This window comes from Simochromis diagramma, unplaced genomic scaffold, assembly GCF_900408965.1.
Source record: "Simochromis diagramma unplaced genomic scaffold, fSimDia1.1 OVJJ01000656.1, whole genome shotgun sequence".
In the NCBI taxonomy this organism is placed as follows: domain Eukaryota; kingdom Metazoa; phylum Chordata; class Actinopteri; order Cichliformes; family Cichlidae; genus Simochromis; species Simochromis diagramma.
Genome location: NW_024387038.1, coordinates 2,551,172 through 2,611,002, shown reverse-complemented (window position 1 = coordinate 2,611,002; position 59,831 = coordinate 2,551,172). Strand labels below are relative to the sequence as shown.

General features: G+C 42.8%; 6 protein-coding genes across 8 annotated transcripts; 3 read left to right on the top strand and 3 right to left on the bottom strand.

Moving 5' to 3' along the window:
• The first annotated feature begins 4,565 nt into the window (after positions 1-4,565).
• oxa1l (OXA1L mitochondrial inner membrane protein) lies at positions 4,566-10,870 on the top strand. Of its 2 annotated transcripts, none has more exons than XM_040043511.1 (11): positions 4,566-4,692; positions 6,021-6,124; positions 6,633-6,728; positions 6,820-7,096; positions 7,256-7,399; positions 7,499-7,584; positions 8,142-8,306; positions 8,409-8,513; positions 8,609-8,771; positions 8,901-8,981; positions 10,623-10,870. In XM_040043511.1, exons 1-11 carry the CDS (start codon positions 4,626-4,628, stop codon positions 10,742-10,744), a joined length of 1,410 nt encoding a protein of 469 aa, XP_039899445.1. In that variant the 5' UTR covers positions 4,566-4,625; the 3' UTR covers positions 10,745-10,870. The 2 variants fall into 2 exon arrangements, with proteins under 2 accessions (XP_039899445.1, XP_039899444.1); XM_040043510.1 differs by having other exon boundaries at positions 5,990-6,124.
• Positions 10,871-10,917: 47 nt separating this feature from the next.
• slc7a7 (solute carrier family 7 member 7) lies at positions 10,918-20,696 on the bottom strand. 2 transcript variants are annotated; one of them, XM_040043508.1, is made up of 11 exons: positions 19,501-20,696; positions 19,030-19,083; positions 17,532-18,156; positions 14,792-14,917; positions 14,381-14,525; positions 13,125-13,248; positions 12,938-13,041; positions 12,749-12,845; positions 12,500-12,649; positions 11,667-11,850; positions 10,918-11,561 (listed from the first exon to the last, which is right to left on the bottom strand). In XM_040043508.1, exons 3-11 carry the CDS (start codon positions 18,022-18,024, stop codon positions 11,488-11,490), a joined length of 1,497 nt encoding a protein of 498 aa, XP_039899442.1. In that variant the 5' UTR covers positions 18,025-18,156; positions 19,030-19,083; positions 19,501-20,696; the 3' UTR covers positions 10,918-11,487. The 2 variants fall into 2 exon arrangements, with proteins under 2 accessions (XP_039899442.1, XP_039899443.1); XM_040043509.1 differs by lacking the exon at positions 19,030-19,083.
• A 2,448-nt stretch (positions 20,697-23,144) lies between these two features.
• On the bottom strand, positions 23,145-29,198 carry si:ch211-212k18.5 (sal-like protein 4). The gene is made up of 3 exons (XM_040043499.1): positions 28,751-29,198; positions 23,793-27,094; positions 23,145-23,701 (listed from the first exon to the last, which is right to left on the bottom strand). Exons 1-3 carry the CDS (start codon positions 28,824-28,826, stop codon positions 23,489-23,491), a joined length of 3,591 nt encoding a protein of 1,196 aa, XP_039899433.1. The 5' UTR covers positions 28,827-29,198; the 3' UTR covers positions 23,145-23,488.
• Positions 29,199-31,490: 2,292 nt separating this feature from the next.
• LOC120740946 (E3 ubiquitin-protein ligase CCNB1IP1) lies at positions 31,491-35,801 on the top strand. Its single transcript, XM_040043502.1, has 5 exons — positions 31,491-31,581; positions 32,414-32,712; positions 33,136-33,282; positions 33,460-33,646; positions 35,418-35,801. The coding sequence occupies exons 2-5, from the start codon at positions 32,416-32,418 to the stop codon at positions 35,582-35,584; spliced, it is 798 nt and encodes a 265-aa protein (XP_039899436.1). The 5' UTR covers positions 31,491-31,581; positions 32,414-32,415; the 3' UTR covers positions 35,585-35,801.
• A 1,087-nt stretch (positions 35,802-36,888) lies between these two features.
• ttc5 (tetratricopeptide repeat domain 5) lies at positions 36,889-42,666 on the bottom strand. The gene is made up of 9 exons (XM_040043501.1): positions 42,469-42,666; positions 40,486-40,618; positions 40,182-40,393; positions 38,940-39,090; positions 38,756-38,847; positions 38,432-38,635; positions 37,581-37,795; positions 37,322-37,466; positions 36,889-37,235 (listed from the first exon to the last, which is right to left on the bottom strand). The coding sequence occupies exons 1-9, from the start codon at positions 42,529-42,531 to the stop codon at positions 37,116-37,118; spliced, it is 1,335 nt and encodes a 444-aa protein (XP_039899435.1). The 5' UTR covers positions 42,532-42,666; the 3' UTR covers positions 36,889-37,115.
• Positions 42,667-42,795: 129 nt separating this feature from the next.
• mettl3 (methyltransferase like 3) lies at positions 42,796-49,705 on the top strand. Its single transcript, XM_040043500.1, has 11 exons — positions 42,796-43,177; positions 44,352-44,542; positions 44,635-45,099; positions 45,212-45,387; positions 46,000-46,213; positions 46,328-46,515; positions 47,289-47,327; positions 47,410-47,518; positions 47,684-47,749; positions 47,832-47,944; positions 48,026-49,705. The coding sequence occupies exons 1-11, from the start codon at positions 43,075-43,077 to the stop codon at positions 48,144-48,146; spliced, it is 1,785 nt and encodes a 594-aa protein (XP_039899434.1). The 5' UTR covers positions 42,796-43,074; the 3' UTR covers positions 48,147-49,705.
• Positions 49,706-59,831: the final 10,126 nt, after the last annotated feature.

Genomic DNA, 59,831 nt, shown 5'->3' with positions numbered 1-59,831 from the left:
AAGACAACATAAATAGACACTGCACTTGCACTGCATTTAAATAGAGAGTTCTGTAAACAGAATCTGCTGTTCAATAAAAGTATGACATTTGCATTTCTATAAAAATGTAAAAGCAGACGATAAGAAAAGTCATGCTTACTTATCACCAGCGCTTTGGCGATTTTGCTTTTCAGCTCCATCACAGTGAGGGCCTTCATCTGGTCCATATTGTCACAAATATCGACTATCTTCTCCTCTCCCCTCGGTCCGTTTACTTTCAGCTGGACGGACATTTTAGCACTAAGAGCTGGATCTGTTTCCACTTCAATAAGACTTTTATCAAGGCTTTTCAACTATCTTGTCCGAGAGACAAAATCCCAGCAGTCGCCGCCCATTTGGGTATTCAGGTAAACAACTTCCTCCTGTGGAGTGCTTCGGCACACTGTAAGTGACGAGTCAGTTCTAACTATGGGCAAGATGTGGGTCAGCAAGCAAGGTGTTCCCAACTCCCAAATAAATGTGAAAAAATATTTTATGTTTTTCTTCAGCCAGTAGAAAAAGCAACACAAGCACAGTTTCTAATGTGTGATTAGGATATGGATGCTGTATACTTCAATGGTTTATTGGTTTTATAATGAAGCCAGGTCATCAGCAGATTTCTGAGTCATTATCTCTGGCATCAAGTCTGTTTTGGACCTGGTCATGCGCCAGTTTTTGGTTGAGATAAGTTTTGGGAATTATAAGTAAACATTAACTTTTTTTTTTTTTACTTGCTGTTGCTTTCCACCAGTTGCAGTAATGGAAGGCTGAATTGTTTTATTTAGGTTATCAGTGCTGCTCACAGATTTATTGCTTTATTTTGAAAATATGTGTTTTTATTGCACTACCTTTGGAACTTATGTTATGAGGTGTTTGTGCTGAGATGCTGTGTTACACTTTCTTGAAACATGGAGCTGTATGTTACAGTCAAACATCTGCACTTTCGTCTCACCTGTTCAAAGGTTGTTGTTCCAGAAGACTTGTTCAGATACAACTTTACAAACATATGCCGTGCTGCCAGGTTCTTCTTAAAGAGACACGAGTTTCCCCTGAAAGCCCCTCTAAACATGAGGCCAGATTAGGCTCTCAGCCCTTATCTTCCCTGCTTAGCTTCTTATGGCCTTGTCTTGTCTTGTGTTTTTACTTACTTTTCCCTGGAACACTCTCTCACAGTCTGTTCTCTAAAACCTAAAAGAGGAATTATGGATTTGATCAACTGGTCTCTGAATGCAATTGACACCCCTTCTCAACGAGAAGTTTGGGCTCGGGTGAGCCTGACTGCTGAAAATATCTACCTATTCAGAACCATGGTAACAGGGTTCTTGCTGATCGGAGCTGGCTTGGCCCTGGCTTATCGAAGAATTAAGGAAGTGGAACCGGCTGTTCAAACCCCCACAAGGCTGCCCGCTGGGATTGAAATGATGGGACGAGGCGTGAGTTTCTCAAAATGGGCTCATTGAGTGCAGCACGGATAAGATCTTGGAGAACGCACGGCTGCCGTGAATACTCAGAACAAGACCTCTGAGTGAAAAACTGGATTACATCTGGAGGGGCTAGCTCGAATAACACCTTTGAGCGCAAATTCGATCACATCTTGGGGACGTGCACTGCGGTCGTGAGTTCTCAGAACCTGCTCTTTGAGCAAAAAGAACGACAACATCACGGAACGTAAGTTTGGATAACATCATAGAAAGCTCGCGGCTCTCCAACGGGAGATTGAGAGACCAGTGTTGGACTGTTAGAACAGCTTTGAAATTCATATGAGTTGTTCGCACTAAAGTAAAAACCACCATCACTTCATGCGGAGACCCCTCCAGCGCCAGCTGCGGCCTCAAGGCTGGAGCTGAACAAAACACCCTGATAACGACTGTGTTTAGACTGTTCCCCCCATTCCATGCAAGGCCACCTGGGTTGGCTGGAAGACTGTTTACTTAGCCTGGCGGGGCGAAGGACACTGTCTCAGCTGAACTCTGGACACACACACACACACACATACACTGATATGCACACACTGATCCCCCCTCCCTTTCCAAACACCTTCGATGCTTGTGCCCTACCTGGGAAGATGGCAGTCGACTGGACCAGCGCAGACATGCTGCAGAACCGGATGCGCTGTCTACACCGGCTCTCTCTTACCCTTTACCCGCCCCTGTTGCTTGTCTTGTGTTTCTATGGTGTATTGATAGTCATGTGCTTTTTGTGCTGAGGTGTTTTTTCTGTTATCAAACTGTTCTCCCACTAGGAGCTCAGTCTGAGTGGAGTTTTTTTTTTCTCCTCCTCTTACCTCATGTTATGTATTTTCGTTGTTTTTTTCCTATCAGCCTACCTTTCTGACATGTCTCCCCAATGTGATGTTTGTGTAAAGTTGGTCAGAAGGTTCCTTTGTAAGTGCGCATGCGCCATTAGCGTGCTGCCTGCTGTAACCCTAATTTCCTTCAGGATTGATAAAGTATTCTGATTCTGATTCTGATAAACAAGCCAAACTTCTTCATTCATTTTCTAATTTTACTGTCATCAAATTAACATTTTACATGCTAACTGAGGCCTTTAGAGACGTAGCTCTTGGAAGTTTATATGGACCTCAAATTTTTGGATATGCCGTTCCCAGACCGATGGGCAGAAACAATTGCTTTTTTAAGATCACAGCTCATGTCTTTCCTCCTACACCGTAAAAAAGAAAATCCTAAAAAAACAGTAATATTCTGGCAGCTGGGGCGCCAAAATAATACCAGAAAATAACTTTCTCATGAAAATACGGTTATTTTCAGTAATGACAATACAGTTTGTTGCCATAATTTTACATGGGATTCTGCCTTTTTCAAGTGCTTTTAAACATTAAATTAGGAACAATTTAACGTGATTAAACAATGAAATTACCTATAAACAAGGTCAATGAATGCGGCAATATGAATAATAATATTTAAATGTACAGAAATATACAGTTAACAGTTGGTTTAAATAATAATGGATTGCATTCATATAGCACTTTTTGAGACCCTCAAAGTGCTTTACAATTCCACTTTATAATTCCCCTCTGGCCATCACTAGTAGGTTGTGGGTGAAGTGTCTTGCCCAAGGACACAACGACCGAGAGTGTCCGAGCCGGGGCTCGAACCGGCAACCTTTAAGGCGAACTGCCAACGCTTTAGCCACGATCACCCTAAATAACAATAATTATTATTATTATTTGATGTAAAAAAAGGTTATAAGAATCATTTTATATATTTTTCCATAGCATTACATTTGAATTTAACAGTTCAATCTTTCAAATAACGGACAAATATTTGTGAAATTATGATGCATTTGTGAATGTATTTTAACAATCTAAATATGCATATGTACAGACAGACACATTTAAAAAACAAGAAAATGATGTTTTATTACATTTACAGTGATTTTACGTTAATTTACATTTGAAATGTAAAATCACAGTCTATTTATGTGAATTTAATGATATTCTAGAAGAACAGTACAAGACTGTAAAATAAACTGTAAAATACTTTTATAATACATTTTTTTTACAGTGTAGGCATTGCGTTAACACATGCCTGAAAACTCCAGACCAGCAAACTGACAGAGCGTTTGCTTTTATAGAAGTGTTCACACTTACTGACATTAACATTAACATTAAATATCATTTTCAGAGACACAGAGACACAGTTTTCCAAGGAATATTTTGTGGGATGTTTATTTTGTTTTGTTTTGGTTTTATTTAAAGTGTTTAAAGTGTTGATGATTAACTGTACATTAAAACGGAGTCACTGTGCCACCTGGTATCAACTTAAAAATGAAAGTTATTTACATATAAAGTTTGAGGATTTTAATTGTTTGTTTTGGTTTTTGGTTATTGTCACTTGTTTCATTTGTTCATCATTGTTTCATTATATTTATTACCTTACGTTTTATGTCATGCGTTTTTTTACGATGAAAGAGCAACTTTCTGCTTTATGGGAATAACACTAAGTGATTTTCATTCGTGTTTCAGTTTCCTTGATATGAAAATCCTTCATCTTCACGTTTCTTCATCTAGATTGTTCAGTATGGTTTAAACAAGAAATAGAGGTGTAAAAGACGAGACAGACAATTTCTTGCATGAAAGTCTCCATTACATTTTTAATGTAATATTTAAACTGGGTAAAGGAACCACAGAAAGCACACAGACCATTTCAAATGTTAAACAACCTTTAGTAATAACGTGACCATCAGTAACACAAAGTGAAAACATGTCTCACCCATTGCTGTAACACTCCAGACTGTGATTATATGTGACTTAGGCTTGTTTATTGATTGTTTTTTGTATCTTTGAGTCTCAGTTTTTAAAAGGTTAAAAGGTCATCTTTCCAAATAATCCTGGATCCTGGACTCCAAAGTGGACCAAACCAAAACCACTTGGTAAATTTGCTATGATTTTCAGGCAGTGAATTTTTTTAAAATGTAATTATGCAAATAAACAAACTTCCTTGGTAGAAATAACCAACCTCGTGTTTTTATATATGTGCGCAACTTGTTGAAATTGAAATTGACTATTTGCGCTTTCCGTAGCAGGTTGTTTGTCATGTCAACATGGCTGCCGTCAGGAGCGGTTTGACTCCGGTCTGCTTAACAAGATGTTTCCTAAGACAGACAGGCAAACCAAGCCGAGGCGGCCATCCTCTCTCAGACATCTGGAGCCACGTAGGTCTTCTTCACAGTTTCATGTTCGGTACTTTGTCTGTGCTTCCGAAGCAAAGATACAAATAGCTTTTTCTCCACGGCTAACTAGCTCGCCGGCTAGCATCATGCCTCCTGTGTGACTTTGACAGTAACAGGCTCTCCAGCAAAGACAAGAAAGACAGGACTCTCTGCTGTTCAGGGTAACTGTAAAACCAGCAGGATTTAAACCAGAAAGCGCGGACAGGTCAGCTAAAAACACTGAAATACGGAATTAGTAGGAGTTTGTTTGATGTTATTGAAAATCCGTAATGCTACATCAGTGTGACTGCACAGTCTGCCAGTTTGTAAAGAACCATTACAGCTTTTCTCTCCGATGTATAATAATGAGAGGTTTTATGAAAATAGATTAACCTCATTTAAACTATGCCAAAGTTTAATAACCCATGTCCTGCAGGAATCACCTGCAAACCTCTAGAGGTCAGTATAGGTTTAACTTGAACTACATGTTCTGTTTTCCCAAACGTCAATGTATCTATTAAGGATGTATTATAGTAATTGTTAAACAAATGCAAAGATTGACGATCATATTTAAAAAGGATCACATTGCATTAGTTTATGTGGCCAAAGAGTTATATAAGTCACATTGTTTAATTCAAGCAGCACTTTACTGCAGTAAAGTCTTGATGCATGCCCAATCATACAGGTAAGTAAATCCCAAAAGGTTGATTCTGTTCATCTGTACGCAGCGTTTTCAATGCAAGTCACCCTCACAGCTTATTGTTCATTCAGTGCGCTGGTTTTAGTTATTGCACAATGTAGAAAAGATGCAGCTGTAAAACATTAACATCTTATATTGTTTTCTGTTACTGAACTGGTTCAGAAGCAGGAGACTAAACTGAAAATATCTTTTTTAAAAATTCTGTAATTACTGTTCACCAAGTAAAAACAAACGTACAACGTTATGGTGTAGCACCTCTGTGACTTAGGCTAACTTGTCCGACATCCAGAAACTGCAGAAAGGGTTTCATGATCAAATTACACAATTAGTGAGGGAAATCAGTCACTATTAAAGAATTACATTTTGATTGCTGCAACACAAGGAATGCTATCCTATGATCCTATGGTGAAAAGGTTGTAGCTTAGTAAATTATTCTAAGGATTCAATTTGAAATATAATCATTAATTATACAAGCTTTATTTTTTACTTTCCTGTTGCTTCTTGTCTTTATTTAAAAAAAAAAAAAAAAAAAAAAAAAAAGGTTATTCTGCAGTTAGTGTATCAGACCGACAGGTCTTTGTCCTCCTTCTGTCCACACAGCGGTTAATCCAGAGGTCACATCTCCACACAGTGTTTGAGTGCCGCAGCCCTGCCACCAGGGCTCTGCTGGGCCGCAGACACCATGACAAGTTCCTCTGGGTGAACGCCGTGGCCGTCAGACACAACAGCTCACAGGTGGGTCGCCACACAGGTTATGTAGTCACTACAGTTAGATCTATGCCATTCTTTAACCTTTTTCACACATTAAAGTTAATCTGACTTATACTGTTTTTTTGAGCCGACTCACTTACTGGTGTAAACTGATAGTAGTCACGGTATCATTTAAATGTTGGTTTAAAAAAAAAGTGTCTGTGAGTTTTTACTGGAGTGCAGTGGCCAGCCTGAAGACCTGGAAAGGTTTGTGTTTGTCGTGTGTCAAACTAAAGTGTGTCAAATGTTTTAGCCTCTTCATGTAACAGGATTGGGAGTGGCCTGTAGGATTTAAATCCTCTATCACAGCCACAGGTGGACTGTAGAGTGAATTGAGTCGCGTAGGATCCAGTAACACATTACAAGTTGATGTAATCTTAACAACTGGATCCAGTTTATAGAAACACTGAAATTAAACAAATTGAACTCCTGTGAGGTTACACTATTACATTTCTACTTAACTGATGTGTAGAGTTTATCTTGACATTCACAGATCCCGCCTGATGGTGGATCCATTGCAGTTCCAGTAACAGAAACTTTAAACAGTCCTCCAGTCCTGGAGTCTGTCACACAGCCTGTCACTGAGCAGGTGAGTCTGCATCCAAAGTAAATCTTCCGCATCCCTCAGCTACGTGATCACTTCAATCATTTGGTGCTTTTGTCATTTTTAATAATTTTAGATCCTAGGTGGGACGGTTTCCAGTGTGTTACCAGCAGCAGAGAGCTCTGTTCTTCCTCTCGTGTCTGCTGACCCTGCTCCTGTTTTAACACAGCCGGTCTCTGAGCAGGTCGCTGATGTGGCACCGACTGCAGTGGAGGTCCTGCAGGCCGTTGCTGGAGAGCCTCGTTTAGCAGAGCTTGGACTAGCTGGTCACACACCAGTGGGGCTGGTCCAGAATATGTTAGAGTTCATTCACATGGATCTGGGTTTGCCCTGGTGGGGAGCCATTGTTGTGGGTAAGCATGCTTTAACACTTCTTATCTGTCAGTATCAGTGCGTCACTTTAGGCCACCCAAACACAGGGCTGGGTTTATATTTTCCTCGAGTTTTCTTTAAGAAGCGCCTTGTTTTTGATTTCCTGTGTCTATTCTCATCCTCTGCTTTCCTTCCTCCAGCGACCGTGTTTGCTCGCTTGGCTGTGTTTCCCGTCATAGTGAAGGGCCAGCGAGAGGCGGCGAAGCTGAACAACGTGCTGCCCGAGATGACCAAACTGACCAACAGGATGAATGAGGCCAAGCAGAGCGGAAACAAGTTTGAATGTAAATGTTCTCTCCTCTTTCTTCTTGGCCTTATACTCACTCTTTAGACATTCAGCTGATCCTGAGCTGCTGCTGCTGCTGTCTCTGGTTCTGTCACAGTTTCCAAAGCGTACTCTGACCTGAACCTGTTCCAGAAGAAACATGACGTGAATCCTCTTCGTGGCTTCCTGATCCCTTTGGTGCAGGTCAGTTATTCTCAGCTTTCTGTGTTATTGGCATGAATGTTTCAGGCAGACTAATTAAACAAATTTTACACTTCAGCTTAGTACTTGCTTATGTGGAGCTCACAGCTATTACAGTGTAAGCAAAGGTGGAATTTAGATTTTTAGGTGCATTTATGATTAACAAGAAGTTATTTTTAGTTCATCTTGACTGTAACACACAAAAACTAAAAATGCAGTTTGTAAGTAAGATTTTGGTGTCTAGCTTTTTGCCATGGCGGGTTTTGTTGAAAGGGTTTTATTTAGACATCACAAACACAGCCATATGTCAAATATATGTCCCTTCAAAATAAAGGCGTGTGTTTGGTGCAGGGGAGCAGCTTCATGGATTCATCATCATAAAACAGAGAAACTATTCATGGCTGTTAAATTAGTGATGAATGTATGTGTACCTTTGCAGATATGCTAGTTATTATCATCGACTTTGCTTTGTTGCTTCAACGTGTTTGTGATTGTTTTTGCTGGAGCTTTGTTTTTCCCATTTTTCTCTCTGGCCTCACTCATCTGCCCACAACCCTCAGACACCCGTCTTCATCTCCTTCTTCATCGCCCTGAGAAAGATGGCCTATCTGCCAGTGCCCAGCATGCAGACAGGAGGCATGCTGTGGTTTGCAGACCTGACGGCATCAGATCCTTTTTATATTCTGCCTTTGGCCGTCACTGGAACGATGTTTTTCATCCTGGAGGTGAACTCAGATCTCTTATTTCCCAAAAGAAACACAGCAACAAAAAGAGAGTGATGGTTAAAAAATTACTGACCCACTTCATCACCATCTTTTTTTCCTCAGCTGGGTGCAGAGTCTGGGATTGACAACCCCAACCTGCGAGCCATGAAGACGGTGTTCAGGATCATGCCTTTAGTCATCTTCCCTCTCACCATCAACTTCCCCACGGTTAGTGAATCTTTCGCTCACATCTGTTATTGTTCTCATAAAAAACATCACTGAAACATCTCTTTATTTTTTTTTTTTCTTCGTACAAACTTCAGGCAGTCTTTACCTACTGGCTGACCTCAAACTGCTTCTCCCTGTGTCAAGTGGCTCTGCTCAGACACCCCTTAATCAGAAAAAAGTTGAAGATCCCTGAAAGGATCAAGCACCCGGCCTCCGCTCTGCCACAGAGCGACGGATTGATCGAAAGCATGAAAAAGGGTTGGTGTTATGAGCATAAATCTGTCGATAAATAGAGGAGGACTATAAATCTAGTTGTAGTTTGTAGCACTTTGTTTCCACTCTGATTGTTTTTGTGTTTGTCTGTGTTGGAACTGGTTTGGTCTGCAGGTTGGAAGAACGCTCAGCTGGCCCACCAGCTGGAAGAGCGTGAGCGAAGAATAAAAAATCATCTGGACCTCGCTGCCAAAGGTCAGTCCCAGTCTTCAGCTGATCCACAGAGACCTTTTGTTCCCTGTCAGGGGTTTTTCCCTCCTTGCAGAAAAATGACTCACTTTATTTAGAGGGAGGGAGAAAAAAAAACTTTATTTGAAATGGTTGCTCATTTATATAAACTCTGACCCAAGTACATTTGTCGTCTTGCCCTCCACCTTACAGACTGACACCAGACACAGTCAATTTAGCGGAGTAGAATTCACTCGCTTTTATTTTGAAGGTTTATTCACTGCTGACCCGCTTCCTGATCCTTCCTGTCAGTCAGCTACCCTGTCAGGGCGGTCGGCCTGTCTGCTGTAGTCCCTGTTCTGTTATGGAGCAGGTGGAGAACGGATTCATGTGCTGAAAAGCTGCAGGGTTAGAGCTGATTGTTGTGTGTATTTGTTCCTAAGTAGGCCTCATTGTAGTTGTGGAAGAACATGTGTTATTATTTAAAAGCTGTTTAAAAAAAGAAATGGCTTTGACCTTTGATGCACACACAGACAGCCAAGAGCATGTGCCCTTAACCTACCGAACAGTGCGACATATACAATTTATTTCTGTGGGAATTATCCGGGCAGTTATTCAGTGGCTACTTCAGTACTACCTGCTTTATAAGGAATTTACTGCATTTTAAAGGCTTAAAAGAAAGATTTAAGATCCTTAAAAACGACAGGTTTTAATAAAGGATTGGGAAGTATAAAAAATAACTTTTTTTTTTTTTTTAAACTCTTGTAATCAGTAGTGTTAAATAAATTAGCGTTTGAAGAGATAAATACAGATTCTTGAGTGTGAAACCTGATCAGAGTACTCTGATCCAGTGAGCAACTTACTGTTGGATGGTTGTAAATTTAGCAGGAAAGTGATATTTCAAGTAATGTTAACATATATATATATTAATAAATACTAATATGGACATTTTTTATTCAAAAGATCAAAGGTTAGCTTGTTGTGGAAAAGAGGCTTTTTGGCAAACGTTTTCTGATTTCTAGATGTTTGGAGCTTATATTTCACAGCAGACATTTCACATATTTGCACCTCGTCTCATTTCTATGTGCATCCTCAGTTCCTTTCCTCATCTCCTCTCCTTACATCTTACTTCCTTTCATCAGAGATATGATTGGAGGAGGCGATGAAGAGACATGAAGAAGGCAACAATGTAGTGCTTTATTTAATGTGGGGGGAGTGTCCAGGTGAACTTAAGTGTTCATGACAACTTAAATGTCAGGAGTCACAATGACAGCAGTGCACGGGAACTATTTTTATTCACCACACACAGGTGAGAAGGACAGAGGTTGATCAGGCAGTTGATCATCATTGTAGCATCCTGTCTCTTGCACACACCGAGATTAAAAACACTCTGAGGACAGGATACACCTGTGTGTCCGTGTTTATGGCTGTTCCAGCAAACCACCTCTATCTTCCAGATATATTTTAGGAATTGAAACATTCCTCATGATGGCTACTGAGATTAATTTCTAGGTGACAGGTAGGGGGAGACTCCACACGTGTTTGTCTTTACACCTCCTAAACACTCGGTGGAGCTGTTTGACTTGTTGCTGTTCTGCTGCCGGACTTTTATCACTTGATGCCACCGTGGTTTATCTAAGAGTTGTCTCATTTCATTTCTCCCTGCAGGTCCACTGAGACAGACTTTTACCCACAATCCTCTAGAGCAGAAACCTCCCATTGCAGCAGCATCAGCTAAAGACAAGTCTGCTGGAAGCAAGACGAGACCATGGAAGGACACTATTGGATAAATCCAACCAGCTGTCAGCGTGGCAGTAATGATGAATTGTGTACATATTTATGGATAGAAGAGAGGTCGGGAAGAGTTAGGGGTATGAATATGTGTTCTAATAAAAATGTAAACTGCCTCAACACAACCTTATTGTATGTCTGCTTATTTCAACAAAACAAACGGCTGTCTTCATGTTGTCAACGAGTAATTTTATTATAAATACATGTTTGCAGCTCAACTTTTTCAAACTGTTTCACACTTGTTTAAAAATAGCCCTTCAGTAGTCTCTGACATTATAAAACTTCATGAATGTTCATCCACCTGAGTGAGCGTGGAGTCAGTCTCATCTGTTCTGTTTCTGTGAGCAAATGATGATAAAAACACGATCAGCAGCGCTCTCGGTTCCAAAGATGCAGCCTGCTGGACCGATTTCTACAACAACCGGCCACCTTCAAGTGAAATCAAAAAAGGTTTTGCATTTAGGTAATTTCAAACAAACTACTTGTGTTGACATAATTAAATACAGTCCGAAGTCACGCTTGGCTTCAGGGAAGTGCCGCCTATGAGCAGCATCATTAACACATTCTTTAACATCATCACAGGGTGGTGGCTGACGGGTCTGAGAACTGGATCCCGCTTTAAGCCCAAATGTTTGGTCCACTGCGGTCTCGCAACAGCGGCGGCTGGCAAAGATCCAGGCTGAGCTGAGAGTCTGTTGTTTGTGCGTCACCGGCCGCCAGCAGGGCGTTAAAACGAGCGTCTCTACTCGAGTTTGTCGATGTCCATCTCGGTCAGGACAGAGAAGCACACTTTCTGAATCCCCATGCCACATTTGGCTAAAAGAGACATGAAGGAGGTTAGAACGCAGGATTTAGGTAAAGCATTTACACTTTGATGATCAGAATAATGCAGAAAAACATCTGGATTCTTCCAAATCTTACCGATGAACCTTCGCAGCCACAGCGGTCTTTTGTGAGCCGGGGTGTAGCAGCAGAGGAAGTAGACGGGCACTCCCGACAGGGCGATGCCGATGCCGATCAGGGAGTTGATGGTGTCACTGTACAGAGGCACCACCACCAGGAAGATGGTGAGGATGCAGAAAACAATGGGGTAGAACAAACTGAGCTGCGGAAGGAAAAGAGAGAGAGAGCCGGGTGAGACGATGGGATGAATTACTGCCTCAAAAATTCTTTTCGCCAACGTGACTAAGTGAAACATGCTGGATTTTAAAGCCTTTTCCAGTTTATCGACTGCTGTACTCAATACGGGGTCATCAATTACAAAATGCACGTTGTTTTTAATAGGACTTAAACCAAGCGATAAAGGTCGTAGACCCATCAGGAAAGAGTTTACGGAGGTCATAAATTGAGAGAGAGGAACCACAGGTTTTTCATAGACATCATTATAATCAGCCCAACCAATGGAGTCGCCCCCTGCTGGCCAGTAGAAAGAATGCAGGTTGAAGAATTAGAACCTGCGATGCTTTTCTAACCTGAAGGCTGCCTCCTTTTTGTTATGCAGCCTGTGAGTACACAGTGACCAGTCTGAGCATGTGTGCAGTTCAAAAATTAAAAGTGTTCAGGAGTTAGTCAGTTTCCTGATTGTTTCACTCCGGCGGTTATGTCCTGAGCTGCAGTGACGATTTTGCAATAAAAAGTGGAGATTTTATATTTTCACACTGGCTTCACTTTTCTATCTCAGCAGCACCATCAGTCTACTATTGTCTGTTTACAGGTAACACTGCACATACATCTGAAACATTTCATTTAAATACCTTTAAAGGCCTCTTTCTGTCCGGCTGCTTCCATCGCAGATATAGTTGCCCCAGGATGGACAAACCAACGAAGAACCAGTAGCTGAAGCTGTAGTAGTTGATCAGCCTGAAGACATCTTCTACACAGAGGTATATGAGAGCCATGACGCCCTGCAGGAAAGTACGGGAATCACGGTGAGTAAGGGTGAGGGCAAAAAAAGCATGGCATTAAATTAAAACAATTAGACAACAAAGAAAAAAACAACTGACGTTGAAGAGCAGGGCGGGGACGGGAGTGTAGCGGTTGACGTGGATCATGCACAGGAAGTCGGGCAGGTGGCCTTCTCTGGAGCCCACGAAGAACAGCCTTTCGAGACAAAATAAAGCGATGATGAGGATTGGTTTATTTTGACTGGTTTTAATGACCTCGCAAAGTAGCCTAAAGAACGATAGAGATACCTGGAGGCAGCAAGGATGGAGGCATTGAGTCCTCCAAAGCAGGACAGAGCCACAGCCAGAGGAATGGTCCAGTTCATCACACCAAACACCTGATCTGCAAATGTCTGCAGAGGGAAAACTCTTCAACAAAAGCTACACCTCGTACATGTCAAGCCTACATCATTCAGTGTGGATCGGAGGAACTTACCACAGCCACAGCATCACTGTCTAAGATTGCAGGAATTGGGAGGATAGTGTAGTAGGCCACGTTGGTGAGAATATAGATCACAGTCACGATGGGCATGGAAATAGCGATGGCCAGAGGCAGGTTTCTGTAGTTCAGAGAGAGAAACAGCAGAGGGCAGCAAAAGAGATCAGAGAGATTCTCATAGAGAGAAAAGATCCAGAGTTTTGTCTGAAGTCTCTGAGTCAAAAGGATATTAAGTGATAAGGAGCGGGTGTTTGTCACTTATTCTGTCTGTGAACTCTGAGAAAGGCTTTTGATCTAATCACATGTGTGGCCTTGCGTTTGGCTGTGTGAATCAAAGAATAAACCTGAAACACACACATGAGAATACTTCAGAGCCTCTCCTCCCATTTTCCCTCCCTTTGCTTTTCATCTCTGTGTTTTGTTTGGTACTCAGACAAGAGGAAGCCGTAGCAGTCCAAGCTACCGCTACTTGTTGTCATGCACTGATCATTTCAGTTTTATAGCCTTAACTCTGAACTTTATCCAGATGCTTCAGGAAAAGTAGACTGCTCATAGACTGCTTGTTGTATGTTTAAAGACGTAATTGTGAATATAATAGCTGCAAATGTAAAATTAAGTGTAAGCTAGTCTGCTATTCTGGCCATTTGGCTCTAAAGGGAGGACACGGTTTATAAAATAAAGATGTTAATTTTTTGGATAAGACTTAAACTATCCATTAAAAGCATTAACTCATGAGTTAAATATTTATAATAAGGTAACAGAGCAGCGAAGCCAAAAGTGTAGTTTTCTCTTCTTTGCAAAAACACATGAGTCGCCCCCTGCTGGTCATTAAGGGCTATATCTTTGGGACAAAGTGACACAAACCACTTTGGGGTTCTGTCAAAAAGGCCATTGGGTGTAAAGAGAAAAACCTGTCACATTTGAACCTGTTTGTTAATGTCTCAAGTCTAAAAAGCCCATTACCATCACTGAAAATGTTTTTTATCATCCGTGAGTCAAAAATTCATGTTATATAAAATTTTCAGCTTATTCAGAAATTTGAGTCCAAAGTCCAACTTTTGAGATAATAACTTGAAATTTTGACTTATGCATGACAAAAAAAAATTTTCATTGGCAGAAATGAGCTTCCATACTCCGGTGTCTAGGAATGGAATTATACATTTGAAACCAAAGTAATTTAATTCCCATATGATGGGATGATTTAATGCTCATAGTGGCAAATGGTTCATGTGACATCATGCGTATTAACTCACCTCTCTGGGTTCTTGATCTCCTCTGTGACAAAGTTGAGGGTGTCCCATCCAGAGTAGGAGAACAGAGCCGAATACAGAGCCAGAGCGATGGCTCCTGGATCTCGAGATGAGCCATCAAATAGCCCCTCGAAGTTCTGGGTGTGACCTAGAAGGAAGTGACAGCATGGCACTGTGTGAGCATCATGTAGTTAACCTAATTAAACTCCTACCCTCCACATAACAATCTTATCTGATTGTTCTTTAACAGTTTTATATTAGTTATAACAGCAGATAATTTTTTTATGGATTTAGTGAAGGAGGACATGCAGAGTGTTGATGTGACAGAGACAGGGTAAAAGACGAAAGAAGAAGAAGAAAAAGAAAAACGAGAAAAAGAAAAAGTGTGTGTGAGTTGCTGATGTGTTTGAGCACCTTGTCCGATCTTCACCAGGCCGGTGATGATGACGGCGATGAGAGCAATAACTTTGGCGTAGGTGAAGAAGTCCTGGACTCGGGTTCCCCACTTGACATAAGCGCAGTTGACAAAGGTCAGCAAACCTGAAGGCGAGGGAGCGAAACACATGAACACACACGTATCATTCAAACACAGACTCGCACAGCAACAGACATTTGCTCTTTAAACTGTGTGTGTTTGTGTGTTTGTGTCTGTGCCAGCGTGTTTCCATGTGAGAGAGCGGCTGATTTAAGGAAGCACTGCTGCTGACTCAAGCAGACCGGATAGTTGTTTGTCAGACAAGGAAACAGCTGAGTGCAGCACATAACACACGCATACTGAAATACACACATGTACGGTCATGGAAGTGAGACCAAGTTTAAAAGCTTGAAAGAAGAAATAATTAAACAAGCACCGATCTGTTCTGATGAGCTTGTATGTTTCGGCCTGAGGTTGGAGATTTGTCACGATTGGCACTTATTGACCTACAGCCTCTGGTCCTGATAAGTAAAGTGGTCTCTGCTGCATTCTTCCTTATTGCCCTCCTTCACCTTGATCAGCATTAATGGTGTTGGAAAACATGTTTTTCTGCTCCTCTCTGTCACTTATCTCTCTCACGCGCGCTCTCTGACTCTGGCACCTTATCAGTAAGGGACCGCCTAGTTCACGGGACATCGTAAAAATTACTACCTCCATTGATAGCGTGCAATACTCCGTTTTGCGAAAGCGAATCTTTTTATTAATGAATGTAAATTAATTGCTGTAGTTCAGTTTAGTGTGTTTACTCGCCACACTAAACTAGATGTGCAGACAAGAGACCAAAACAGGAATGCATCATCTTCCACCACACTGACAGCTAGAGGGTAATAACAGGATGCCTGTTCAAACACAGCAGAGCACAATGCCTCAGATGGAGGCGATCAAGGATGAGTGATGGAGGAGGAGGCTGTGCCACCCAGAGGTGGAGGTTTGAGATCAGGTGTGAGAGACAGGCAGGCCAGTGATACAGAGATGCTGAAGACTGCGTAGCTGTTAGCAGACGATGACCTTGAGTACGGGTTGGGCGGACTTTACACCTGAGTTCACGTGCTTCTGATAACCGCCCCTCACAAACAAAACGTTTGAACAGTATGTGGATGTGAACTGAGCTGAGTGTATCTGAAATGACCATATTAAAGATATCTTCTCTCACTTTGACATCACAGAGACAAGAATAGATAAAAACTGCACACACAATGACCTAATCACTCAAAATTTGGACGTTTTATAGAAGCATGGCCCGCGCATATTAATAAAGTTATACAGTTACACGACATCTGAGATAATCAGTCAAAATTCTTCCACTGCAAAACACTTTGACCCAACCAGACTTTTAAATACTCAGTCCAACTCAAATCATTCGATAGTAAATTATTACACAGGATGTAAACTTTCACTTATTATAATCTGAATGTTTTTATCTGTCATGTTAAGGTACTGAAGTCACAACTCTCTATCTTATTCTGCTAATCAGTTCAAGGTCACGATGGCTCCTACCTCGGCTGCCGTGGAGTACGCCCTGAAACGGGGAACCGCTCACACTCACATCCGCACATGTGGTCTGTTAGTTTAATTAAACGAATCTTTGGGTTACGGGAGGAAGCATGCTGTACCCCGCACAGGTACATGCAAACTCCACACAGAAAGGCCCCGGGTGGCCGGTGGATTCAAACCCAGGACCTCATTCACCCCCATCCCAGTTCTCTGTCTACACATGACCTCATTGCACTACAAGCTGTTTGTTCTTGTGTTTTATCATAATTTTTATAAAACAGAACTTACATGTTGTCTTTACTTTTTACTTTTCGGCCTTGTGCAGAGATCAGAGCAGTTTCAGCACTGTCATGTCTAAAACCTTTCTTTTCTAGTCTTGAGTGAAATAGGGTGAAGGTGAATATGAAACAGAGGGACTTCATTACAGCAGCTACATTTACATTTACTGCACTGCCTTCACTTAAAAGGAAGCGGTGCTGTTTAAGCACTTCACTCATGTGCTGGCTGAGCTATCAGAGGAGAGGCTTGTCAGGTCAGAGTGCCCCTGCAGGGAGGACTTTACCTCATAGCTACCAGCCTCTCTGTCGTCCTCTGCTTACTGGTGCGTGGCACAAAAGTGTGTGTGTGTGTGTGTGCACGCATTCAAGCGTGTGTGTGTGTGTTGCGCGCCCACCTTTTAGGTGGGTCAATGGATTTAAAGGAGGACATATATTTGTTATCAGGGCTTATCTGGGAGATATTAACAAGTTCTCTCTGTACCTTTGACTCAGTGTGCAGTTGCGTAGTCTTTATCTCGTGGTAGATTTGATCTTTCTACATTTACAGGAAAAAAAAAAAAAAGGAAAAGCTGTGATTCATGTCCTTGTGTGATGAGCCCACACCAGGTTTTCCAAAGCCACTGCTCTGAGATTGAGTAAAAAGTGGCTTTTCCTCCCACTTAATCTACCAAATGGATGATTTTAGGGTGGATCGGTTCCTCTTTAATCAGATGTTAGTGAGTGTTTCTGCTGTAGACCTGCTGACTCTAACCGACTGCCACCATTTTTCACTTCTCTAGTTTCTGCAGCTCACGTGATCTGTCATAGATGTGAAACCACGGCTGTAACACAGACGGCATTATTGACACTGGATATCACTCACGCACTCACGCACTGACTCATCTTCAGTCTCCAGATGTGTACTTACATATGCAAGCAGCAGCCAGCAGCCTGTTGGCCAGGTACGGGGCTATGCAGGTGGGGAAGATGGGCTGCACCATGTAGTTGGAGAACGTGATGGCAATAACGGCCTGGCTGGTGGGCTCGATGATCAGCAGCGAAGTCCACAAGCGGATGAAAGCCATGAAACCCCCGAAGGCCTCCAGGATGTAGGCGTAGGAGGCCCCGGACTTGGTGATGGTGGTCCCCAGCTCGGCGTAGCACAGGGCGCCGAACACGGAGAAGATCCCGCCGATGGTCCACACCACCAGGGAGAGACCATAAGAAGCGCTGTGGATGAGGACGCCCTTGGGCGAGACGAAGATCCCCGAGCCGATCATGTTCCCCACGATCAAGCATACTCCGTTCACGAGGGAGATCTCCTTCTTGAGCTTCATGGACTCCTGCGAGTCATCTGACTTCTCTGACGGGGGGCCGCCGTTGGACGGCTCTTCTGTCGGGATGAGGCTGTGAGAAGCCATTGTTCGAGTTTGGTGGTTTTAATTTATTTTAAAAAGGAAAACAGTCACAAAATAAGAGGGTTTGTTTGGCCTTGGTGTGTGATGAAGATTGGAAAATTCCTCCTCGAGCTATCTTCGTTTATCTCCCGCCATCTGTGAAGGCAACACGCAGGTGTCATATCAGCGATGTTGTCACAACTCAGACACACAGCAAATACTCGCGTTGTCCCGATCCGGTCACACAAAAACACACTCGCATGCCAGAGGCACTAATGTCAGAACAAACATGCAGAAAAGACAACGCACAACGAGTGTGGACACGGTTGGATTCGAGAGCGGGATTTGGGGATTGGAGGGCCATTAGGCCGCACACCAAATGGCCTTTTAAGGTTGAGTGTATTTACAGAGAGACGGGGAGGGGAGCAAACACGTTGCGTGCCTCAGACACCGGCTTCTCGCTGGTAACCACAAGCAGAGAAAGAATCCCTGACTAAGACTCACACTTAGACTCCCAGATCCACCTACGCCGGCATATGCAGAGTTTCAGTGTCAGCACAGCGGCCACAAGTCACATGTTTTCCAAAGTTCATTATCGTCAGCATGTGTGCAATTTGATGATGATGCAGACACGTTAGGCAGCAGGTTCAATAATCTGGCTTTACACAATCTCTTTACATATCATGAACTGCCAGTGTGGTTTTGAATGACAGTGTTTTCACTGCATTAATGCCAATTTAAAGTGTAGTTATTTACAGTATTTACACTTTGATCATTCAGGCTTCTGGCTTTTTCATAAAGTCAGCGCATATAAATAAGTATACGTCAGGTGTAGAGGTACACGGAGAAGCATAAATGCAAGATATCGATCCAAAGATCATAAACTGGATACAGCTCGTAAGTAATAAGGAACTCAGATACAGGAGAGACCCGAGCATGGAAAGCCTGATATGAACACACAGACACAGACTCACAGAAGCATGAAGCTTTTGTGAGGAGAATGTAAGAGAGGCTGTGAAGTTCAGATACCTCGTGGCAACAGCAGCAGTAGGAGCAGCAGCACGTGTCTTGATGAAGGAGTCACTGCAAAGAAGGAGGACAGCAGATTGGACGTGAAGCATGCCGGAGAAGCTCAGAGGCGAAGCTCTTGCAGACAGAAAGTGCAAAGTTCAAAAGCTGTTGATAAGTAGGTTTCTTTTTGAGCTACTTAAGGTCACATCCTGGATACAGGAAGTCCTGTTGTTTACGCAACTGGACACAAGTAACAGTTCAGATTAATGAAGCAGCGATAATAAAAAGTATCATTATGTTTTCAAGGCAGCTGTGGAAACATCTGAAACACATCAGAGGGTTTCTAATTAGTTATTTCTTCCATGTAAAAGATCTCAGATCACTCACTCGTAAAAGCAGCCAGGCATGATAAAACAACTCTCCTGAATTAACACTTCTACTTAAATCATTATGAAACACAAGCAGCAGTTTTGGGGGGGGGACACTCACCCTCTCCAGAGGCTCCTCAGCTCCTCTCTGCTCCTCTTGGGGTCCTCTAAATCACTGCAGCACAGTCTGATCGCAAATACTGTATTACCGGTATTTCAAAATCCACTCTCTGTTCTGTTATTTCATTGTCCTGCCTCCCTGTCACAGTCGTAAATAAACCACTTCATGCGCCTTCCTCTTCTCTCTCTGCTGTGCTGCTGCTCGGTTTCCTCTTGTTCTGCTTTGCTCCGACCCTCCTCGGCTGATGCGTTTGAGGTGTTGTGCACTTCTGGTTCCCAACGACGCTTTTAATCGACCGAGGAAACGAGTTCAAGGCGAGAGTGGGAGGGCTTTAGTTCACCTCAGCGTTGTTTTCCTATGAGTGAAACCTACGGGTGTGTGATTCAATTATCTCGCCCATCACACAGGTGTTATCTGCAGCTTACCTGCTCTTCTCTGATCAGTGTGACAGTGGAAATAAAAGGAGGACTGAGGGTTTTTCCACGATTACTATTATGCAAATGCATCTGGAGACAGTTTGATGATATAATGCTGTTAGAAATGTTCACTTTAAGGCTCATCTGAACAATGGTCGTAATTATCCACTCATGTAAGACTAGCCTGCGTTTTCTCCTTCACTTTAAGTACATCCCATTACAGTGTTGTGATGTTGTTTATAACACAGGCAATATTGTAATAAAACAGTTATATTGGTTTATAAAACTGAGGGAAATAGCGTAACTTAGCTGATGCGTGTCTGTGTGAGGCTTAAATGTACATTTAATTAAGAGTCGCGTCAGTGCAACAAGTAATTCATACGTTTCTGTGTTTCTGCTGTTTGATGGATGACCAAACACAAGCTATTGCGCCCTCTTGTGGATATGAAATAAACTGAATGGTGATTAAATTATCAGTTTCTAGTGATCTCGGTTTGATTCTGACTGAAATGAAGATGATTTAAAAGAGAAAGATCCGAGAGAAAAAACATCAAGCGCACGTGAACCTTCAATAATGCAGATATTATGGAAAAGTAGAAAAACCAGTAGGTCATTTTTATCTTTCTTTCTTTGTCGTTTGCTTTGTTTGCTTACTCGTGATTCTCCCCAAAGTGTGCGTTGGGTCCACCTGGTGGGCTGTGAAGGTACTACAGGTAGGCTGCTACAGGTCAGTTACAAGAAATAAAGTCTCTAAAGTAAAAGGGTTTGCAGTGAACATAAAAACAAATGTATAAAGTAAAAACAACATAAATTTTGTGTTTTTATTTTCATAATGCATTTTTGTTTTTTCCATTTTGTCTTTTGTCTGACCCGTTTTTTGATCTCTGTTATGTCTAATTAACAGGCAAACACTTAACCTGGAGATGTAAGAGCCAGGTCCCTGCAGACAAACTGTTAATTAAGAATCAGCCTCAACAATCAAATCACCAGATGCTCAAAATGAACTCACAGAAGATCCAAATACTTCATCTTTGTTCCTGTGTGTCGGTCACAGTTATGATGTAAAACTGTGCGGCTCTGTTTGTGAGGAAATGTCTGATGTGGCCATCAGCGAATACTTACAGAGCGTAACGAGAACATTTTGAGTGAAAAAGAGACAAAACAAACAAAACTCCTGCCCCACTAATACAACCTGGGGAACAAAAAAATGATTTAAAAAGTTAAAAATACGTGACTCATATTGCACATTTTACAGCTATTATTGTCCCGATTCAAAAATCAAATCACTAATTAATCATAAGCCTTTTTTTAAGGATTTATTCGAGGATGTTTCGCTTGAATGGCAGCTTTAATTAATCAGATCAAATTAATTACTGGCGACTGTGAAGTAATCAGTTTCTTTGTCTTTTAAAACGATGCTAATTCCTCATTGCTCCAAGGCTAAACAGGTTTAAACGCTGACCTTTGACCCCTTGAGAAACTTTTGTCCTTTTTCCCTGGAGATGATTGATGCCCACAGAGGGTTGATTAAAGCTCACTGATGAGTGTGCTGAGGCGTGATTAAAGCCTGTAAACACATCCAGCATCACACCTGTTGGATTTTATATTCACTTCTATCTAAATGGCTTCTTTTCTGTCTCTCGCTCCCGCTCTCTCTCTCTTTTTGTCTTTTTTTTTTTTTTTTTGATTGAGACACGTCCGCTGTCACTCATGAACGCATGTGGACAAACTTCTCACACATGGCTCCTTTCTCCCCCTTTGTCCCGCTCCCTGCCCTGGGCATTCTTTTCATTGGTTACCAGTTGTCATGGTTTCAGGGAGCCCCTGCAGGCTAAAAAAAAAAAAAAAAAACTAGAGGGATTAAAGGCGGCCATTTTGGGGACAGCTGGACCAGGTTGGTCCCTGTTGCCCCCTGTCCCGCTCCCAGTCACTGTGCGAGGGGGGACGAGGGCCGGCATTGTGTGAGGATTAGAGCTTCCTGTGTGTCAGCTCATTACACGGGGGAGTGTAGGGGTGACGGGTGGAGCAAAAAGAGTGAGGGAGCGAAATGAAAGAGAAAATTTAAAAGAAAAAAGGAGTGAGTATGAAAGAGAGTATGACACAGAGAAGGGGAGCGAAAGGCAGGAGAGGGGGGGGTATAGGGAGGGAGGTGGCAGCCTCTACAGCTGCACCCTCAATCACACTCATACAGGCTCCGATTATCCTTTTCACACACACTCACACACACATGAACAGCGCAGGGGAACTGAAACATATTAAAAGACACCGAGAGCAAAAAAAGAAAAGAAAAAGCAGAATCTGGAGACAGCTAGCCCAGAGTCTCAGACAAAGGACCCCACCTTCCTCCTCCTCCTCCTCCAATCCAGACACACAGAGAAACTGGAACAAACAAGAGAAAACTGACCAACAGTGTGCACACAGAATAAGAGTCATGCAAGCAGAATACTTAAACAGATAGATGACTTCACAGAGACACGGGATTAAACCCAACCCAGACAAAAAATGCCCCCCCCCCCCCCCCCACACACACACACACACACACACACACAAAACGAAACCCACCAGACGAGCAACAAACAGGTCTCCTCTTCACATTGCCTTTTGTTTTATTTATCTTTTATACATCTCATGGGAACATATTTTTGTCTTTGCTACAAAAAAAAGAAAAAAGGGTTTACAAAGGGGGGAGCAAAGCATACAAAAAGCTAAACTGAGCTAAAGCAGGAATGCAGTGAGTGCAGACAGTTGGTGCAGGAGCAGGACACCCTCAAGTGCTCTGAGAGAGAAGGGAGGATGAAGGAGGAGGCAGGAGGGCGGTTATAACGGACGGGGCTCATACTTGTTGCGGGTTTCACAATGCAGATAACAGCAACCATCAATACAGCAACGCAAACAGGGCCCTGTGAGGGCCGGGGTAGCTTACAGTTTTAAGTACGGGACTCACACAGTCACCGGCAGCATTACGACCAAACAGCATCACGGATTCAATCATTTCAGCAGGTTTTTCGGCAGCACAAGGCAAAGTGCAGCTCACAGTGTAGCTCGGCACATGCATTCAGCAGCATCACATTAAAAAAAAAAAAAAGGAACAAAGTAGGAAACAATAAGAAGTCTTAAAATGTAACCGCAGCTGTATTTACAAACTCTGGCCATTCCTAATCTGGCCTGTTTTGGTATTGACTTCATTTTGTAAAATTCTGGACACTCTTCTTTTTAAAAAAAACAAACAAAAAAAACACAAAAATCAGCTATCATAGAGTCTGTGCTGAACAAGCACCACGATAACAGAAAAAGAACAAGTAATTCAGCTCATGGTAATGCTGTGAAGTGTGTAAATAAGGCCTCACCGTGGTCTCCAAAATAGAAAAATACATAGCTAAAACACTACATTCACAAAATCACTGGAATCATACTACAGTATAAACTACAGCAGACCTATCTGCCTAACAAAAAGGTAAATATGAATTAGAATTATTATTACGCTAGGAAACAAATCTCGTTCTATTAAGTAAAAGAAAAATACATTCCCTTGTCAGGACCCTTAAAAACTGACATTCAACAGCACTAACTTTCTACGCGGTGGTGTCCATAGCCTCGTCTGCCGCGTCACAGCCGACGCTGTTCGGCAGAGGATCTGTGCTGTCGCCTTTCTCGGGGGATTTAACCAATCCCTGCTTTTCATCCTGCTGTGCGGCGTTTTTACGATCCTCCGCAAAGTCATTGTCATTGGTTTGAGCCTTGGAGGGGGTACTGGTCAGCACGCCGGGGTGGGTCTTCATATGACCCTGTTGACAGGACACAAGGATATTTATTTACAGATACAAAATCTCAAATTAAAAACTTTTACATCACACTATCTATTATCTCTTCTCTCACCTTAAGTCCGCTCCGGCTAGCGTAAGCCTTTCCACAGTGGGAGCAGCTGTAGGGTTTCTCTGGGCGATGAGGCTGTGTGTGTGGTGTTGGTGCTGGTGTTGGTGCTGATGCTGCTGGGACCGAGGGCTCAGCATCCGCAGAAGGCTTTTCTGGAGTGTCCTTCTCCAGCTCTGTGTCCAACCCAGACAAAGACTCTCTGAGTGTTTCACTTTTCCCTTTACTGTGGGCAGCATCTCGTTCCTGTGACTCATGTGGTGCACTGCCACAGGCCTCATCTGCTTCTGGGATAGCTGTGGGGCTGACGGGAGGGGGGAGTGAAGGTACGGGATTTGCAGTGGGGTTACTATCAGGAGTTATTGTGGGTTTATCTGTCGAGGACTCTTCATCATGATTAACGCCTCTGTGTGGCAGATCATTTTCTGCACCAGGCTTTGAAATGCAGAGAGAAAGGGGGACGTCGTCACCCTCTGAATCTCCATTTGCCAAAGCTGGGGGTGCTTTGAAAGGGCTGCCCAGGTCAGTGTGGGTCTCCTCCTCAGAGGACATGGAGCCATTCACCAGGCTACCGTCAGCTGGGATGCTGTCCTCTGGCCCTGCTGAAGTGAGGTTATGGGTCAGAGGTGGGCTAACACTGGACGTGGAGCGCTCTGATTCCTCTGTCTTCACAGATGTGGTGTCATTAGCTGCAGATTGCTTAAAAGTGGACCCTGAGCTTAGAGCATCAATTTGAGACTTGGTGCCTGTTGTTAAGGCCAAAGGAAGGAGCTGTGTTTTAGATTGGGAGCTAATGGAGTCATTCTCACCATCATCAAAGACGCCACTGTCCATTTCTGCAGCATCTTCGGGGGGAACATCTTCATCGGGCGGTATCTGTCCTCCGAGGTGCAAGCGGATGTGGTGCTGAAGAACCAGGGCATTGGTGAACTTGCGTGGGCACAGGGGGCAGGAGTTCAGGGCACGGCTATTGGGCGGCCTCGCACGGTGAGTGGCCAGGTGGGCCCTAAGGCTGCCCTTTGTTGAGAAGGAACGACCACAAAGCTTACAAGGGAACGGGCGCTCTCCCAAATGTGTGGCCTGGTGCAAGCGAAGAGCTCTGGGGCAGCTAAGAACACGCAAACACACACCACACTGATTAGCAGCCTGGACGGCGGGGAGAGATGGGGTAGTTCTAATAGCGCCCGAACCCTGGCTTGTCTCTGATCCTGCAGCATTAGCACTAGGACTCAGTCCAAGAGCAGCCAACATTTCCCTGCGGTAGGCACTGGAGGTGGTGGTCAGGTCGTGGCCATGGGTGTCTCCGTTGGCTTCAGTAGTGGTGTGTGAGGAGGTGGAGGGCGAAGAGGCAGAAGAAGAGGAGGAGACACCTGGGTGAGGCTGCTTTTCAAGCTTCTGTACCAGCCGCTGCAACTTGGATGTATCAGAGGTAGAGGTAGTGGGAGAGGATGAGGAGGGGGAGGAGGCAGATGGTTTGGGGAAAGGTGGGAAAGGGAAAGGTAGCTGATGAGGCGAAGTGAGGTGGGAGGTGGATGGGTGTCCCGGTGGTCGGAGAAGCGCGAGGTGGTGAGGGGAGGTACCTCCAGGGAAGAGAATCTTAGGCAGGTGAGCCAGCTGGGAGTACGGCGAGGCTGAATGGAGGCTCGAGTGAGGAGGAGTGTTTTCGTCAAAGCGCTGCTGCTTTGCTCCTTTAAACTGGCTGCCCACAGAGGACGAAGATGACGAAGAGGAAGACGGGAGCACACTGCTGGATGCGCTTGCAGCGGCTGCCGCTGAAGCTCTGTTCAGCTGTAGCAGCGAATGAGCTGTGGACAGCAGAGCCATGTCCACAGAGGGGGGCAGAGGTAGGGAGGAAGGCGAGGCCCGAGCCGAGCCACTGGACAGGAATCCTAAAGCCATGCTCTCTGTGATGCCGGGAACGCTTCCTTTCACCGCGTTAAATGTTTCATCATCATCAGCTCGCCGTTTGCGCCTCCTCTGGATGCTCCCTGTGGCCGATCCGCCCTGCGTTTGCTCTGACAGCGCTGGGGGCAGCAGGGAGAGCGACAGCTCTGGGTTCTGCTCTCTGTGTCGCAGGAAATGAGCTTTAAGGTTCCCCCTGGTTGTGAAACGGCTCAGGCAGACTGGACACTGGTAGGGCCTTTCCCCTGTGTGGGACCTCAGGTGGATCTGCAGGGACGAGTCGCTGCTCAGCACCTTCCCACAAAAGCGGCAGATGTGCTGAGGGCGTCCTGATGAGGAGGCAGAGGTAAGAGAGGAGCTGGACTGGAGGTCCTGGGGATGGCTGGTGGGAGGAAGTGAAGGAGTTGGGAAGCTGACGCCATTACTGTGAGCGAATGAAGAGGTGTTAGACGATTTTTCATGGAGGTAGCGCGGTGGCAGGCCCAGCGACAGGGACAAGGGGTGTAGGGAGGCAACAGAGGAGCTAATAGTGGATGAAAGAGATGAGGAAGAAGACGATGATAATGAGGACGAGGTAGAGGAAGACGCAGCTCTGCTGCTGTTGTTGTGTGAAGCGCCTGACTTGGAGACAGCCGGTTGGGGGAAGAGAGCTGATGGAAGGCCAGTCAAAAGTGACGAGGCTGTGGTGACTGGAGTGGCAGTGGAAGGATGCGTTGGGGATGAAGATGCTGCTCCGTTAGGTTTCAGGTTGCTTTCCGTTCCACTGGCTTGTGCATTGTTGTCCTGGCCAAAGACAGCTCCTCCAAGCCTCAGAACGTGCCTGCAGATCTCTTCTGTTATCTGCATCTGGTGGATTTGGCGCTGTTGTAAAACCCTCAGCTCCTCTAAGAGCACCGCCAGTGTGGGAGGGACCTGGCTCTGTCCCTGCTCCCCTGGTGAGCTGGTGGCCTGCTGTTGACCTGGACTTGAGCTTTCACGGTGAGGTGGAACACATTGAGAAGAGGAGGAGGAAGAGGAGGTGGAGGTAGTGGTGGTGGCTGAACTTCCAGTCTGCGGGGAGGTCATGGTGGAGTGAGAGTTCCCTTGGCTGTGGGAACCAGAGGTCTGACCCAGGGGGGGAGGTGAGTGAGTCTGGGAAGACAGCGACGGGTGAGGGAAGTCCGGGGAGAGGGAGGAGTGGGTGTTGGGAAGAGATGTTGTGAAGGGGGCGATGTGGCTGGGCCAGTGGGGAGGAGGTGAGCTCTCGCTGGGTAAGGAGGGCGCGTGGAGCCCTCCAGGGGATGGGCGAGGGGCCAGAGGCGGCTGGCAGTCTTGAAGAGATGTGGGGGATGAGGAGGAGGAGGATCCTGATGAGGTCACTTCTGAGCCGAGAGATGTGGATGGTGACTTTAAGCCCAGATGGTCATCTGAGGATTTAGAAGAAAAAGAAGAATGATGAGGGGTTTTTTTTAAAAACCTGCATGTTTATTTGACAAAGCTCCGATATCAACCCAAATATACAGCTTTGTGAATTTATCTGAACTCTGTTTGTTCCTTTGCCTCCAGTTATTGTTTATGAATTTAGTTTTAAAAAATTCTGTGTGCATACCAAAAGATACAGTTACAACATCAAAAGAAATTCCTGCTGGAAAGTGGCCTTGAACATGCAAATAAACAAGAAACTCAACCGTCCACGAGTCTTTGTGATATCTTGTCTCAATCTGTGCTCTCCGGAGTAAAACTCCTCAAACATCTTGTGCACACACATACAAAAAAAAAAGCTCACAGACCACCTTGCTGCTATAGCAACACATTTTAGAGGACAATGGGCATCACCAAGACAACCCATAGCCCCTCTTAACCCACTCCCTACAGCGGTTACGTCTTTCATCTCCCTATTCACCCTCCCCCGCCTTACGTCACAGTGGAGGTCAAGGGTCAGGCCAAGCTAAGGGTTCTGGGCACTGTCCACACACTCTGATTGGTCAACTAATCTGACCTCTGGCACTCAGGGGTCAAATTCTTTCAGAAATCTTGAGCACGGAGTGAGAAAGAGTAAAAAAGAAAAAGAAATGAGGGGGAGGGTAACAACAATGGAGAGACAAACTAACTACTCCCTCCTGGAGAGACAGTGATGGAATGAAAGACTGTACCTCAAGCGAAACTCCTTCCCTACAAACCTGCAAGCAGATAAGCCTCAAACTAAAACTTCCACTATTAATTGTGAGAGTTTGCCCCAGGGGAGCTGGTGCATGCATCAGAAGCTATATCCCACTAATAATGTGACAAAAACCTCCGTATTCTCTGAAATGTTTTCAATCCCCCCGCCTGTGTTAGGAGTATACAGTCAATAGGGCTAAAGGGTGAGAAAGAAGGAGCAAAGAAAGGGGAGGGGGGCTGTATTAAGAAAGGTGGAAAAATGAGGGGGAGAGGGGCACATAAGGAAGAAAAGCATGGATGAAGAGCAAAAGAAGATCAGAATAGAAAGGGTGGAAGATTAATCTTTACCCCCCAAAAAAACCACTGCCCCCCGCCCCCACCCTATTGCACCTTATTGTGAAGAAGTAAGAGAGTGCTCCATACTAATCAAAGCCCTCCAGCAGTCAGCGCTGAGCAGCCTGTTGGTCTCCAAGAGGATGAACAGCACACGAAAATGGCCACAGATGTATGTTAGTTAATCCTACCCACAAGAGCAAGTTTATTGGCCCCGTCCAAAGTGCCCCAGGTCTCATTTATAAGTGGGGTCTATTGCACTAAACTAGTAAGCAGAATTGTGAGGTGGGACTTTTTTTCAGTCAGTTAAATCAGGTGCATTTGTCGGAATGCAAATGAAAACATGAACTTGCAAAAGTTCGAGAAAAGAAATCAAAGAAAACCCGCTCATGACTTAAATGCTAACTTTTGCGTTGGTAAATGAATTTAAAGATTTAAGTTCTTATAGTGAATTTCACAAGCAGCCAGTAGCCTGTGAGCAACGTTGTTTATAACAATCTTATGCCGCTTTGATTTAACAAAAAAAGAGAAAGAAACACAAAAATCCAAAAATAAAAAGCGCACGAACACTCGTAAACATGTTTTCTCACCGTGCGACTGCAGCCTCGGGCCCCCTGGATCCGCGTTAACGAGATGCTGGGGTCTCTTCTGTTTCCGGCGTGACATGATTCACGGCGAGTCAGACGGAGAGGGGGGCATCCGTCGGTTCAATGGCAGTTTTTTTTTTCTTGCGCACTTGGACGAGCTTCCGAGAGCATCCAAATTTAAGATGTGCTGCAACTCCTTGGCTTTAAAAAAGAAAAAAGAAGAAGAAGAAGAAGAAGAAAGGGGGAGTTTTGAAAGAGCGGGTCTTTCATGGAACAAAGTTCCAAAAAGAAAAAGTGATGTTTGGAAATCCGCCGGGCTGCACCGTGTCACATGAAGCTTGCCGTGTGTGTGGCTGTTTTCTAAAGTCTCTTCTACCCCCCAAAAAAACTTGTCCAATTTGCGCCCCTCCTCTCCCACTGCTGCCCCACTGCATGCACATACAGGGAGCGCACACACAGTCACACGTACACACTATATACACACACGCACACAGAACCACTCCTTGTTCTATGATATTTGCATTTGAATGGCGTGCAACACACAGCCTCCCCGGTTCTCCTTTTCTCTCTATCTCGCCCCCCCTCAGCTTTATTTTTCTTAACACTCTCACGCTGCAGCCATAAACTTTCAATAAAAAACCGACAATGGCGTCAAAGCCCGTTGGATGTCTAAAAAACAAATTAAAACGGGCGTAAGATGTGGCCTTTTTGTTCGAGATAAATGTTTCAATCATTATAGCAAGAGAGTGAGTGCGAGAGAGAGAGAGAGAGAGAGAGAGAGAGACGATGATGGCTCTGATTAAGATGCAGTAACACGCGTAAAACTAATCCAACAGGTAACTTAGCAATCAGGTGCCATGCCTCGATCCTCCTGTGCGCTCTGCACCTATACTTTGATCCTAGTCATAATAATGAAGTCAAGCTGGCAGGTGGTTTCCGTCAGCGTGAGTCAAAAATCTGCCTTCCCAGCATTGAGCTGAGAAGGCGAGATGTAGCCTTTGATTTCCTCGGGGCCAATTATCAACAACAGTGCAGCGAGCGGCTAATGTTTGCAAGTGGGGCCACACATCCATTCCACATGCATGCATGTAATTCGTGTGTGTTATCACCGAGCGCATAATACCCACCCCCAGCACCACCACCACCCAAAAAAAGCATCTTACACTGGAGCTCTATTTAAAAGGCAGAGAATAGATGGGAATCTTTGACAATGGCGTGCTGGACACAGTTGAGTGAGCATCTCCCCTCTCTCACTATGAACCCCCGGACCCGCTGCTGCACAACACAATGCCCCTCTTTCACCCCCTGCCTTTACTCCTGTACCACGTGGAGAAATGGATAAAAGCAGGAGAGGGGGAGAAAAAAAAGTGGTGGCGGAGGAGGAAGGGGGCCATATTTAAGTAGGTGTCTCACATAAAGCATATAGACTGGCCGCTCAGAGGCTGTGTAGGGAAAATGGGCAGTATTTGATTTTGAGGAAATGCCTGCCATTCAGAGTTTAACAGTTTAAGCTCACAATGATGGACTTTAGTCAAGCTTTTTCACGTCACTTTGAAATACGGCACTATTTCGAAAAGAAAGAAAAAGAAAGAAAGAAAGAAAAGTTAGGACACTATAACATGTAAAACCATTATTATTATTATTATTATTATTATTATTATTATTATTATTATTATTATTATTATTATGCTGAAACAAGCATGGTCCTTCCTGAAATCCAGGATAGCAACAGATGGCACATAATATATTATCTCTGGCATGGTTCCCTCACTGATATCCAGATCACATTCTCATTATCATTGTTGTTGTTGTTTTATTTATGTCCCTTTTGTAAGGAAGCCTGGAAGCATAAATACTTGTGCCAGCAAAAGCAGCTACAAAAAAAAAACATGAATTCAAAAAGGCAACATATACGTTTTTGCCAATATATGCGCTATGTGGCTTCATAACGTTAGACAGTGAAGTACAGTAACTGAAATATTATATTTATTTCCATTACTGCTTTATTACATAGAGACACCTGCAAGACGGTATAATACATAATATGTATTATGTGTGTGGAATCTTATGCCTGACAGGTGTGCTCACCTGTCTCAGAAAGAAGAGTTTTTGTACAGTTTTACAGAGAATGGCAGGAATGAATTCTTTGAAGTGTTCTTTACGGCAGGCGGATTGAGCAAGTCTGAGAGAGAATGAGTTTTGCTAGCTCACTACTGTGGAGTGGAGTGGGTGAGATGGGTTTGCCACTATGGAGAGCAGTTTATTCAGTGACCACCTGTTGCCAACGATGGTTCCTGCCTTCTGAATCAGTTTGTATAGCCTGCTGCCATCTCTGGGACTGATGCTGCCTTCCAAGCACACAACAGCAAAGTAGATGGCACTTCCAACATTCTTGCTGCACACAATTTGAATCCGGAAAAGTAGAGTGAGGTCATCCTCTTCTTCTGCAAATTCAGAATTGAACTTACTGTAGCTTAGTGTGGTAGCTACCAGTGGTCATGTAGGCCTAATTTTTATTTATTTTTTTGTTTATTTTTCCACACCACAGTTTGTAGGGCTTCACTGGATTTATGTTATAATAATAGTAATAATAATAATAATAATAATAATAATAATAATAATAATAATAATAATAATAATAATAAAGTATAACACGAATCTTGCTTGAGATTTACATTAAAAGTTTGGCCCTAACTTTGTGAGTTATTCTAAAGTTCTTAAATTGTAGTGTAAAGGTTTTGCCATCGTGATTGGTAGAGCTTGAGCTGTATCAGCCAATCAGATTTCAGTAGTGATGTCACTTGCGGGGTCATCTTCAGAGTAAAGAATTAACGGTAGGTTTTGGTCTTTGAAATTAGCCATTTTTACCAGTGTTTTGGGGTTGTGTTAAAGTCCGTGTGTATAATGTCGAAAGTATATATTTTTTAATAGTCTGCTAAAGGAAAAAAAGGGTTGAAATGACACTTTAACGAGCTTGTTATTAGCAAGTGCAGAGCGCCTCAGGCTTTCACTAGCTAAGCTTCTAGTGCTAGCATCTAATGTCGATAATGCTGCTCAGTTTCGGGTAGCAGAGCTTTTACGTTTTATACAACAAAACTGTATTTTAACGGTTTTATTTTTTCATAAATATATATTATAAGCCACTACAAATTAAATAAAAAAGGGTTTCAGCGTTTACAAATAATAACCTTTGCTTTATTCCACTGTAAAAAGTACATTTATCCAACGTGGGATCTATAGAGTTATTTTAGCCCCCATACAGTTACTGTAGCTTAGCTTTTGATGAACATTTTGTAGGTACATGAAATATGTACCTACAAAAAACTTGATAAAAACAATTTGTGGGAATATGTGAACATAAAACTTTAAACATGTAATAAATAAGCTCCTATAAATTACCAAAATGTTGTAGGTTAAGGCCAGCTGCAGCTGTATTAATAAAAACTATTGTCCACCTTGTTTTTAATACAAAGGTTTCAGATTAAAGTAAAATGTAGACCTCTAAAATAATGTCTGATTGTGATTAAAATAGTTCAAACAAAGACCAAACTACTCCTGCATCGCATTGGGCCTTGTGTTATGGAAATTTGATTGTTAGTCTTTGGACATCATGTTTTTGCTTTGTAGTTTTTTTCTCTGAATGACTTTTTACTGTCCTTTACAAAGGCATGTCCATCTGCGATGACACCCTCCTGTGTAATTTCCCAAAGTGTCGCGCTAAGCTGAGCGCCTTCGCTTGGGTCACAGCATGCTCACATGTTTTCTGCGATCAGCACGGATCTGAGAAGTTCAGCCGTTCTCCAGTCATCTGCCCTGCATGCTCGTCTGCACTGTCTGGAAAGCTGGACATTGTGAGGATGGAGCTGTCGCCCTCTGAGGAGTATAAAGCGATGGTGCTGACAGGTCTGCGACCAGACATAGTGCTGGACATCAGTTCCCGTGCTCTGGCCTTCTGGAGCTATCAGGTCAAGTATCTCCATGTGAACAATCAATACAAAAGCAGACAAGTGTGAGAGAAGCTCCCACATCATCCCAGAAAAATCTAATTTTTTATTCGTAAAGTAGCATTAGCATATGTAATGATGCCATGCCCATCTGATCAAAACAAGTTACAGAATGTAAGTGGTCTCTTTTTATCTACGTTTGAAACCAGGATAATTTTCTAGCTGTGATCCCTCCCCTTTTTTAATTATTTTTTTAACTCATGCTAAATGCTAAATTTGAGATTCTGTTTATTTAAAGAATTAAAATGATGAAAAAGGTGAGTTGGTAAACAATCAGCTGATTCTGAGGTGCTCAGCTGGCCGTGTACTTCCTCGTATATAAACCCTGATGGTCCGTTTATGTCAGTCAGATCTTGTGTAGCGTGTAAGTGTTGGTGTGTGCAGGTGCATCAAGAGCGTATCTATCAAGAGTACAGTCTGTCACGGGCCGAATCACAGCTGAAGCAGATGGAGAAGATGCTGACTCAGCAGAACCAGAGCAGAGAACTGGAGCTTACCGCCTTGAAAGGAGAAATCGCCTCCCTGAAGAAAGTAAATGACACAACTCTCATCACCACACAAGACATTAATACACTAAACTTGTAACCTGGTGTAAAATAGCTTCGAAGGCTAAGATGTAAAATTACAAGGAGCACGTGGTCGTCTTAACTGTGAATCTTGAAGACATACATAGAGTAAAACTAGATTTCTCTGTATCCTGATGGCCAGATGATGGACGAGTACAAGAGGAATTACAGCGAGGTGTCTGAGAAGCTGATGCAGAGAAACCGGCAGTACCAGAAACTACAGGGGCTGTACGACTCTCTGAGGATGCGTAGCATGGTGGTGGGTGCTGGAGAAAGACATACAGAGCAACAAATGGGACATCAAGACTACAACGCTGATAATAATGCCGGTAATGTAAGCACATTGTTGTTCATTTGTAGTTTTTAAAGGTGCATTGTTGGACAGAGATGAAGGCTTGGCAACTAGTTTATGACAATGGACACAGACATGACTAGTTATTTTCACTTTTAAAGGTCAAACCATAATATTGTTTTCAAATATGAACAGCAGCATTTATGCTTAATCACAAATGACAGAATTTTAGCCCCCCTATCAGTATTTACCAAGGGCAGGGAATTTTTAACACAGCTTTTCCAACCATGCTAGTTTTATTAAGTCTCACACACGTGTCCTGAGCTGTCCCAGCCCATTCTTCTTTGGTACATCTCAAAAACCTGTCCAGATTTGCTGGTCTTCTGGCATGAACCTTGGTCTTATGCTTTGCGCAGGCGAGTCAGTGACATTCACTTTGGTTATCTGGGGGTCGTTCTTGACCAGGAGCAAACTATGTTTTGGGTCGTTGTCGTGTTGTAAGACAAATCGGCGATACAGATCCAGTTTTGCTGCTGATTGCTTCAGGTTTTCTTTCATAATCGTCACATGTCCTTTCTTCATGATTCCTACCACATTGATGAGATTCCCAGTTCCGGACGTACTAAAGCATGCATAAAACATAATGCTTCCTAAACCGTGTTTCATTGTGTAGACCGTGTTCTTTGGGTTATACGCCTCTCCCTGCTTTCTCCAAACATAAGCAGCATCTCTGTGGCCAAAGAAAGTGCCTCCAGTCTCCATAATTATTCTCCAGGTTGTCCTCACTTCATTCTGTCTTGAAAGTGTCTCTTCTGCAAAAATTCAGTTTTTCTTGGTCTGCAACCTTGCAGTCCATTCCTGTGCAGGCACTAAACTAAACTAACAAATTCAATTTCCAGACTTAGCAAAGTCATTCCCTCGTGTCTTCAGAGTTGTTCTGAGGTCTTTAGCCACATCTCGTACCAGTTTTCTTTCCAGAGACTTATATTAAACATTTTGTTTCCTATCTCTGCCAGGCTTGCTCTGTGTGGCTCTCTTTGAATTTCTTGATGTGTTTCTCACTCTGGTTCGGAAACACTGCAGTAGCTTTGTATATCCATCTCCAAACCCTTGCTGAAGTGTTAAACTGTGTGTGTAAATTGGAAGATAACCCTCAGTTTTAACTTGATTTTACAGACTTTGACCATAACAAGTTAAAACACATCATTGCACAGTAGTGGTCTGTGCAATGGCTCAATAAAAAGGTCAGTTTTTCACGAGGCTAATAATATATGATACAATAAATAACTTCTGTTAATAATAATGATATAATAATATATATAATATATACCTTTTAAAAGTGTTACCTAACAACATTTACTAATGATGCCTAAATGTTAAAGGCATTATTAGTAAATGTTGTTAGGTAAGAAGCAGTAACTTTTTGTTGTTGGCTGAGTACACAAACAATGTGAAGATGTCATTATGGCCTCTATTACCTGCACTTAACTAAAGCTGTTTGCTGTTTGGCAGAAAAACTACTAAAGTCCATAGTAAAATATTACTTATGTTCAGAAAACAAAGATAAATAAGGACTCTGCTTTCATAAAATCAGCTTTCACATTGTGCTCACGTTGACGAATGAGAAGAGGAAGGAATCAGGGTAAAAGAATAATGCTTAATGGCAACGAAAGAAGACAGGGCTTTTATCAAAAAGACTTTGTCATCAGGAAAGAACAGCAGGAGTAATGAGCTGAATGTCTATGTAAGGGAATTTTTAGTGAGAATAACAATGAAAGACATCCATCAACCTCCTGTGTGTCACTCAGGGGTGGCTCGGCATGCGACTCCTCAGAGGAGCCCTCCGTTCCTGTCCCTCGGCCCTGAAGGGGACAGTCGATTCTTGTCCGTCCTGGAGGCTGATGGAGGAAAGACCTTCTTCCAGTTCAGCTCCCCTGGCAGGGATAAATGCCGGCCCTTCATCAGGAAGCACTGAGAGCAGCAGTCTGCAGTTATCCATGTTACTCTCCTCTGTTCTGCTGTACTCACTTTAGCAGGAGACGTTTGCTCTTATTTTGTGCACTGCTTATTTCCTGTTCAAACCATAAATATGTATTTAACAGTATTAACAAATATGGGATTTCATTTTATATTTTGTTACATGTTATTCCTAAGTAAATAATAAAAATCTCAAGCATATTTTCACAGAGTTATGTCTTACACCTAACACTTATCTGTCGCTTAACAAAAAGCTTTCAGGTGCAATCACTTTTTCCTCATTTCTGTATTTAAATATAGGATTATAAAGTAATGAAGAGTTGTAAAGCTTTAAAAGAGAAAGTACAAATGGATCATTTCACATTTCTGTGTCATCAGATTCACATAATGAATATTGATGATTTGCAATAATCATTAAGAAACAGTATAGGTGGTCAGTCAGAGGATTTATTAGAGAAAGAGGCACAACACCACTGGATCCTCAAAGTTTCATAACATCAGAGATGAGGGAGAAGAAAAACTTTAGGGGAAGAGAGATTTTTAAAACTTTATTTTGGAACAAAGATTTTATGGGATTTTTCAGGTTTATCAGATTCTGCTGTTTTCCACTACATGCAGCATGAGCATTTAAACGTATCTATTAATTTACATAATGCTACAAAAGATTTGCTTCTGGAAACACTTCATGCAGTGCTGTGGAAATTTAATAGCAATAATCTGAAGTAATCATTTCCTGTATGACTTTATCAGCCTTTCCTGTTGTAGTAGAGGGATTTTGGCCCACTCTTCTTTATAGCCATGCTTCAGTTCATTGAGGTCTGGACTTTGACTGGGTCACTGCATAATCGTGTAGTCCTGTAGAAAACCTTCATTTTCACATCACAGTATGTATCCTGTTATACAAAGCAGGAAGCCTTAAACCTGAGCTGTGATCAGTTCTTTATTGGGATCCAAGATGTGATGTGAATGAGTTTTTCACTGCAAAACCAAAGCAGTACAAGCCAGGCCATAAAAACTGGTTTGTGGAGACATGAGTTACAGTGGATAGACAGCATGCTGAAAGTTGATCACCAGGCCATGTCACAACTTTAAATCATAATGACAGCTGAATTTAATTCAGTTGCATCAGTTTCACCAAGGGCTTTGTTACATTACTACTTTTAACAACAACAACAAAAAAAAGGAAGTACTACTTATGGGACAACTCAAAATGTCTTTTTGTTTTTGAGAACTTTAGTTTTAACATACAAGAAAAAAAAAAATACACTTAAAACATGATACATATTTTTTCCTCTCTCCTTTTTTTTTTTTTTTTTTTTTTAAAACTGAGGTCACAACTGTCACGTCACAGGTTCTTTCCTTTACAAATAACCCACGTTCGGCCCCACGGAGTATAAAAAAGGTTTATAAATACAAAGAAATGTAACACTGTGACCTATTTACAGATCTGCATAAAACTGCTACAAATGCTTCAAAATCCAGCAAAGAGAGAAAACGAGAAAGCTTGGTCCTTGGGCTTTCAGTCTGCTTCACTCGCTCTGAGGCTTGTAGCTGACGGAGGCAGCGATCTGACTTTTAACGTTTTGCTTTTTGCCGTTGACGATGAGCAGCAGAGGAGAGTCCACTCGTATACTTCTAAAATCAAGTGACTGGTAGAGAGGACAGGAGAAGGTCACATACTCAGTCAGACGTTATTGCGTTGATTGTAAACAGCATTCATTAATGCAACACTTACCTTATCTTTATGGGTTATACTGTGTCGTTTAACTTGAGGTTCAGGAATGACTACAGAATCTCCTATTAGGACGCCCCAGCTATCTGCTGTGTTGTAAACCATCACCACTATACAAGTCTCCTCACTGTCCACCATGCCAAACGTACTGGAGGAAAAATAAAAAAGAAGATTGTAAGATTTTACATTGCTTCACTTTTACAGCCAGAGTCAAGCTGCACGTGCATTAAAGGACCATTACTGTTAAATAAGATTCTCTTACAAGGCCATGCGACCCTCAGAGGCCAGGCTGAACACCACCTTCCCCAGAGCGGCCACCCCAGCATTGTGGCCATGTGTCAGGGAGGAAAGTGTCCGGGGCTCCAGGCTGCCCACACGGCCTGCCGGGGAGCGAAACTGAGGAGACGAGCAGGGGCCCAAAGCAGACGTGTTGAGGTTCGACAGCATCGTCCGTAACCGGCGGGCTTTCACCTTCCCCTGAACACACAAGGCAGACTGAAGCTTAAGGGAAAAAACTAGAGTCAAATGTGCTCTTTGCTGCCATCATGTGGTAAAAAACTGACTTGTATGTCACTCTGATAAGCATTTATAACAGTGGAAGCAAACAGGCTCAAAGGTCATGTGCTACTCATACACATAACTACGACTAACAATAAAGACAACGTGTGTAATAAAAAGATGATGACATTAAAGAAATTATGTGATCTTAAAATACTTGAATTACGTTTAAGCACTTCAGTTAACTCTACTCTTCTTTTCTTTTTTTAAATCCGTCCTTGACTCAATGACATGATTTCTGCAGCCATTATTTTGTGTCAGGAGTCAAGAGCTACAGCATTTAGATTACCCTTTTACTCTAGACAGATATCACTTTGCCGCCACTGATTACATGTCAATCATTAACATTTTGGAGTATTTCTGGGTATTTTACAGCATCAGTGTGTCAGAGCTTACTTAGTCATTGATAATATTAAATCTGATGGTGGCTGATAAACCACCTTGGAGACTCTTAGCCCGACCAAATCACAGCATGATTTTCACCGACTTCTTTTCTGTACGTTTTTGTAACAGGACATAAACAGTATGCCGGTACTTTTGTAAAGAGTCTCCTACCTTGTTCTGTAAGAGTTCGGTGACTTTCTCCAAATATTCCAGCAGCTGCTTCTCTCTCTCTGGTGGCTCCTTCCAGCCGGGGTCGAGCTCGGCGGCTCGACTGTAGCCGGCGAGCGCAGACCCGTACATCTCCTCGTACTGGAACAGTGTGGATCTGTTGAAATGCAGCTCTGGGTAACAAGAGGCAGCTCGATCCACCGTCTCCTACACGGGAGGAAAACGGGAATAAAATACAGATGCGCATGTTGATTATTTATTTACGGTATTCATTTTATTATTTATCGGTATTCCCTCTGGTGTGTATCCGTTTAAGTCTGTACTCACAGATTGTGTGTAGGCACTTAGAGCTTGTTGAGATAGCTGTGGATTCTGTCCACAAGTGAAAAACAGCGACACGTAGGCATTTCCCAGGATATCTGTAGAAACAAAGGCAGAACGACATGAATTAATGCCCCAACAGTCTTTAGCATCTCTAACAAAGAGCACCGTCTGTCTTCACTCTACTCACACCAGGACGTCCCATCCTTCACGTCCAGCTGCACGGCCTGCCGGGCCATGTCCACGCTTTCCAGCACCTGCTTGCCGTGAGCGTCGTTGTCAGCCGCGGGCAGCTGCCTCAGCACCATGGACAAGTTACGAAGAGACACTTTGTTCTTGCTCTACAGAGGTGGAAAACAAAACATACTAACATGAATGAATCCTAACAGAAAGGATAGGAGATGTTATCTGGATTAATGCTCAGAAATAGCTTTTCAATTCACCAGATGTTGTTGCAGAACACTTCAGTGGAAGTACTGACAGGGATCGGAAAAGCAGGCATATTTCTCCCACATTGGCTGTCTGTTATATCCAGAATTGAATTAAAAATCCTGCTCCTCACAAAGTCTTGAATAATCAGGCTCTCGTCTTAAAGACCTCATAGTACCGCATCGCCCCGTTAGAGCTCTTTGCTCACAGACTGCTGGCTTACTTGTTGTTTATTAGCTTATAGTTAAGCATAGCTGAATCAGGTGACCCTGAACAATCCCTTAGTTATGCTGAAATAAGCTTAGGCTTAAACTTCCCATGATTCACTGAGCATTTCTTCTTCAATCCCTGCTTTTCACTCACAATGTGCTTATACACCACTATTGTGTCCCTCCCCTCATCCCCCACAGGTCACAGCAGATGGCTGCTCCTGCCTCAGTCTGGACCTGCCAGGGGTTTCTTCCTGTTAAAAGGGAGTTTTTTCTTCCCACTGTCACCAAGTGCTTGCTCAAAGGGGAAGCGTCTGACTGGGAGTTTTCTCTGTATTATTGCAGGGTCTTTAATATAAAGCGCCTTGAGTGATTTGGCGCTATATAAATAAAACTGAACTGAATCAACGTGACAGTTTGGCATTTTAAAAATGTGGTAGATTTGTTTTTGACAATATGGCTACATGTTTTTAGCAAACAGCATTATGTTTTTATACAGTATTAAACAGAACACAAAAGTGAAGTTATTGAATATTTTCTTTGCTTACTAAAGTATATAAAGGTCTTTTTTTGTATTACTGATTCTTGTGGTGTGAATGGACGTGTCTGAATAACTTTCCAGCTTTACCAAAATTAGCACAATTATTCATAATAAAGTTTGAATTACAAGAGATTCCCGGGATAAATTGTGGGAAAAAAATGAAGTAACCTGGTAAAAGCAGGAGTGTTTGCAGGTATGGAATGTGGGAAGACAATAAACCAAAGAGGACAAACCTTCCTTTCGCCATCATTACCTGCTGTAAGGCACCAGTGAAGCAGTTTTTGGCACCGATCAGGTCTCCTTTTTTCCAGTACTGCTCCCCTAACGTGTTCCAGCCCTCCACCAGGCCAGGCTGCAGCTTCACCGCGCGGGACAGACACTCCTCTGCTGCAGCACTGAAGTCTGGAGCCACGTTCAGACATCGTCCCTTTTGCAGCAAGAACTCGGCTTTGTGTTTAAAGGCGTCTGTTGGAAGTTGTAAACGGAGCAGTCGTGAATGAAAGCCTGCAAATTAACTCACTTTTTTTTTATTTTTTTTTATTTAAAGAGACCCTTACCTTCTTTTTCCTCCAGCTTCTTCAGCGTTTGTGCCATCTCCTCTGCTACGTCGCTGTGTTTCCGTCCTGCATCCTCCACACTGTGAGTCTCAAAATAACAATCTCTGAACTTATACAGCTCATCCACCAGCTCCTGTCGGGAGAGAAGACAAGAAACAGACATAAAAATAGATCAAAAAGACATTTCTCTCAACCACATCTGCCTGTAGTACAACACTGAGACACAACAACACATCAACAAATACTGCTGAGGAGTGAAACTACCCGAGTAACTAATAATTTAACTAGTACTAACAGTTTATACTACACTTGGGAATGTTCTGTGCAAAAGTCTGTAGCCACTGCAGATTTCTTTACACTATGTTAGAAAACAGGTGTCCAGAGATTTATTAAAATTAATAAACATATATGGAAATACAATATACAAAGGCAAAAAAAGGAGTCTTTGGGAATAGTTCTTGTGGCTTCTTTAATGACATTCAAAGCTCTTCTTTGGATGCTGGCTGCCTTTTGTTCTGTTCTCTGTGAAGATGATCCTAAACCCCTGAAGACAAACAATGGAGCCACTGCCCATCAGACTTTTTCCACATGGATCAAAATATGACGGTATTATCTGTGTTCAGAATTTCACTAATTTTGATAAGATCGTCAACATCACTGGCTCTCATCAGCACATACTAACAATGATTTGGACCAAAAAACACTGTCATATGTAAAATTTGGGTTCATCACTCCATCAGACCTGTTGCCACTGATTTTCAGTCCAGTTGTTGCGTATGTGGGCATACCGCATTTTTCCTATTTCTTAAGTACATGACTTTCAGTTACTGTTCCATCTACTATAGTTATTTTTTTAAGCCTGTCTTTTCTTCTTTTGTCCACCACTTGTTCAGTTTCCTTATTTTTCTTAAGGACACACTGCACACCATGCATGAGATATAGCATAGTTTTACGCTAATACCTCTTTGGGAATCGCCCATTTGTGCAAAAATACCGTTTTCTGTCTGTCAAGCTGTTATCTTTCGCGTTTTCCATAGATACGACTAAAGAAGTTGGAAGAAATTATGCATTTTTGTGACAAGCTGCTGGTAAAAAAGTCCCTAAAAATACAATTAAAAATTGGTTCTTTGTCAACATGTTTGTTATGTGTAGACATGACAGCATTTTCAGGCTTGGATGATTCACATTTCACTTTGGAGTCATTTAAACAAACAACAGCATTCCTATGAAAATGGTCAGGTATAAGATCTGGACTGGAAAGGAGTGAAAAAGGAGCCAATGTCAAAAGAAACACTTTGAAAGACCTCCATAAAACCTGGAAAACTATTGCTCAAGACCACTGAAAATATTAGTACAAGACTTTCGTGCGGTATTGTGTTACTGCATGTTCACTGTTAGTTTTTTCTCGTTTTCTAAGTTAACCATACTTCGGTCCTAAGTGAACGTCTGCTACACAGTACTCCCAGAGTGAAATATTGGTATTGAAAGAGTTCGTTTTTGTAACATTATAAGGCACGAACCATCGAAGGGCCTGCAGAGAACAAATCAGTACAGCTGCACTCCTCATCCTTGGTGCACTAAACCCGAGGCACCCTGACAATGTGGTGACTCAGCAAGAAGCGCACAGATCCTCATCTTTCGTGTTGCACCGTACCCGCTTCCCAGATGAGAAGCGCACAGATCAAAGCAAAGCGCGAATATCAGCCCGTTATCTGGTGGTTTAAAGCTGTGGTATGAAACATCTGTGGCCAATCTAGCTACAGAAGGGTAAGTGTGGCACTCCTGCACCTGACATAGCAGAAAACCTTAAAGCTACTACAAAAAAAATCTGTTCTTCGGCGTGACAGCTGCAGCCAGCTGTTGTTTCTGGAGACTCCAAGGAAGCAACACATGACACCGTCCTCACGGGAAGCTAGCCGGGCACAAAGGCTGGAGACAGTCGGAGCATTTGAATAAATGTGTGATTCCGCTGAGAAGAGTTACCTTCATAATCTGCAGCTCGTCTTTGTTTTCCACAGCCTCACCACTCTTCTCTTCTTCCGCCATCTTTGCGTTAGAGCATGGAACAGCAGCAAAATCTGACAGCGAGCTGGAACAAAATGCGCCAAGTTACTTAATAACTATTAGATATTAGTCTATACAGTATGTCTGCTGCCACAGAACGGTAATTTCTTTAAGGAAGCATCGCGAGTGCAGTCTGTTTCAGCACAGAGGAAACGGGCTTTTAATTTCGGCGACGCCGGAAATTGAAGTAGTCCGTACTGAAAACGAATCCGCCTGGAAAATTAACAGATGAAGTTTAACGTGATGACTGGTTTAGTTACCAACATGCCACTTTCGTAGACTGAGATATATATGTATTATATTTTACATCATATACCCTCAATCCTAAAACCACGACAAATCACTACGAAAGCGGAACGTTCAATCCCAATCAACCCGTGTGCTACCCGACACACGTTTTCGTGTTGCACCGTACCCGCTTCCCTCCAAGAGTGGACTGGATTCAACTTTTGTTTAGTTTCCCGGACACTCGGTGCTCGGTGAGGCCAGTATTGGTGTTTTTCCTTCAGCTGAGTCCATTTCGTCATGTCGGACACATGGAGCAACATCCAGGCGCACAAGAAGCAGCTGGACTCTCTGCGGGAGAGGCTGCAGCGACGACGGAAAGACCCGGCTCAGCTGTCCGCCGGTAGGTTCAGGCCGGGCAGTGCCCAGCTAACGCTGGTATTGATACCAAAGGGGTAGTTCCCCCCATATATTTAACTTTACGTATCTTAATTCAGGTCTGCAGCGCTTTGCAGCCATCTAGACTGTGTAAGCTGCCGTGTTATGGCGATATCGTTTTCCTCTGGTGCTCTAAGCGCCAAATTACAAATAGAAAAGCTTACTAGAAACAAGGAAAGAAGGGGGGAACATCCACTAACCTTTCTGTGAGTGGTTTAATTAAAGAACGTAATATAGTTATTACTATGTCTGAACTACACCTTTCAACCATATCACTGGTGTCACTGACGGTGTGGCAAGATGTAAATAAACATCAGTGGGTCCCCTCTCAGCTGAGATCAAAGTTAGTTCACTGCACACACGCCAGCCTCTCCATCCTGCCTGCACTCTCTTCTTCAAGTCTCTTGTCTTTTGCTTTGATGGTGTATTAAGTTAATTGGGGATTTTAAATCGGATTCGAAGCGCTTAACGTGTATAGGATAAAATGATTGTGTTTAGATGTGATTGAAGTGCTCGGTAAATCTTGAAAAGCACAGAAATGCGCTCCAGTCCATTCATTTAGTAGCTGATTTAATTGAGCGAATTTGCCTTTGCTGGCAAAAGGGGAACAGAGTTTTATCAAATGAAGGTGGGGTTTTACTCGGTTGTTGTTGGAAACTAACAAAATACTGTGTTCATTCTTGCTAAATGTGATGCAACAAAGACATTACTATCTATATTATTGATCAGTCAGGTATTCTGTTACAGATAACCAGTAAATTTAGCTCAGAGTATCCAGCAGTTGTAGTAATTTGCTATAAAGCTGCCTAAGCTCATTTGCTTTGATGCCATGCTGGGGATGTAGCAGTGTATATCAACAGTACAAGCGCTGGACATTTACCGATGGCAGTAATTGATATGAGCTGAAAAACTTTAAAGCAGTTCTGCTGTTTCACTGTGAAGATTTCCCTAATTCCTCAAAACAAAAAGGAGTAACAAACAACAACAAAGGATGATTCTTGTACCATTAAATTAATCAACTATTTTTATAATTACTTAACCTTTTTATCTGAAAGTTATGAAATGTTTCAGGAATTTAAAATTGGAAATATTGACAATTTTCTCTGAACTTGGTGCTTCATCTTTTGTTGTCCCCCCAGATGGTGGTGGCAGCACAGACGGCACCACAGTCAGGAGTGACAGCCCTGCCCCAGCAGCTCCGTCCACCTCGCAGGAGGAAACAGAAAAACCACCAGACCCTGAACTGGAGAAGAGGCTGCTGGGATATCTGTCTGATCTGAGTCTCACACTGCCAACAGACTCCCTTTCCATCACAAATGAACTCAACAGTGTGAGTTTTTGTCTCCGGTGCTCGTGTTATCCTTGAACTCAGTGATGTGGGTTTATTTTTGACATCTCTGTTTTGTTTGCTTCTCGTCACAGTCAGAAACAGCCGTTAGTCACGGCTGCATCCAGAGCCTGCTGCTTAAATTCTCTGCTCAGGAGCTCATCGAGGTCCGAGAGCCCACCTCGGCTCCTTCTTCTTCTACAACTTCCTCCTCCACGTCAACCCCCACGGTGGTCGTAGCTGTGGACCACACAAAACTTTGGGCTATGATTGGATCTGTAGCTGGAGCCCAGAGAACTGGAGTCAAGAGAAAAGCAGAAGACCAAATGCACAGCAAAAGGGCTGCAGGCTTCTCGCCCTCGCTTCAGAGCTCTGCTTCTCCTCCTCACTCGTCAACCACATCGCTGACGCCGGCCTCCTCCTCAGAGCCGGGGCCTTCGGCGTCAGGGAGCGGGACGGAGAAGAAGGGCAGGAGCAGTAAAAGCCAGTCGTCTCATTTGGACATGGAGATCGAAAGCCTCCTGAACCAACAGTCCACCAAGGAGCAGCAGAGCAAGAAGGTAACAGAGAGTTTTTGTTGTTGTTGTTGCTGTTTTTGTTTCTTTTGTAACTGATTAAAAATCGGCGTTTCGTTACTGCTGCAGCTATCACGTGACTCTCTTTCGCATCCAGTTAAGCCGAGAGATTCTGGAGCTGCTGAACGCCAGCACAGCCAAGGAGCAGTCCATCGTGGAAAAGTTCAGATCCCGCGGCCGAGCTCAGGTCCAAGAGTTCTGCGATCATGGGACCAAAGAAGAATGTGTTCGCGCTGGAGACACGCCTCAGCCATGCACCAAGTTACACTTTCGGTTTGTATTTGCTTCACAAAGTCTGACACTGTTACAGACAGCCCCACAGATTAAACTGCTACCAACAAAAAAACATGAAATCAAACACAGCAGACATGATAATAAACTAACAAGACTGAAAGTTTATTTCCACGACAGTCCTGGATTGTCCAAATCATGAGAATACAGGCTGCTGTGCTACAGCTAGAAAAGAGCGTATCATAAATATGGGAAATTCTAGCTCACCTGCTAAGTACATTTACCCAATAATTGCTTTGTTTTTCAAGTATAGCAAACATCCTTAAGTGTTTGAGTAATACTCTCTTTGGCCTCCAGGTGGCACTGTGATTATGCTAAATACTCTGTTTGATATAAATATGAGACACACCACGTTTTGAGAGTGTCCTGCTCATACATGTGTCTAATGTGCTGCACCAGAAGTTTTATTTTGCATCATTTTAAGTTTTCTAATGCATAAAGTTTGGAAAACTGTCCTACATAAAAAGGGGATTCTCTGCCCACTTTTATTATGTTCATGTGAGCATTTAACAGCTTAAACCTTGCATTAACCACAGACTCCGAAATGCAATTTTTTTTAACTTTGTGATGTTAACTTTATGTTTTGTCATGCAGTCGCATCATCAACAAGCACACAGACGAGAGCCTCGGCGACTGCTCCTTCCTCAACACCTGTTTCCACATGGACACCTGTAAGTACGTCCACTATGAGATCGACAGCCCCCCGGAGACCGAGGGGAACCTGCTGGGGCCCCAGGCGGGGACCACAGAGCTTGGTCTCCACGCAGGGGACGCCGACAGCAATGTGGGCAAACTCTTCCCTTCACAGGTGAGGAGGAGGATGGGGATGATTTAAAAGAAGCCTATGAGACTGGACCCATTCGTGTGTCATAATGTCTTTTAAAATCGTAAAATAGTGTGATTTATGTGCTTTGGTACTCAGTGGATCTGCTGTGATATCCGCTACCTGGACGTGTCCATCCTGGGTAAGTTCGCCGTAGTGATGGCTGACCCTCCCTGGGACATCCACATGGAGCTGCCCTACGGTACTCTGACCGATGACGAGATGAGAAAACTGAACATCCCCATCCTGCAGGATGACGGCTTCCTCTTCCTTTGGGTCACTGGCAGGTAACTAAAAAGAAGTCCAGAAATGTGGCTCAGTTAGCAGGACAGCTGACCACTTTATGTCAACATTTAACTCATAGCTGAATGTTTCATTTGATCTACAAATTAACGCCCCTCAGCCTGTTTAAGTTAAACTTCTAGAGAATAATGGCTGCTTTTTTTTCCTATGAAACGCTTTCCCTTAAGATGAGACTTCACTTAGTTTACTACAATTTAATATAAACGTTTTAAAGTCTAGATTAGATAAATAGATCGATAGATAGATAGAAGCTTGGGCAACAGACAGTCATTGACAGAATGAAAGACTGGGTAAAGAAATGGGGCATGTCGTCATTCAGCAAGGCTCTAACGAAGTAGACTTTTAGCTGGGAACAAGGTGTTTAAGTGAGCAGTGCACATATGCCCAACATTAACATGTGGCGGTGATGGGGAAAACCTGGTGGCTTAGTTTGCATTGGCTTAGCAAATAAATCTATCGAACAGGGAACTTGCACAATGCTTCTCTGTTCTCGTTAATATGACACCGGCCGCACGGTGCCAGATCTCTACAGTTTTACATTCACTCGTCATAAATGATGAGAGGCCCGGTCAGTGTTTGCGTACAGCTCTTCACTCAGCTTCAGCACGACAGGAAGCTGGCACTACTTTGTGCTGCTATTCAGGTTAATTATTTACCCAAAGAAGGTAACTACATGTCTGACAACTGATATTTCCCCCAATCCTAAACATTATTCTTAGAAATGGTATTCATACTCAACGTTCTCTTCCTGTTTCAGGGCTATGGAGCTGGGCAGAGAGTGTCTCAGCCTTTGGGGGTAAGTTTTGCCTTTCTGTCAACATCGTGTCATATTTTTCCCCTTATTTTTTTATCATTCAGCCTTTATCCTCCTCTCTCAGCTATGAGCGTGTGGATGAAATCATTTGGGTGAAAACCAACCAGCTCCAGAGAATCATCCGCACCGGCAGGACGGGTCATTGGCTGAACCACGGGAAGGAGCACTGCCTGGTAGGTTTGAACCAATCTCAGTGTTATACTGTGAGGACGGTCCCGTTGGGGTTCGGGCTCGAGGAATTTAACCTTCAGCAACTTTTTGCTTTTGTCGTTCTTAACCGTCCAGTAGCTGAAATAGCTGAACCTGTGTTGTCTCATTCTAAACGTGTTTGTCTTCAGGTTGGTGTAAAAGGAAACCCGCAGGGGTTCAACAGGGGTTTGGACTGTGATGTCATCGTGGCAGAGGTAAACAGCTGTAAATCCTCTGTTATACGTGGTGTCATTACCCATAATTCCTTCAGCCTGAGTCATGTCTGTGCGCTCTCAGGTCCGCTCCACGAGTCACAAGCCAGACGAGATCTACGGCATGATAGAGAGACTCTCACCCGGCACCAGGAAGATTGAGCTCTTTGGTCGACCCCACAATGTCCAGCCTAACTGGTAACATACCATCATGCTTTAATTTAGAGACCAGCGAGCTGCTCTACACACCTCACAATGTCTGTGTCATTTCCTGTCCAGGATAACTCTCGGGAACCAGCTGGACGGCATTCATCTGTTGGATCCCGAGGTCGTGGCTCGGTTTAAGAAACGTTATCCAGACGGCGTCATCTCCAAACCCAAAAACATCCAGTCATCATAACTGCTCACAACTCTGAAGAAGTTTGTTTTCAAACTGTTTTATTTTTTTTATACCTGTAAACATTTTTTTAATAAATATTGTCCACTAGATGCCCCGTCTCCATCTTGCCTGTGTACTTTTCACGGCTTCTCTGCACATTATCCATAATGATCGCATCGCCGGGCCTCCACACGATACCATATTATTGCTATTTTTAGTATTTTGCGATAAAACATGCAACTTATCACATTTTTTCAACAACAAATTGTGTCCTCAAAGCTAAAAGTTTGTCATCTGTTTCATCCAGTAACATAAAGTTATCTCACTTTATTTTTTTCCTGCAAAATGAGACTGTCAAGCAGACCGTCACTAAAACCTGCCATAAATGTTGCTATAAGAGCGAGCACGTCTGATATCAGTCCACAAGTTGGAAGTTATTTGCAATTTGTTTCTGATAACACTCCAATTAACTGCGATAAATCATCAAAACTCACATCTGCTGTTGTCTACACAAACAGAAATTCACATTTAACTATTAGATTTGCACTCAGTAAACTTCCTGTTCCATAGTAATATAACCAGAAAACAAACAGTAGGCAGCCAGTCGAGTTGGGCTCATGTGCCTGAGCTTATTCTGAGTTAGGAAGCAGCTTCGTTAAGGTCAGTGTCCAGTGTTGAACCGCGAGTTTGCTTAGGTGATGTTTTTTGCAGATGGTCGTGCACGAGAGGAGCCCTCTTGTTTGTAGCATTCCTGGAGTATTTGAATTTAGTTTTTAGAAAATGCCAATATTTGGTATCCTTGTGTCTTTACAACATTGTCAAGCAATATATCCCCCAGCCCAAAAAAAACACACCGGAGACATTTTGTTACAACTTATTTTATATTTGCTTAGTTTAGAATGAAGATATTTTTGACGTACTCTGGATTTGAACAAGTGATCATTAGTCTTTTTTTTTTTTTTTGATCAGCATTTAACAGTCATAGCTTTTCAATTTGGGCAAATACAGAAAGGTTTTCTTACAAAAAAAAAAAAACGTGCATTTTAAAAACACAGCCAGAGCGTCTTTTTTTCTAATTAAAAATATTGATCAGAATCAAGCAAGACTAAGAAAATACCTATCAGAAATAAGCTGCTGTGTAGCTCGGCTTATTTCATACGGTTGCCCTGTGGTGCACAACACAACTGGATTTCAGCAAGCCTTTCTGAAAGTATCAGGGCCACCGTAGATCTCACAGATGAACTATTAACTATTAACAACACTGCTGTTAAACAGGCTCAGACCTGGTCAGCAGTTAATGTCTTTTATAAAACAGCAAACCATTTTCTGTTTTATTACCTCACTTTAAACTAGCAGGGTTCTGTGTCACAGAGCAGGATTAGAAAGTTAATTCACGATGATGACTTAATGATGAGGTTTAGATAGTCACACACTTCATCACACTCAATGCTATCTTCCTCCTCTCGCTTTGTGAAACAGCCTTAATTAACTCCAGCCATGATCTAATAAGCAAATTGATCTTTTTCTACAAAGGTAGTCAAAAAAAAAAGAAATATAAAAGAAACACAGTAAAAAAAAAAACCTTCCAAACAGAAGACAAAGTAATGCACTTATTGGTAGTGAACGCTGTAAACAACTCTCTACATTGTCCTCGCCCTCATCAGTATGCCCTATTGGGCAGCGGATCTACTCGTCTGACTTCTGAGCGCAGTCTCATCCCAGTCCTTTTTCCTCTGTCCTTTGAATCTGACGAATCATTAGCAGTTGTGTGCGAGCAGCGAGGAACAAGCAGTTAAAAGACAAACTGTGGTTCTGCAACTCTGCCGCCATTCTCATTTAAAGGTGGCGTCAAAATGTGTTTGCTCTACTATCGGGCTCCAAGCATAAACCGGCGATGGAAAACTGAGTCCATTCAAGTCCTATGAAGCCCTGGGTCTTCCTCAGTAGGTGGCATCCACTGCATTGATGTTGCTGTCCAGCTGGTGTCTGAAAGAAAGCCGGGCCTTGGTGGAGAAATAGATCTGGGAACCCCGATTGATGCTTCCTGTTCCTTCGCTGTCACTCCCCCAGGATGTCGTAGAGGACAGACGTGGCTTCATCTCCTCCACAGGCACTGTATGGGTGGCAGATAGAGAGTCAAGCGGTTTGTTCTGCATTTGATTTTCTCATACAGTTGGAATATACAGGAGGTGGTGCTCACCTGGAGGGGGCGGGCACTGCCTGCTCTTGCAGCGCTCTTTGCAGCGTCTGTAGAAGGGAAAGCACTGTAACATCTTCACACCCATGACAGAGATGCCTGAGGAGAGAAAGAAGTGAAGAAAGACATAAATATAAGTGAGCTGATTGGAAAGTACGCAAGTCTTCCACGAGCTTTCTCTCAAATATGAAGTAAGCCGAGTTAAACCATCGTGACAACACTTCTTCCACAGCTCGCACTTAAGCCGCCCCATCACAGCCACAGCAGCTCTGCTGACAGTTCATCGTCTCCTCACCAGGTCACCGTTTAATGGAATTATGATGCTGCGCTTCACCAGCGCGACCGCTTAATGTAAGCTGACAGTATCACCGAATGGCACGGCGGCCCAGCAACCAACCACTCAGTCACTATTTACCACTCCATCACCACCACCCTCCGCGCCGTCTAATCCTGGAACAGGACGTCAGTGCACTACAGCAGCCAGGGCGAATGATAAGCTCTCTTTTGACAAGCAAAGACATTTTACACAGAGGTCGTCTGATGTAGGCACGTCACAGCTGACAGCCTCATATCTCATATCAGCAAAAACTTCAGTTTCTCAAATTTGCCTCTAAATCTGTTGTTTTAACTGATATTGAAGAGCAAAAATCAAACTTTCAAAAAAAACAAAAAAAAAAAAACAGCTGCTCAACCTCGACCTATCTGCAGAGCTCGACCCAGACATGTCTGTCAAATTCATGATTTCCCTGCGGACTGTCCGCCTATCTGCAGCGGGGAGATAAAGGGTCACATGACGGCACAGAGCTGTAGCTGCTTAGAAAGAAAAAAAGGTATTTATTTTAGGCTAATCAGGTTAAGAAATAGGTCAGGTGAAATAGAGCAGAGGGAGCTGATGGACGTTGACAGTTTCTATTGTAGCTGCGCAGAGAAGTGCAAGCGCTCATTCCTCACATGCCAGTCTAATAAATGTTCACATTTAACTGTTACCAAACAAAGTGGAAACTGAGGAGATATTTACTGCACTTTCAGGTAAAATACATAAAGGAATAACACCATCTAACCACTTAGCAAGATTTCCTATCAGTAATGATTACAGGAATTCTTTTGAGGTACAATTGAAGGGCAACAGTGAAGTATGGAATGAATAACTGGCATCTGCACTGGTAGATGTTTTACTTCCCTTTGGGGTCTTTACAAATTGACAAAAGCAGAAGAAGGGAAAAATTGATGTTTAAGGGTTGCACAACTGCAAATATTTGCACACAAAAAACCACAAAGTGAAGCAAAAAGAATGCAAGATGTGACACAAAGCAGGCACGATTTTCTCCGGGTGTGATGTCTTTGTAGGATCGATGATGGATGGACAGGGAGCTTCAGACTTCAGTGTCCAGAGACCTGCAGTATAATTGTTTTGTCATGGTTGGCTAAAGATGAAAAGCTGAATTTATCAATATTATTTTTTAAATGCTGAGCTTTTTTTAAATTAAATATAGTTATATATGATATCTCTTATATGATGTACACCTTTTTAAACAGTCATGCAGGGCTTAAAGTGTACATTGACATCCTCATTATGACATGAGTGCCCAACCCCACCATTCGTTTAAAGGGATACAGTAATAATCAGCTCCTTATTTGCATTTGGGGGTGTTTTTTTTATATTGGAATTAAACCTTCAGCCAGTTAGTCACAATATTTATGATCAGAGCAGGTTTGATCCTAATCCTCCCACCTCTGTCTGAAGTAAACCTCGTCACTCTGATGGGGAAACCTCTTTTAGTTTGATAATTCACTGAGCCTCACTGTTTATTCATCCCAGAGGCACGTTTAGATATCTGATCGCAAACTGTAAACTGTGATTGCAACATAAAGAAAGGCAATCCTGGGTAAATCTACAACCCCCCAAAACCCCCGCCCCGACAACTATTTACTGCTGACTGGTCGTGCTGCTTGACTCAGTGAGGCAGACGTGACAGCTCGCACATACCCACGGTCTCAGAGCTGCTACACCCCGTCACAGACAAGCCAATGGGGGAGGTATGTGTCCACTAAGTGTGAAACTCTGACACTAATTTCACAGCCACCCTGTTTCTTGACAAGTTCTCACAGTACGAGCGTTTTTTCCTCCTCTATTTCCAACCATCCGATACTCCTCCCATCTGCATTTCAGTCAGGTGTGGCTCTGAAACCTTATGCCATCTACACGCACAGTGACTCCATTATGTTTAGGTCAATTTAGAGGTTCTGGGAAATCACAGTATAGCACGGGAACAGGGACAGTACAGAGTTTGAACCAGTTTCATACACACACACACAAACGCGCACACAATATGAAGGGCTGGTCAGTAGTGAGGAATTTTGGGCACAGATCTTGGTTGGCTGTGGGGGTCTGGCAGCACACAGTAGGCCTGGGAGCATGAAAAAGAAAAACAACCTCAGATGGCACACACAGACACACACACATAGAAGGGAGGGGGCAAGAGGAAAAGCACTTAAGGCAAAGGACAAAATAAAGAAGGCTGAGGATGGGATGAGAAAGAGCAGAAAAGGAAGACGACTAAGAAAAACATCATCATAAATTATTTTTAAAAAAGGCTTACAGTCACAAAAGGAGGATAGGAGTAATGAGGAAAAGTGGGGAAAGGGTTTGTGACTGTTAGGATCCCATGCCTGTTTGTCACAGCGGAGAGTTCAGCCTGCAGGCAGCTTATGTGGTTAACATGCCGCTCCCAAATAATGCAGTTTTACTTGTTCAATTAGCGCCGCTTTGCTGGTGAAGCTGAAGGTTGCGCAATCCCTCCGAGAAACATTAGCGAGCGGCTTCTGGCTCACGATCTATGCCAGTATTGTGTCACATCATTTAAAGCACATGTCTGTGCATGTGCGTGTGAGTGTGTGTCGTTGACGAAACCTAACAGAATAATTATGAAACTTAAGCTAAATTAAATCTGATCCCTTCATATATTTTGTACCCTCCACAAATGCCACCGATCCTCTCTGTCTGCACTCTTCAAAGCACATATTCATGCAGGAACATGATAACGATCTTCCCACACTTCCACTCAGCTGGGACTGGGCCTGACCTTTTCCAGTCAGTCCCAGGAGTTTTATTTAAGAAAAAATAAAAATAAAAGTTAAAAAGGCCAGTCTGCCTGCCACAAAGCTCCATACAGACTTTCCAGACTGGATGACGCACACACTATGTGCACGTCTACCTGCAGATGTCTCTGTGTGCATTAGTAGCAGCATGCAGTCAGCTTTTATTCATATTCATCAGAGATGGAAGATAAAACAGCTTTTAGAACATCTTTCCTTGAATATTCAAAGAAAAGTGATAGGCCCGCTCATTTTAAACCCCTACTTCTCTCTGTATTCACGAGACAAGTTGTTTTTAACTCCACAGAAATCTGTCAGCTATTCAGCTGCTCATAAATCAAACAAAGGAATGTAAAGATGCTCAAATTAATCTCATCCAGATGGATTTGAGCATGGGTGTTACCACTATAAAATATCAATTTGTGAAATTTCTTCCAGATATTCCACATTTAAAAACGTATGTTGTGTTTTTGCAAAGTGGAAGCATTTTAGAGCCACAGCAACTCAGCCAGGGAGTGTCAAACCACGTAAAGTTACAAAGTGAGGTCAACGAACTTCCAAAACTTTCTCTGGCATTAACATCAGCACTAAACTATCAGCTGGGAGCTTCATGGGTTTCTATGCCTGAGCGGCTCCTGTTGAAAAGTGCAGTGGGCCATATTTGAACTAATTCTTAAAGACTGCAAAATATATTTTTCATAAAATTAACTTACATGATTACACCAAATAGATGGAAAATCTCATGTCACGTCAACATGCTAGCCAGCTAATAACTCAACTTGTTTTATTTCAGTGTCTAGATGAGACGCTGATGCTGCACCTTTATGAAACAAGTCCTCTTTTTGATGTAACATTTATGTAACTGTTGAACTATATTTCAAATAAGAGTTTTTTTCTTACACAAAAAAGAAATCTTTGATGATTTCTGTTTTTAATTTTTAACATGTTTTATGGCTGTTTATTTTTGCCACTACAATAAAGAAATAAAATAGCCAAAATGTCGGATTGTTATCTCAATTTTTTTGACTTAGTAACTCAAACTTCTAAGAAAATAACAAAAAAAATAAAGATAATAACTTGATACTCTAAGTTAAGTTGAAATTTGTAACAAATCCGGTGTTGTAAACAATCTTCCACTTACATGCTAGCACTTGTACAACGAGAAACGTCTTTTCATTACTGGTTTATGCTTTTTATGAATCATAAACAACTTTCACGACACTTAACGCTTTCCCATGCCTGAACTTGTTATTTAAAGAAGTTCCCTAACCGGATTGTTAAATCTCCTTGTGCCTATGCTACAGGTACAGAGTGTGTGAGGTGGAGTCCTGTGCGCGCGTACAGGTGGAAGTTTGAATGAAATGCTCGGACTACGCCAGACGGACTAATCTGAGCTTTCATCTGGAGCACTGCGCGCATCACTCGTGTCTCTGTCTCCTTGAACAACTTTAAGCTGTGCGAAAGGGGCGGTGGCGTTTCCTCCTTGTCTAGGCTATTGAAATGTGTTAAAGTTGGTAGCATGAGGTTAAACATGCTTATAAATCGCATTATTGGACCATAAATCTTGCTGCTAATTAACGCAGAAGAAAGATAAGAAGAATAATCGGTGACTTATTCACGCGTAAATAATCGAGTGTGACAGGCTGTTGTCAGTAATAGTGTCTTCCATGCGTTGGCCAGACAGTGTCATAATCAGGCACCCTCCCACAAACACACACCTCCTCTTCTCACACTTAAGCTGTTTGATAAGAGAAGATCACATACGAGGTTATCTATTTATTCGAACAATAAATCATGACCTACGTGAAGCTTTAACAGAACATTTAAAAAACCCCGAGATGCACTCAAGCAAGTTTTTACAATACAACTTGATACAGCCTTTCAGTCATGGTTGAATTGAGGGTTAGTTTGATTACTTACCCGATTAAATAGTGGATACTGCTGATTTTCTTCTCGCTGTCTATTCACTCTTTATCTGCGTCCCCTCATTAAAATGTGCTTCACTCTGTGTCCTTGCTGCGCTGCCTCGTCCTGCCTGAGATCCGCGTCCTTATTGGCACCGTGGAGAGGTTTCAGTGGCGCGCAGTCGCCGCACTTTAAATAGCTAATCCCCGGAGCATGCTGAATGGACACGCCTGCTTTCTCTCACCCTCCCTCCTTTCTTGTGCGTTCCTCCTGTACACTCTCCCTCCCGGCTAACCCCTCCTTAATGCACGTACTGTAGGCTTGTGCAGTGCTTCCTGCGTATGTCGCTTTGTTGTGCCTCCATCTGCACGTGTTGATGTGGATAAAGCATAAATAGCCGCTTGTGTAGGAAGAACGAAATAACAGGTGCAAAATGACAAGTGAGTTAAGATGATTTTGACTCTCTCAAACTATCATCATGATGTGATCCTTGATATCGTTTGACATCCGGGAGTCAGGTTTTTCTATTTATTCTATACTGATCCATAGAGAGAGCATCACCGCTTTTCTTTCTTTATTTATATTTTGTACGGTTATGTTTTGTTACCATCACCATACTGTAGCCAACCCATGTTGTTGCACAAAATGACATTTCCTTTAATATTAGGTCTATGTAAACAAGGCATGAGATTTATGGTTCTCTGATTGGGGCTGGGGATCCTAAAAGTCCTGGACTGTTAGTTGACTTCTGTGCATATTTACATTGCCAACAAATGATGTTGATCACTTGCACCAGCGTTATCATTGAAAAACTAAAATTTCCAACAGATAGTGAGAAATCACTTATGTCGGGGTCCTTGTGTAAGGGGTACCTGGCTCCAGAAGGCTTAAAATCATTGCAAACCATAAAAAAATTGATTCACCTTAAGTCACACTTAGTTTCCTACTCAAGATGAAACTGATTATTTATGCCAAAACAAAACGTCAGCTTCAGCTTCAGAACACATCTTGCTATTGGCTCATTTTTCACACGCCTACAGTCGGTTTTTCTTTCTGTACCTTCTACAATCTATAATCTAATGGCAGGAATCACGCCTCTTTGTTCATGCCCCCAAAACATTCACAATATATAATGTTAAGGTCTTCCCGAGAGTCTGCACAGTAATAAAGACCGTGGATTTTGCCCTTTAGATACAGGTAAATAGTGATTTCAGGGAATAAAGGCTTGGCCAGATGTTTATACCTCGTCACCAGTCCAAATGAGTCACGTGGAGTCAGTTGCAGCCAGCTCAGATTTTGTTGCACACATTTAAAGTCTGTGCCAGCACAAGCAGCTAAAAATGATTTTTATATAACTTTGCAAACAGTTTTGTTGTCACTCCTGAACAAGAACGACCAGCTGTATATCAGGTAGGAACAAATGGACAACGCGAATCTCGCTACATGCTTTTTTTCCTGGCTTCTATTTAAGGCTTATCAAAGGCAGTGCTCTGGCTGCAGTGATTTGGAAATTTACCCAGATGAGTTCTTAGAGTGAGTCTGAGCCCGCTGCCCAGAAATCACCCAGGAAGTAGTTAGTGAAACAAGAGGCATGCTTTCTAAAACTTGTTCTTCCACTGTGAATGAGGAATTACACATAATTCAACTTTGTTCAGTACAATGCCTTAATAGTTCATTAGAGGACTATAAATTACGTTGTTTTTTACTGGAAATCACGCAGTTATTTTGAAGAGCATTTCTATTTTCATATAAACCTTTAGGTCACCTTAGTGGGACTTCAACCTTAACATCATCTGCTACATTGAGCTGAAACCACCAGAGGTTTCTAATGGTTAAGTGGGTTTTCAACACTGTTTTCAACACTTTCCAATTGTTTTCTTACTCTTATTTTAGAGCACTGATTGTCAAAACAGCTCTTAAAGACAAAAACCTGGAATGGATTGGAGACTTAAATGAGCCAAATCTGTATTTTGGGTTGACAGTGAAGCTGCTCTTTAACAGTCTGTCTCCATGAGTTAAAGTCTGCGTTGTGGTCTTAATGGCAGCTGCACACTCACGCTTACAGATTTACACCTGTGGATGTGGGTGAAGGACAGACGTGCCACAGTGGGACATTCTCTCTAATTTTAAATCTGCCCTGTGAATGATTAACAGCAGGTCAGCAGACCAGAACTATCATGTTAAATCAGACATGCTTAAACAGATGTATCAGCCAGGCAAGTATTTGCTCTGATTTGCTGTTCTTAGTGGAGTTAATGACATTTTAATAGCTTAAAAACTCCATTTCCTTTTTTTGTTCAGCAGATTCTAAACTTGCACCGAAGTGATCCCTCTGCAATGTCACCTCTGTGCGTTCACACACTCTTTCCTATCCTTGTAAGGTGACAAGTGTCCCTGCCAGTCTGCTGGTGGCCTGAATATGATTACGAGGCAACAGTGTGTCGCTTCCTGTGAGTCCACGAGCAGCTTCAGATGTCAGGAGCTAAACCACACCCACTGTCCCACTGGCCTCAAGTACTTTTATGATATCAGGCCCTGTCATCTGAGAGGGGGGGGGGGGGTTACCTGAGGAGCAAGACGAAGCACTGTCGTACTATTGACACAACCAGTGGCTGAAAGGAGGACGTGAATGGAAAGGGCGACGACAGAAGTGTGCGTAAAAGCCTTCTAATCAGCAAAGGGGAAAATCCTCATGCTGCAGAGATGCATCCTGTTGTGCAGGCGACTGTGGAAAACAGCACTTCAGCTCTCTTGATGCGCAATCTTTTTCCTGGGCTAAATGGGTCATTTCAAGTGTTACTGTATACAACAGGATGTTGATTTTGTAAATGGTGATCTCCTTAGAGTCAAAAAGAAGGATAAATAAGATTATGCCTCACCACAGAAAGAAGTCTCTTTGGTCAACCTAATTTTGCACCCCTAGTGTCTGCAAAGCTGTTGTTACTGGAAAACAATGAGTGTCATTCAGTATTTCCTCTAGTTGAGTGAAAATATAAGAAAAACATTCATGCTTGCTTGAATTATACAGTTATGTCCTGTTTTTTTTAATCCTTTTTTTTTGCCCCAGAGTGTAAAGTCGTGTGAAGACCAAAGTTTTCACATGAATCAGCACAGTTTGGTGAAAAACTAAGTCCAACCTGCTTCCAAAGGAATCAAGACGGTACTTGTAAGCTAGGTGTTGCTATTTATCATCAGGAAGTTTGACTATTTCCATAAAAGCTAAAGTTTGGAGAGTTTTCTTGTTTGAAGCATTTTGCATTAATGCAATAGCGCAAAAGTCCCAGCAATTATATCCCAAGGTCAAAGCATGCAGTCCTCTGAGAAACTGCAAAAGAACTCTACAGCCCTCAGTTAGCATGTTACATGTTTGTGACAGTGCAATTAGAAAAGTACTGAACAACGATGGTTTGTTTGGATACGCCGTCAGAAGAAAGCGTCTTCTCTCTATGTCTGTGAAGCTTTTCAGTCATCCAGGTCATCGTAGTCTAAGGAGCTTGGAAAGAAAGGCGTCTGAAAAATCACCAGACTGCTGCAGCAATGTCCTTTGGTCAGATGGGACCAAAGTGGAGATGTTGGAGCATAATGCACAGCACCATGTTTGGTAAAATCCGAACACAGGAGTCATTGAATCGACACTAGAGTCAAACGTGAGGTCGACAGCTAAGCCTCGACCTAAATTGGCTCATGCAACAGGTGAATCATCACAAGGACAACGGAACAGAATGACTGAAAAAGAAAAGAATCGAGGTGCTGCAAGGCCTCAAAGTCCAGACTCAAATGCTGCGGTGGGACCTTAAGAGAGCTGTGCGTGTATAAATGCTTGATAAGCTCAGTGAACTGAAGCAATGCTGCAAAGAAAAGCGGGCCATTTAGTGTGATAAAGTGACACAGAAAATGATTATTGCAAGTCATGGGTGCTAAAGGTGGTTCAAGGGAAACTACTGAGTCATAGGGTGCACTTAGTTTTTTACAGAACTGCACAGAGTTTTTCACATAATTGTGCATGACTGGATAAGTATTTAATTTAAAAGGCTTAGAGAGCATTGTCTTGTTTCAAAAGTACTGTTCAAAGTATCAAATGGAAAAAGGAAAAACTTTAAAATACAAGCAGATATTTTTTTAATTGCATGATTATAATAGAAGGATCAATATCTATGTCATTAGTCACTGCAATCTATGGACAAGTGCTGCAAATTACCTATAAACGTACTTATACGTCAGTTACTCTTGACCCTCGTGCAGAAAAGCCTCACGTCCGGTTGTGTTGTTGATTTGTATTACCGTACTTCTCCTTCTATTATGCTGTTAGAGGAGGTCATGGAGCAGAGAAGGGAGGTTTAATAGAGTTGTTGGAGGAGGAGGACAGGCTGTGTGTGTCAGTGTGTGTATAATGACATTAGCATCTAGGATAATGTCTTTCTGCAGACAAATCCAGGGCAGATAAGATGTGCAAAGCCACTGTGTTTGTTTTCATCACTGATTGTTGTGAGAATTTTGAACACTAACTA

Excerpts from the sequence above, each read along its gene's own strand:
- ttc5 (XM_040043501.1), bottom strand. The coding sequence starts at position 42,531 with ATGGCGGAAGAAGAGAAGAGTGGTGAGGCTGTGGAAAACAAAGACGAG. Across the intron at positions 40,619-42,468 it reads ACGAGCTGCAGATTATGAAG|GAGCTGGTGGATGAGCTGTA; the intron begins GTAACTCTTCTC and ends CTCTCCCGACAG. Across the intron at positions 40,394-40,485 it reads GAAGCTGGAGGAAAAAGAAG|ACGCCTTTAAACACAAAGCC; the intron begins GTAAGGGTCTCT and ends AACTTCCAACAG.
- slc7a7 (XM_040043508.1), bottom strand. The coding sequence starts at position 18,024 with ATGGCTTCTCACAGCCTCATCCCGACAGAAGAGCCGTCCAACGGCGGC. Across the intron at positions 12,650-12,748 it reads TCCCCGCCCTGCTCTTCAAC|GGCGTCATGGCTCTCATATA; the intron begins GTCAGTTGTTTT and ends ACTTTCCTGCAG. Across the intron at positions 11,562-11,666 it reads GTGGCTGCGAAGGTTCATCG|CCAAATGTGGCATGGGGATT; the intron begins GTAAGATTTGGA and ends TGTCTCTTTTAG.
- LOC120740946 (XM_040043502.1), top strand. The coding sequence starts at position 32,416 with ATGTCCATCTGCGATGACACCCTCCTGTGTAATTTCCCAAAGTGTCGC. Across the intron at positions 33,283-33,459 it reads AAATCGCCTCCCTGAAGAAA|ATGATGGACGAGTACAAGAG; the intron begins GTAAATGACACA and ends CCTGATGGCCAG. Across the intron at positions 33,647-35,417 it reads CAACGCTGATAATAATGCCG|GGGTGGCTCGGCATGCGACT; the intron begins GTAATGTAAGCA and ends TGTGTCACTCAG.
- mettl3 (XM_040043500.1), top strand. The coding sequence starts at position 43,075 with ATGTCGGACACATGGAGCAACATCCAGGCGCACAAGAAGCAGCTGGAC. Across the intron at positions 47,328-47,409 it reads GAGTGTCTCAGCCTTTGGGG|CTATGAGCGTGTGGATGAAA; the intron begins GTAAGTTTTGCC and ends CTCCTCTCTCAG. Across the intron at positions 47,519-47,683 it reads ACGGGAAGGAGCACTGCCTG|GTTGGTGTAAAAGGAAACCC; the intron begins GTAGGTTTGAAC and ends GTTTGTCTTCAG.
- oxa1l (XM_040043510.1), top strand. The coding sequence starts at position 4,582 with ATGGCTGCCGTCAGGAGCGGTTTGACTCCGGTCTGCTTAACAAGATGT. Across the intron at positions 7,585-8,141 it reads TCCTGATCCCTTTGGTGCAG|ACACCCGTCTTCATCTCCTT; the intron begins GTCAGTTATTCT and ends CACAACCCTCAG. Across the intron at positions 8,514-8,608 it reads TCACCATCAACTTCCCCACG|GCAGTCTTTACCTACTGGCT; the intron begins GTTAGTGAATCT and ends TACAAACTTCAG.
- si:ch211-212k18.5 (XM_040043499.1), bottom strand. The coding sequence starts at position 28,826 with ATGTCACGCCGGAAACAGAAGAGACCCCAGCATCTCGTTAACGCGGAT. Across the intron at positions 27,095-28,750 it reads CCCGAGGCTGCAGTCGCACG|ATGACCATCTGGGCTTAAAG; the intron begins GTGAGAAAACAT and ends CTAAATCCTCAG. Across the intron at positions 23,702-23,792 it reads CTAGCCGGAGCGGACTTAAG|GGTCATATGAAGACCCACCC; the intron begins GTGAGAGAAGAG and ends TCCTGTCAACAG.